Consider the following 72089-nt stretch of genomic DNA (forward strand, 5'->3'; position numbering starts at 1 on the left):
GTTGTATTCTTCAGTTCTGCTTTTTTTTTTTAATATATATTTTCTAGTTCTTTGTTATAGTTCTCACCATGTCCCTCTATTTTTTCCCAACTTCAGTGGATGTTTCTATTATTATTGCCTTGAACATCTTATCAGGCAAACTATTTATTTCTGCTTTCTTATTTTTTCCCCTTGAATTTTATTCTATTCTTTCATTTGGAACTTATTCCTGTCATCTCATTTTGTTTGACTTTCTCTGTTTGTTGCTATAAAATTAGGTGAAACAGTTACCCATCCCAATCTTAAAAGTGTGTCCTTGTGTGGAAGAGTCCTTATGTGGTCTACATTTGCTCATTTGCTTTGGTAGGAGGACTGAATCTGAATTTAGCAGAGCCTACATCTTTTCCTGGGTTATGCTGGCAGCCATCTCCTTGGTGTGAGGTAGACCTGGAGTCAGGTGCTAGCTGTTGCTTCTCCCAGGCTCATCATTCTACTGGGAGATAACACTGTGGGGGTAGCAGTGGAGCCCAAGGTGCTAAAGCAGAAGGCCTAAGGAAGTTGGGCTCTAGCATGATGGCAAGTTTCTGGTTAGCTGGACCAGGACCCAAGTGCTTGGAGCTGTACTTCTGATCTGGCTCTGCTTTTTCCCAGGTACATGTGCACATATGCATAATATCAGTGATGGTCTCTGCCTTAGTGGGAGTGGGGCTAGACCAGGAGGTGCTGAAGCAGGAGCAGAGTTAAGGCTGAGGGGCATGCTGAAGCAGTCCTGGCAGGCTTGTCAGAACAATAAGCAATTTTCAGTCTGCTGCCTTTACACTGGGATTGGGAGCAAGGAAGTCTGTGTGCATGCTGTTCAAGAGCACAGCTCTCTTTCTTACAGCCTCCCATAAGCTCCATTGATTTTCAAACCAGCTAAGGGGGCTTTCTTCCCAGTGTCAGACCCCAGGACTGGTGTGCCTAATATGGGACTTGAATCCTTCACTCCTCAGGGAAGATTCCCTAAGCCTGTGATATCCCCCTCTTCTTCTGGGTTACCCACTAGATGTGTGGGTCCTGACTAGCTCTCTTCTCTTCCCCTTCTACCAAATTCTGTGTCTCTTTTCTTTACAGCCTTGGTTGTACAAGAGCCATTCTGCTAGTTTTCATGTCATTCTCAATGAGAGTTGCTTTATAGTTGTAGTTTTGATGTGTTTGTAGGGAGAGGTGAGTTCAGGGTCTTTTTACACCACCATCTTGATCCCACCACCTCTAAAAGATCCATACTATTTTCTTAATTGTATTTTTTTAATGATCAGTAGAATATACATTTAACTATTTTCTATTTGGTTAGCATATACAGTTACACACTTTTTAAATATTAATTTTTGTTTTTTCTAGTCCATATACCTGATACAATCCATCTTTATGTAAATGTTCTTTAATTTTTCTTGATGTAATTTTCAGCATAGGGGCTTTGCAAAAATTTTATCTGATTTCTAGAGGCCTGTATACCTGTGAATTAAGAGTTATCATGCACACCACACACTATTATTATTATTATTTTAAGAAAGCTGAGACTCTGGGGATTTATTTGATGCAGTCACTATGTGGTGCACTAGAGGTCTATTTCTTTGCTCTCTATGCTTCTTTAGAAGCAGTTAAAAGAGTGTTGGAGTTCTCAGAGTAAAGGTTGTTTTCAATGAATCCATGCAATTTGTATTCTATTCAGTCTCCTCAGAATTTCAAAAAAAGTATTTATGAAAAATTTTATTATTTTTAGAACACTTTCTTAAAAGATCAAATGAGACATAAAGCAATGGAAATATTAAATAAATGTGCTGAGGTTGTTCAATTTTCTAAACTTAATATCTAATTAATAAGAGAGAAATAACAGACTAGAAGCTGAAGAATAATGTCTTTAAATTCAGTCTTAGATAAGGATGCAGAAATAAAATTTAAAAATCGTGCTTTAAAGCACATTTTGTAAGATCTGTTGTGAAGAATTGAGTGTTTGGATGTTAATCCATAATTTAGATTGGCACATTTGAGTACAGATAAAACCTGTAGTTTTATGTAAAACTAACTTATGCCACTAAGGCTTATGATGAGTGTGTTAGAAAGTGAGACAAAAATGTTTTCTGCTATTTCCTCAACATATCTTCACTGCTTTATTGTGGGGAGGTTGGTGCATTGTTCAGTGGACCTGAGTCACACTTCTTAGGTCTGTAGGAAAATGGAACACATTTTGTAAGTCCCTTTTGCATGTCTTCAGAATAAGATATTTATCATCCAGATCTAACAGAAGTGAAGAATAAGAACAATTAATTCAATAAATCTTTAATGAGCACTTACTATGTTCCAGGTACTGTATCTGGTGCTGAATTAGGTTATGTTAATACTGTCCCAAAGACATTAATTAGGAGATGATAAAGATGCATGGTAATTCTTAACAGAACTCTGAAAATAAAACAAAACAAAACCCCATGACTTCTAAGAACAATCATTAAATGTTCATTGGGTTACTAAATTCTCAAAATATACGCTGTCCAAATAAATTATTTTTAATTTGTTTTTCAATCTCTTAGTAATTTAAAATTAAAATTTAAATAATGTCTGCAGTATTGTACTGATGATAAATTTTTTTGGGGGGGGCTTCCCTGGTGGCGCAGTGGTTGAGAATCTGCCTGCTAATGCAGGGGACACAGGTTCGAGCCCTGGTCTGGGAGGATCCCACATGTCGCGGAACAACTAGGCCTGTGAACCACAACTACTGATCCTGCGTGTCTGGAGCCTGTGCTCCACAAAAAGAGAGGCCGCAATAGTGAGAGGCCCGTGTACTGCAATGAAGAGTGGCCCCTGCTTGCCACAACTAGAGAAAGCCCTCACACAGAAATGAAGAGGTAACACAGAAAAATTAAATTAATTAATTAATTAACTCCTAGCCCCAACATCTTCTTTAAAAAACATTATTTTTGGTAGACATATCATTTGCTATGTAAGATGATCACTTTAGAGAAATTGGGGTGAAGGGTACATGAACCTTCTGCACTATCTCCATAATGCATCTACAGTCTAAAATTATTTCAAAATAGAACAAAAAAATATTTAATGAAAGATTTTTTTCAAAGTGGCTTTAATATCAAAGGGGTTTGTTTGTAACAACAAGTCTAGAGCAGATTCACTAAAGACAATATTTTGGTTTTATATTTAACTCTCTTCTTAGCAAACTCACTGTCTTTGTTTTATTGAACATGGCCCAATAATGGCTGCCCCAGTCCCAAATTTATATGACCTTCTAAGTGAACATACATCACTTACTGATAATTGACCTATTAATACAAGCCTTAAACTTCTATATGGAATGATCTTATTGCTTCATTGAGTCTATAGATTGACTTATACTCTGTAGAGTCTTTATGCATATTAAAACTGGATAGTTATTTTTTACCAGAGATAGGTGAAGTCACATGGGACAAACAAGGGTAAAACTTTTACTTCTCTGGGTTCCTGAAGAAGTCTCAGAGGGCTGGATCTTTTACAGAGACATCTCATAATTTGGATAAACTATGTTGTCACTTCTGATGTGACTATACCAAAGGGAGTAAAGTGTACACTGACTTAGAAATCTCTCATATTTAATGAAAGAACTTTGACAATATAGATGTGTAGAGAATAATTATTGTTTGTATTGTATTTATGGTTCCTTGGGGTTGGACTCTACCAGCATCATACAAATCGTCCTTCACTAAGAAAATAGGTTAGGAAAAAAACACTCTGCTGTAGCTATTATAAGATAGCAATGAGGTCTTATATTCATTATTGATTATCTGAAACTGCATTTGTGGTATAGTTAGTTTTCTTTCAGTAGACTGTGACATCAAATAAGGTATACCAGAAGAAGGTAAAACAATTATTAAAATATTTAGCAGGCAACACTACTAATGTTCAAAGTTGTCTTATGTTCTACCATTATCAAAAAAATCACTTTATGGATAGATATTAACATCTGACAAGAATGTCTACCAGTCCTCTCATTATGTGATGCTTATTTAATGCATATACTAATTTACTTGCATGATCTGGGCAAACCAGTAGTTAAGGTAAAACTTTAATGATTTAGTTAGATGTTTTAATAAAATTCTGTATTTCATGATGTTTTGACTAGATAAAATCCACTTGTTACTTCATTTTATGTATGTGGTATTTAATGAATAGGGCACTTTTGGCTGTTGAAAATTGTTCTTTTTCTTTACATTAAAGTCCTAGATTAACTACCTGACCCCCCCAAAAAAAAAAAAAAGATAATTTCCTTTATCAGTTAAAAGAGTTTCAAATAAATTAATTTTCTTAAAAACAAAACAAAGGAAATCTTTCTATTTTTTTCTAGTTTTGGTGGCATTTATTGTTTTTTGCTTTTAATGTCAGGGCAGAATGGAGTAAATTATTCTTTCCAGTTTATGGCACAATCATATTCTGTATTAATGCATGAATTTGTTCATGCTTGATTTTAGATTTTTTTTTTCTTTTCACATCCAATCTCCACACCCATTTTTCATCCTTCATTCAAACAACTTTCTAGTATATTTGGTATATATTCTCAAGGTATTATTGAATACTTGAAAATCTAAACACTGATAATATTTGGCACATATAATTTAAAACTATATAAAATTTATTGATTTTATTTTCCTTTAAATCCTGTTTTAAACATCTAGTCAAGATGTCTTGCACACATGCAGATTACTAGATCTTAGTGCTACATCACAGCCTAATGTGTATAAACACAAGTTATCAATTCTCCTTTATTATCAAAGTTCCTCATTCTCAAAACTCTCCAAGTAAAAAAATAATAATAATAATAACTTATTTGTACCAAAAATTCAAGGTACAATATTTCCATAAAATACAAAATAAAGAAACAAAAGAAAAATAATTAAACATTGTTCAACTGACTATTTGAAGCTAAATTAACCAATTCAACAAACATTTAAAAGTGCATGAAAATAAGATCATAGGCCTAATGCAGTTAGTTATTAAATTTAAATGTGAAAATTCAATATGAAATATTGGCCTACTGATTTCAATGATGTCTCCTCAAAAAAAGCATAATGATCAAATGAATTATCTCAACAATGTTAGAAGGCTCAATATCAAATCTAAAATACACCACAACATTAATAATCTAAAAGAGAGATATTATTTTTTAACTTACTAGATAAAGAAACAAAACATTGTGTAAAGCCGGTGTCCCCAACTCCCGGGCCTCAGACAGATACTGGTCTGTGACCTGTTAGGAACCAGGCTGCACAGCAGGAGATGAGCAGTGGGCAAGATGGTGAATCTTCATCTACCATTCCCCATCGCTTATGTTATTGCCTGAAGCATTGCTCGCATTACTGCCTCAAATCCACCTTGCTCCCGATCCATGGAAAAATTGTTTTCCATGAAACCAGCCCCTGGTGCCAAAAAGGTTGGGGACCTCTGGTTAAAGTTTAATAGTTCATTGTAACTAAAATAAAATTAAAAAAAACAGGAAGTATGAAAAATTGGTTAGGGTTGTCTCCTGAATTACAATTCAACTTTATGAAGAAAATATAGATGTATAGAAGATAAGATCAGATACCTGCTCACTGTGCTTCCTGGCCAATAACAAAAACAAGTGAAAAAAGTGATTTAAGAAGTATAAAAGGGCTTCCCTGGTGGCGCAGTGGTTGAGAGTCCGCCTGCCGATGCAGGGGACACAGGTTCGTGCCCCGGTCCGGGAAGATCCCACATGCCGCGGAGCGGCTGTGCCCGTGAGCCATGGCCACTGAGCCTGCGCGTCCGGAGCCTGTGCTCCACAACGGGAGAGGCCACAACAGTGAGAGGCCCGCGTACCACAAAAAAAAAAAAAAAAACTGAGAAAAAAAAAAAAAAGAAGTATAAAAGACAATATAGTTATATTTGCAAATAAAATAGTGCCATTAATGGAAATCATAACACAATGAACAGGTAGATATTAGAACTGATAATAGACTGCAGAAAATGTGTCAGCTTAAGGTCATTCTAGAGAAATAAGTTGTATTCATTTATTTTGACACTAAACCGTTAAACAAGTGAATTCCTTCTGGGTTGGGGACACACCTGGAGAATCATTACATTGATTAGACCCTTCACAGTTAAAGCAGGAATCATATGTGTCAAAGGAGTGACAGGAAAATAAGTACAAAAAAAATCTATGGAAACATTTTAAATTATTTGAAACATAAATCAATGGATAAACATACCATTATATGAATGTGACAATTTGACATTGTGAAGATGACAGTTTAACTCAAATTATTTAAAAAAATTCTATGTAGTTTTCTATAACATTTCTCAGGAATTTCCAAGAAAACTTTAAGAATTATTTAATTTTTATTATTTTTTATTAATGTTTATGGCCAAGTGATAGACATATAAATCAGTGAAATAAAATAAAGAACCCAGATATAGCTCCACATGTGTGAATAACTGATTGCTGACAAAAGTAATATTTATTAGAATTAAAATGTTATAGCAATTGACATTATTTCTGAAAGAAGGGTACTTTTGAAGTTCTCCCTGGAGAAAAGAAGTCCTTCCAAATTTTGACTTGGATAATGCTCTTTAATGGATTCTCACATAAGATTGAATAGTTGGAACATTTCCAGTTATAATCTCTAATTCATTAAATGGAAAGAGAAGAGCATAAAATGTTTTATCTTTAATTTAGAAATGAGGTATGGACAGTGACTGCTTTCCTTGTAATATATACATGCATCTTGTCCCACCACTTGTATCAATTTAAAAGAAATAGACACCATTATAGCATTAGTCAGTCCAATTGCAGAATATTTTGATTATGTTATTTTACTCCATCAAAAACCTGAGGAGTGAGACCTTCAGGATGACAGAGGAGTAAGACATGGAGATCACCTTCCTCCCCACAAATACATCAGAAATTCATGTACATGTGGAACAACTCCTACAGAACACCTACTGAATGCTGGCAGAAGAACTCAGAGTTTCCAAAAGGCAAGAAACTCCCCACTTATCTGGGCAGGGCAAAAGAAAAAAGAAAAAGCAAAGACAAAAGAAGAGGGACAGGGCCTGCATCTCTGGGAGGGATCTGTAAAGGAGAAAAAGTTTCCACACACTAGGAAGCCCCTTCACTGGTGGAGATGGGGGTTGGCAGGGGGGAATCTTTGGAGCCACAGAGGAGAGTGCAGCAACAGGGGTGCAGAGGGCAAAGCAGAGAGATTCCCGCACAGAGGATCAGTGCCGACCAACACTCACCAGCCTGAGAGGCTGGTCTGCTCACCTGCCGGGTTGGGTGGGGGTTGGGGGCTGAGGCTCGGGCTTCAGAGGTCAGTTCCCAGGGAGAGGACTGGGGTTGGCTGTATGAATACAGCCTGAAGGAGGCTAGTGTGCTACAGCTAGCTGAAAGAGACTCTGGGCAAAGTTCTGGAACTGCCTAAGAGGCAAGAGAGCATTGTTTCGGAGTGAACAAGGAGAGGGCATTCAGAGCACCACCTAAATGAACTCCAGAGATGGGTGTGAGCCACAACTGCCAGAGCGGACTCCAGAGATGGGCATGAAAGGCTAAGGTTGCTGCTGCAGCTACCAAGAAGCCTGTGTGCAAGAACAGGTCACTATCTATACCTCCCCTCCTGGGAGGCTGTGCAGCCCACTACTGCCAGGGTCCTATGATCCAGGGACAACTTCCCCAGAAGAACACACAGCACACTTTAGTCCTTTGCAACGTCACACTGGCCTCTGCCGCCACAGGCTAGCCCCGCATTCTGTACCCCTCCCTCCGTCTTGCCTGAGTGAGCCAGAGCCCCCTAATCAGCTGCTACTTTAACCCTGTCATGTCAGAGCCAAAAACAGATGCCCTCAGGTGGTGTACACACAGAGGTAGGGCCAAATCCAAATCTGAACAACAAGAGCTGTGCGAAGAAAGAAGAGAAAGGGAAATTTCTCTCAGCAGCCTCAGGATCAGCGGATTAAATATCCACAATCAACTTGATGGACCCAGCAGTTCTGGAATACCTGAATAGACAATGAATTATCCCAAAATTGAGGCGGTAGAGTTTGGAAACAACTGTAGACTTGGGGTTTGCTTTCTGCATTTAATTTGTTTCTGGTCTTATGTTTATCTTAGTTTAGTATTTAGAGTTTATTATCACTGGTAGATTTGTTTATTGATTTGGTTGCTCTCTTCCTTTTTTTTTTAATATATATATATATATATTTTTTTTTTCCTTTTTCTCTTTTTGTGAGTGTGTATGCTTCTTTCTGTGATTTTGTCTGTATGGCTTAGCTTTTACCAGTTGTCCTAGGGTTCTGTCTTTTTTTTTGTGTGTGTGTATGTGTATAGTTTTAGCACTTGTTATCGTTGGTGGATCTGATTTTTGCTTTGGTTGCTCTCTTCTTTCTTTTTAATTGTTACTTTATATATATTTTTTATTTTGGATAATATTTTATTTTTTTAAAAAACAGCATTATTTTATTTTCTTCTTTTCTTTCTTTCTTCCTTTTTTTCTCCCTTTTATTCTGAGCCATGTGGCTGACAAGGTCTTGGTGCTCCAGCTGGGTGTCAGGCATGTGACACTGATGTGGGAGAGCCGAGTGACTTCAGGACATTGGTCCACAGAAACCTCCCAGCTCCACGTACTATCAAATGGTGAAAATCTCCCAGAGATCTCCATCTGAAGGCCAAGACCCAGCTCCACTCAATGACCAGCAGCTACAGTGCTGGACACCCCATGACAAACAACTAACAAGACAGGAACACAACTCCATCCACTAGCAGAAAGGCTGCCTAAAATCATAATAAGGTCAAAGACATCCCCAAACACACTCTGAAACATGGTCCTGACAACCAGAAAGAAAAGATACAGGCTCATCCACCAGAAAACAGGCACCAGTCCCCTCCACAAGGAAGCCTACAAAACCCACTGAAGCAACCTCAGCCACTGAGGGCAGACATCAAAAATAACAGGAACTACAAACCTGCAGCCTGAAAAAAGGAGACCCCAAACACAGTAAGTTAAGCAAAATGAGAAGACAGGGAAACCCAGAGCAAAGAAGGAGTAAGGTAAAAACCCAACAGACCAAACAAATGAAGAGGAAATACGCAGTCTACCTGAAAAAGAATTCAGAGTAATGATAGGAAAGATGATCCAAAATCTTGGAAATAGAATGGAGAAAACACAAGAAACATTTAACAAGGACCTAGAAGAACTAAAGAGCAAAGAAGCAATGAAGAACAATACAAAAATGAAATTTAAAATTCTTTATAAGGAATCAATAGCAGAACAACTGAGGCAGAAGAACAGATAAGTGACCTAGAGATAAAAGAGTGGGAATAAGTATCATAAGGCAGAATAAAGAAAAAAGAATGAAAAGAATTGAGAACAGTCTCAGAGACTTCTAGGACAACAATAAATGTACCAACATTCAATTTATAGGTGTCCCAGAAGAAGAAGAGAAAAAGAAAGGGGCTGAGAAAATATTTGAAGAGATTATAGTTGAAAACTTCCTTAATATGGGGAAGGAAATAGTCAATAAAGTCCAGGAAGCACAGAGTCTCATACAAGATAAATCCAAGGAGAAACATGCCAAGACACATATTAATCAAACTATCAAAAATTAAATAAAAGAAAAAATATTAAAAGCAGTAAGGGAAAAACAATAAATTACATACAAGGGAATCCCCATAAGGTTAACAGATGATCTTTCAGCAGAAACTCGGCAAGCCAGAAGGGAGTGGCAGAACATTTTTAAAGTGATGAAAGGGAAAAACCTAAAACCAAGATTACCCTACCCAGTAAGGATCTCATTCAGATTTGATGGAAAAATAGAACTTTTACAGACAAGAAAAAGCTAATAGAATCCAGCAGCAGAAAACCAGCTTTACAACAAAAGTGAAGGAACTTCTCTAGGAAGGAACCGCAAGAGAAAGAAAAGGCCTTCAATAACAAAACCAAAACAATTAAGAAAATTGTAATAGGAACATATATATCAATTACTACCCTAAATATAAATGGATTAAATGCTCCAACCAAAAGACATAGACTGGCTGAATGGATACAAAAACAAGACCATATATATGCTGTCTACAAGACACCCCCTTCAGACCTAGGGACACATACAGACTGAAAGTGAGAGGATAGAAAAAGATATTCCATGCAAATGGAAATCAAAAGAAAGCTGGAGTAGCAATTCTCATATCAGACAATATAGACTTTAAAATAGAGATTATTACAAGAGACAAAGAAGGACACTACATAATGATAAGGGATGATTCCAAGAAGAAAATATAACAATTGTAAATATTTATGCACCCAATATAGGAGCACATCAATATATAAGGCAAATGCTAACAGTCATAAAAGGGGAAATCGACAGTAACACAATTATAGTAGGGGATTTTAACACCTCACTCTCACCAATGGAGAGATCATCCAAAAGTAAAAAAAATAAGAAAACACAAGCTTTAAGTTATACATTAAACAAGATGGACTTAAATGATATTTTTAGGGCATTCAATCCAAAAACAGCAGAATACCCTTCTCAAGTGCTCATGGAACCTTATCTAGGATAGATCATATCTTGGTTCACAAATCAAGCCGTGTTAAATTTAAGAAAATTGAAATCATATCAAGTATCTTTTCCACCCACAATGCTAGGAGACAAGATATCAATTACAGGGAAAAAAAAACCTGTAAAAAATACAAAAAAATGGAGGCTAAAAAATACATTACTTAATAACCAAGAGATCACTGAAGAAATCAAAGAAGAAATGAAAATATACCTAGAAAAAAATGACAGTGAAAACATGATGACCCCAAACCTATCAGATGTTCCAAAAGCAGTTCTAAGAGGGAAGTTTATAACAGTATACTCCTACCTCAAGAAACAGGAAACATCTCAAATAAACAGCATAACTTTACACTTAAAGCACTTAGAGAAAGGACAAGAAACCCCCAAAGTTAGCAGAAGGAAAGAAATCATAAAGATCAGATAAGAAATAAATGAAAAAGAAATGAAGGAAACAATAGCAAAGATCAAGAAAACTAAAATCTAGTTAATTAAGAAGATAAACAAAATTGATAAATTATTAGCCAGACTCATCAAGAAAAAAAGCAGAAGATTCAAATCAATAGAATTAGAAATAAAAATGGAGAAGTAACAACTGACACTGCAGAGATACAAAGGACCATGAGAAATTACTACAAGCAACTATATGCCAAGAAGATGGACAGCCTCAAAAAAATGGACAAATTCTTAGAAAAGCACACCCTTCAGAGACAGAACCAGGAAGAAATAAAAAATATAAACAGATCAATCACAAGCACTGAAGTTGAGACTGATTAAAAGTCTTCCAACAAACAAAAGCCCAGGAGCAGATGGCTACACAGGTGAATTCTATCAAACATTTAGAGAAGAGCTAAAACCTATCCTTCTCAAAATCTTCCAAAATAGAGCGGAAGGAGGAACACTCCCAAACTCACTCTACAAGGCCACCATCACCCTGATAACAACACCAGAGAAAGATGTCACAGAAAAAGAAAACTACAGGCCACTATCACTCATGAACATAGATGCAAAAATCCTCAACAAAATACTAGCAAACAGAATACAACAACACATTAAATGGATCATACACCATGAACAATGGGTTTATCCTAGGAATGCAAGGGTTCTCCAATATATGCAAATCAATCAATGTGATAAAACATATTAACAAATTGAAGAAGAAAAACATATAATCAACTGAATAGATGTAGAAAATGCTTTCGACAAAATTCAACACCCATTTATGATAAAAATCCTCCAGAAGGTAGGCATAGAGGGAACTTACCTCAACATAGTAAAGGCCATATATAACAAACCCAAGCCAACTTCATTCTCAATGGCGAAATATTGAAAGCATTTCATCTAAGACAAAGAACAAGACAAGGTTGTCCACTCTCACCACTATTATTCAACATAATTTTGGAAGTTTTAGACACAGCAATAGGAGAAGAAAGAGAAAAGGAATCAAAATCAGAAAAGAAGAACGAAGCTGTCACTGTTTGCGAATGACATGATGCTATCCATACAGAATCTTAAAGATGCTACCAGCAAACTACTAGAGCTAATCAATGAATTTGGTAAAGTAGCAGGATACAAAATTAATGCACAGAAGTCTCTTGCACTCCTATGAACTAATGATGAAAAATCTGCAAGAGAAATTAAGGAAAAACTCACATTTACCATTGCAACAAAAAGAATAAAATATCTGGGAATAAACATACCTAAGGAGACAAAATACCTGTATGCAGAAAACTATAAGAAAGAAATTAAAGATGATACAAACAGATGGAGAGACGTACCATGTTCTTGGATTGGAAGAACCAACATTGTGAAAATGACTCTACTACCCAATGCAATCTACATATTCAATGCTATCCCTATCAAATTACCAATGGCATTTTTCACAGGACTAGAAAAGAAAATTCACAATTTGTATGAAAACACAAAAGACCCCAAATAGCCAAAGCAATCTTGAGAAAGAAAAACGGTGCTGGAGGAATCAGGCTCCCAGACTTTGACTATACTACAAAGCTACAGTAATCAAGACTGTATGATACTGGCACAAAAACAGAAATATAGATCAATGGAGCAGGTTAATAAGTCCAGAGATAAACCCATGCACATAGGGTCACTTTATCACTTTATGATAAAGGAGGCAAGAATTTACAATGGAGAAAAGACAACCACTTCAATAAGTGGTGCTGGGAAAACTGGACAGTTACAAGTAAAAGAATGAAATTAGAACACTCCCTAACACCATACATAAAAATAAACTCAAAATGGATTAAAGACCTAAATGTAAGGCCAGACACTATCAAACTCTTAGTGGAAAACATAGGCAGACCACTTTATGACATAAATCACAGCAAGGTCCTTTTTGACTTACATCCTAGAGAAATTGAAGTAAAAACAAAAATAAACAAATGGGACCTAAGGAAGCTTAAAAGCTTTTGCACAGCCAAGGAAACCATAAAGAAGATGAAAAGACAACCCTCAGAATGGGAAAAAAAAATATTTGCAAATGTAGCAACTAACAGAGGTTTAATCTCCAAAATTTACAAGCAGCTCCATATCAAATATTCAACAACCCAATCCAAAAATGGGCAGAAGACCTAAAAAGACATTTATCCAAAGAAGATAAACAGATTGCCACCAAAACATGAAAGGATGCTTGACATCACTAATCATTAGAGAAATGCAAATCAAAACTACAATGAGGTATCACTTCATACCAGTCAGAATGGCCGTCATTAAAAAATCTACAAACAATAAATCCTGGAGAGGGTGTTGAGAAAAAGGAACCCTCTTGCACTGTTGGTGGGAATGTATATTGATACAACCACTGTGGAGAACAGTACTGAACTTCATTAAAATCTAAAAATAGAACTACCTTACGACCCATCAATCCCAGTACTGGGAATATACCCTGAGAAAATCATAATTCAAAAAGACTCATGTCCCACAATGTTCATTGCAGCTCTATTTACAATACTCAGGACAGGGAAGCAACCTAAGTGTACATTGACAGATCAATGGGTAAAGAAGATGTGGCACATATATACAATGGAATATTATTCTACCATAAAAAGAAACCAAATTGTGTTATTTGTAGTGAGGTGGATTGACTTAGAGACTGTCATACAGAGTGCAGTAAGTCAGAAAGAGAAAAACAAATACTGTATTCTAACACATATATATGGAATCTAAAAAAAAAAAAAAAAAAGAAATGGTTCTGAAGAACCTAGGGGTAGAACAGGTATAAAGACAAAGACGTAGAGAATGGACTTTTGGACATGGAGAGCGGGAAGGATAAGCTGAGACGAAGTGAGAGAGTGACAGGGACACATATACACTACCAAGTATAAAATAGATACCTAGTGCCAAGCAGGTTCATAGCACAGGGAGATCATCTTGGTGCTTTGTGACCACCTAGAGGGGTGAAATAGGGAGGATTGGAGGAAGATGCAAGAGGGAGGATATATGGGGACATATTTATACGGATAGCTGATTCACTCTGTTATAAAGCAGAAAGTAACCCAGCATTGTAAAGCAATTATACTCCAATAAAATTGTTAAAAAAATAAAAACTATTGGGAATGTAAAGACATAAAGTATTATCACACAAACACACACACACACACACAATAAACCTCAGGAGTAATGCACACAACAATCTTGTTATATGTATCATATCTATATTCATCTAAAATACATGTTTTTGGAATACTACTGTTGCAATATACAAACAATAATAATACATTTGAATAATTAATTTTTATGACTGTCAACTCCCCATCCAATATTTATTTTTGTCTCTGAAATACTTATTTACTAGGAGCTTTACCCTGTTTTCTTCACTTACTATATATGAATGTAATATGTGTGAAATTTCATTTAGAATGTTATATGACTCTTTCATGACACCAGGTTTGTCCTTGAACACTCCTAAGAGGGTACTAAATTTATTCTTTAAAGAGTATTATATAATCATCTATTACCATTAATGTCACTAATGACAAAACAAAGATAAAATCTACTTCAAAACCAAAATCTGATCATTGTACTTTCTACTTATAACATCGTATTATATTTATCTTTCTATTGTATTAATGTACTTTTCTAAATTCCAGGCTTTCCATGTTCTAAGTTCTACCCATCCTTGGACTGATTGGACTATAGAAATGAAAAAATAGAAACCTTTAATTCATCAATTATTATGGAATCGTAATGGGAGTAAGAGTTGAAGAGAATTAGAAAGCAAGATTTTCTTTGTCTGATAAAGTGTATCAGACAAGCGATTAAAAAATACTTGTAGGGCTTCCCTGGTGGCGCAGTGGTTGAGAGTCCACCTGCCGATGCAGGGGATACAGGTTCGTGCCCCGGTCCAGGAAGATCCCACATACCACAGAGCGGCTGGGTCCGTGAGCCATGGCTGCTGTGCCTGCGTGTCCGGAGCCTGTGCTCTACAATGGGAGAGGCCACAGCAGTGAGACGCCCGCGTAACGCAACAAAAAAAAAAAAAAAAAAAAAAAAAAAAACTTGTAAAAGTTTCTCTCTCTGAGTTTAACTCAAAACAAGATATACCTTAGTTTTCCAAGGTATCACTAATGATAAAAATATCCTCTTTTCAACCAACATATTTTCCTTAACCTTGGACCCAAAAAGCCTTACTTAAGTAAAGCTATGGCTGCCATTGTTTAACTATGGACTGAATATTGTTTGAAATATTTACTTATTTTATTTTATTATTTTATTATTGGAGACAAATTGTTTCACAATGTTGTGTTAGTTTCTGCTGTACAATGAAGTGAATCAGCTGTATGTATACCTATATCTCCTCCCTCTTGGACCTCCCTCCCACCACCCACATCCCACCCATCTAGGTGGTCACAGAGAACCATGCTAAGCTCCCTGTGCTATACAGCAAGTTCCCACTAGCTATCTATTTTACACATGGTAATGTATTTATGGCAAACCGAATCTCCCAATTTGTCCTACCCTCCCCCTCCCCCACCATGTCCATATGTCCGTTCTCTATGTCTACATCCCTATTCCTGCCCTACAAATAGGTTCATTTGTACCATTTTTCTAGATTCCACATATATGTACTAATACATGATACTTGTTTTTCTCTTCCTGGCTTACTTCACTCTGTGTGACAGACTCTAGGCCCATCTACATCTCTACAACTGACCCAATTTGGTTCCTTTTATGGATGAGCAATATTCCATTGTATATATGTACAACATCTTTATCCTTTCATCTATCTTTGGACATTTAGGTTGTTTCCATGTCCTGGCTATTTTAAACAGTGCTGCAATGAACATTGGGGTACATGTTTCCTTTTGAATAACGTTTTTCTCAGGGTATATACCCAGTAGTGGGATTGCTAGGTTGTATGGTAGTTCTATATTTAGTTTTTTAAGGAACTTCCATACTGTTCTCCATAGTGGCTGTACCAGTTTACATTCCCACCAACAGTGCAAGAAGGTTCCCTTTTCTCCACACCCTCTCCAGCATTTATTGTTTGTAGTATTTTTGATGATGGCCATTATGACCAGTGTCAGGTGATACCTCATTGTGGTTTTGATTTGCATTGCTCTAATGATTAGTGATGTTGAGTATCTTTTCACGTGCCTCTTGGCCATCTGTATGTCTTCTTTGGTGAAATGTCTATTTAGGTTTTCAGCCCATTTTTAAATTGGGTTGTTTGTTTATTGATATTGAGCTCCATGAGCTGTTTGTATATTTTGGAGTTCAATCCTCTGTCCATTCCTTCATTTGCAAATATTTTCTCCCATTCTGAAAGTTATCTTTTCATCTTGTTTATGGTTTTCTTTGCTGTGCAAAAGCTTTTAAGTTTAATTAGGTCCCATTTGTTTATTTTTATTAAATAGACACATTTTCTTAAACAATATGTCTATTTAATAATTGACCCAGACACTAACAAGAGCAAGCCCCTTGAAATCATATTTTGTACATTAAAATAGCAGTAGTAAAAACTCTTTTATATGTGCTTATTAGGGAATGTTTCATAAAACAAGATACACATAACCCATGTTTTACTTCTGTTAAAATATTCCAGAGTCTAAAGAATATTTAAAACAATGTCAGGTTGCCAGTGTAAGATGGTTAAATCGGGCTGAAAGACAGCTGACACTGACAAAAATGGAGAGATGAGTGAAGAAAGCAAAAGGATGAGGAGAAAGACAGAGTTAAAGGTACACTGAGCTGCATGTAGCTGCAGTTTATGCAGGTGCTATTTTAGGTCCTAGTAAAGTTTTGTTCTAAAGTGTATTCCGGAGCTCCCTGTGTCTCTCTAATACAATCCATTTTTCTCATGTTATTTTGAAGTAAAATGTGGTCACTTGTAACCAAAATTATTTTCACCTAGCAAACTGGTAAAACCAAAGGGGAACTTTGATGGAATAATTTAAAATAATCTGATTTTAGGGCTTCCCTGGTGGCGCAGTTGTTGAGGGTCTGACTGCCGATGCAGGGGACATGGGTTCCTTCCCCAGTCCAGGAAGATCCCACATGCCGCGGAGCAGCTAGGCCCGTGAGCCATGACCGCTAAACCTGTGCTCTGCAACGGAAAAGACCACAACAGTGAGAGGCCTGCGTACCACAAAAAAATAAAAAATAATCTGATTTTAAAAATCAACCAAGGATCTGATTTTTTTCTTCCACTCCCATAAAGTAATACTCGCTTAAATCATTTCACTAACATGCTAAGTGTTATCATACTATTTGAACAAAACTCTGGAGACAGGAGAAGGAAAGAACTAACTACATAATAATGTGGATAACTTGACTATGTCACCCATAGATTCAAATTTATTACCTTACAGTCACACCTGCATATATATGCAATGTGTTATCAACAAATAAAGCAGATACTAATTTTGAATCATAACTAGTGATAAATGCAATTGCTGTTATATTGCTTGGCAATTAGTCCTCAATATGTAAGCAGCTCATAAAATTACAGCAATAATTATTACTGTTGTACAGTTAAACATGATCTTAATTTCTCTGGCTTTAACTTGTTAGCTCCCTGTATCTTTAATCAGCCCAAATGCTCAGTTCTCCTTAGAGAAGTATTTTGTGGAAAACTTCAAAAGGTAAATTTAGATTTCTAACGGCTATGTTTACCTAGTCAGGTTCTTCTTGCCTTATAACTTAAGGATTCCTGGACATTATGTAATAGTTAATGGTCTGTGTAATCCTCTTTTAAACCTACTCTTTCTGATACTCCCTCACTCCCTATGGCTACTTATATGGGGAGGTGCAGATATAAATTATTTTGAGAGTTACTGTTTGCTCTTCATTTTCCTAGGTTACCAAAGTGTCCTATGAGGCAATTGAAATATGTTGGGCATAGAATTATGTATAATTTCCCTGTGTATTTTGGCAATACTGAGGTCTGGAGGTGGGATGGAGACCTGGTCACTGTAAGGATGAAACATTTCTGCATAGAAAGAATGAATGGGAGTGAGAAGATCCAGATAAATAATAGCTGATCAAATGAGAGAAAAGCAGGTGAAAATGATTCTGAATATCAGGCATCTGGATTTTGGTGACAAAAGCAGGAGAGTATTACATTCAGAAATACAGAGAGGGACAGAGTTTGGGCTTACCAAGACAAAAACAGTTTTTGTTTTGTTTGTTTTATTTCCCCTGAATTTCAACCATTCTGAAGCAAGATATGCTACAACAGAAGCAGTGGCTTTAAAAGAATCAGAATCTATCTGCCATAACCAGAATTCACTCAAATATCAGTTAGATTTTACAGTATAAGTTATCATCCAAACCATGGATTTAGTAGATGAGCCACTTAGGGTCACATGCATGTCTCTAATCTGGGCCAGTTGGCTCATGAATCTGCAATCAGCTGGTTCTGGTTTATGAAGGATTTGGCTTGGGTGGCTGTAGATCAGGGCTTCTCACCATGTTGTCTCTCATCCTCCAGAAAGGTAACCCAGGCTTGTTTATACAGTGGCAACATGTCAAAAGCAGCAAGAGAAGACAAGCCCTGGTGTGCAATCAGTTTCCAAGATTATGCTTTTGTCATGTTTGTTACTATACCTTTCATCAAAGCAAGATGTGAAGTCAGCCTGAATTCAAAGGATGAAAAAAGATTCCACCTTTTAATGAGAGGAAAGTAATTGCTAGTGTGGATATATAGAGGAGAATGTCTTGTGCTAATTTTGCAATCTACCACAATAGAGTAATAGAGAGAATAATAGATATGGTTAAATTTGGGTGAGGAATCAAATTTGACCTGCTCTCTTCCTCTAAATACTATGTATAAAACCCAAACGTTCTTTTCATAAAGGTCAACCTTATATGAATATTAATTACTTTAAGTGTGCTAGGTCAGAAAAGCCCTAGAAAATTTCCTCCACTTGCTTACTCCTTTATCAAAAATTAAATTATTTCTATCCTTAATTAGATAAAATGATGACCATAAAATAAAATCAGAGTAAATGGAAGAGATAGAGAGAGAATATCTTTAATATATCATTCAAAATTAATTAACATTTTTAGCACAGTTACAAGCAAAACTGTAATAGCTTGGCAAACTCCTTAGTATCATTAGGAAAATTACATTATATGTGAAAGAACATTATAGAAGAAATTTTGAAAAAAGAAAATATAAGTTGGTTCCCAGACAGATTTCCCATTCAATGGAAGGAGATAAAAAGAGGGGAAAAAAGACACTGCTCACACAAGACAGGAAAAAATTGCCTTGAACTGCATACTTGTTTAATTAGAAACGTTAAGCTAACTGCATCTAAGCAAATAAATTTCCTGCTTTTCCTGTTTTACTCATGGTACCAGGACACTGAGGCAAAGAGTTCTTTTTTTTTTTTTTTTGTAACCAAGTTCAAAATAATGCCTGTGTTCTAGTACAATTGTGTAAATCAGAAGTCCTATATACAAGGCAGAAATAGGAGGTGTTTCCAAAGCTGGAATATCACTAACGCATTAGACATATGTTGTGTCTTTTTAACTCCAAAATAATCTTCAAACTAGTGAGATTAAAAGGAAGTGAAAATTTGTAATTTGATTTTTGCAATAGATTTAAGCACTTTTGTTGATTGACCAAAGTGAATTACTCATTACAAAAAATGTTTGCTTATGTTTAATTCTGCTAACTGCAGTTGACCTGTATGAATTAAACTTTGAAAACATCACCTGAGACAGTGACTCACAAATATTCACACCCAGGACTTTGTTTTCTCAATATTATTGAGAAATAATAATTATTTTCTCAATAATATTGTTTTGACATGATAAGGCAATTTTCCCTTAGACAGACTTTTGGGAGAAAGATATGACAGAATTGCTACTAGAGGGGAAACTGTTTTTTTCCCCTTGGAGAAACTATTACTCTGGAAGAATAAATAAAAGATCCTGGAACTCATAATACGTTGATGTTATTGGATGTTAAATAAGCTTACTGTTGTGGTATATTTGTGAATCACTTTTTACTGCAAAATTTCTTAGTAAAAATGATTCATTGGATGACATATTTTTGACATGAGAAAATTGCAGTCAAAAGTCCTAAAACCTTCGTGTTTTGCTCCTCTCTCCCACCTATGTAGCTAGTGTCTACTTGGTCAAAATATTTAATTTGAAAAGAACTTTTATTTTTTTGAAAATACTGTCTATAATTATGAAGGAAAACTGAAAATTATAATGACATTAATTGAATCCATGGACTTCACTGACTTCAGGCTTCAATAAGAAACCATATTTCTTTCTTACTCAGACTCTATTAAAATTTCGTTATATAGTTTTGCAGAAAAAATAAATAAAACATAGTCTTTGCATCTGACTTGAAGTTCCCAGTCATTACTAGAAAAATCTCAGTGATCACCAATTCCCAATATTTGTCTAGCACATAGTAGGTGCTCAATCAAAATATATTGAATGAGTGTATTAACTACTGATTACTCATCTTTGGTATCTATACACTTGAAATAATTAATGGAAATTGCTGCAAGAAAACTATTTATAAAGTTGTATATCCATGTGAATTGAGAGGAATCGACATATAAATTAATACATCGTAGAGGTTGTATTTATTTTGACTCCATAGAAACTAAAATTTGACTTGCCTAAATTCATATATTTGATTATCCATACTACAATTTGGTATTTAATTAGGTATTGACTTTTAGTTTTTCTAAATTAGTGATTTCATAAAATTATTGATTACACATGAAATAAATATATAATTATTTAAATAATCATGTGTATATCCATTTTGAGCCAACTTCATTTTTTTTTTTTTTTAGGAAATCGATATTTTCTGAACTTATTTTTGTTCCTGCACACTAGCATAGAGCTTTGCATTTATTGATTGCTCTATTAGGATTTTTCTCTTAATTTGATGACCACCAGGACACAGTTTTTCAGAATATCTATGTTGGCATTTTGACAGTGACTTCTGCATGAATTAGAAATGAGAGGGAAATCATTAATAATACTGGAAAAACAACAGCTGTTACTGTTCACATATACATCCAACAGAAAGATTAGGAGTCTTCACAGTTGTTGGTTAAACACAGTTTCAGCCCTTTAAATATTCACTAATATTGCAAGATTTTCTATTAATAACCAAAGAAAAAGTTGAAATGATTATTTTCCTGCTAAAATATTTTATATGTATATATGAAATCTACACATAGCACACTATTTTATGTAAAAATATATTACTAAGCAACTGTATTGTCCATAATAATCTTCATGACTTGGTGAAGAGCTGTTTATAATTCTTTTTCTTTTATGCCATTAAAAGTTAAAATGTCAATCTTGAGATTAATATAGCCTAATTTGAGGCAGTAGCGTTTGTGGGGTGCTGGAGTTTTGCTTCATCAGCAGCCAAGCTGAGACACATAAGACCTACAGAAACTTGATTGTATGTTTACAACCTCAAAGTGACTGTTAAGGATCAACTGGGTTTTTCATTCACTCTTCTTTTCAATCTCCTCTTAAAATATAGGACCCTCTACCTAGCTAAACATATACCAAACCATTGCCTCCACAATAGCCAATGACTTCTAGTTTTTGACTGAGAAATATACCCTTTCTTTTCAAAGCTTTACAAAGTACCTTCTAAAATTGTAGTTCCATGGTTAGCTACTTTCTTACATTTAAAAAAAAAATTATTTTATATTGGAGTATAGTTGATTAATAATGCTGTGTTAGTTTCAGGTGAACAGCAAAGTGATTCAATTACACATATGCATGTGCTTATTCTTTTTAAATTATTTTCCCATTTAGGTTATCACAGAATATTGAGCAGAATTTCCTGTCAGTAGGTCCTTATTGGTTATCTACTTTAAATGTAGCAGTGTGCACATGTCAGTCCCAAACTCCCAATCTTCTCTCACTTCCTTTCTCTCAATTGTTTATTTTTCCTTTACACACAATGAATTTCAGGATCAAAAATTGGAATTTTTCTCATGTATCCTCATTTCTTTCAACTAATGAGTCTAATCTCTTTTCCTTATGTTATAGAAAAAAAAAAAAAAAGAAATAGATTGCAGAGCCTTTTTTGAGAACTTTTTTTGTTTCTTTGTTTTTTGGTCCCAGCCTTCATGTCAAGCCCTGCGTTCATTCAGGAAGACACTGAAATTAAGGATTATGTTCCCTGTTTTCTCATTCCGATGATCTCTTCCTTTCACAATCACTTTCTCAAAGTCCCTTGGTGTTCTGTTACAATGTTGACCTTGTTACCACCCAGAACTTCCTCCTACAGTGTGAATTCTAGCACCCCACAGTGTTTTCTCTTTTCAGTTAGTTTGTGCAACTACCTCTATGATAATTGCTCTTTGATCTCATAGGATTTGTATACTGACCTTTCTATAATTCTTCCAGTTCATCAGGATTCTCTTTCATTTACCTCATTATAAGATTACAAGTACCATTATTTTAATAACACTCTTGCCATTACCTAAAATCCCTTATTCCTCTGCCATTTGATCCTACCATTTAAGCAGAGTATAAACCTAGGAAAACTTTCTATTTTCTTTCTACATGCCTATACTTAAGTACCTTAGCACACTCCACAGCAGGATAGAAGGGATCCACTACTGATTCAAGATTGCGAACCTCAAATCACATCATAAGTACTGATAAATATTCTTACAATTTTTTTCTAGCAATCTCAATCCAATCCTGAGTTATATTGACTTCCCACTTGATAAATTGATTCTTTTTCAACTTACTGCAGCAAATACACAAACTTAACTATATCTGCACACAGCCTACTTATATCCAGCTTAAAATGATGTAATTTAAAGGCTGGATTTCATCTCCTCCAGTCTTTAAAGCAACCTAAAGGATCTATTTTTCTTTATCTCTCCTATTGTCCCATACATTTTCTCCTTCAGCTGCTTCCAAATCTATTAGATACTATGTCAAGTAAACCATATCAAAACCAATAGCTTCATTTCAAAATAGACAGCCTTCATGTCCTCATCTCCCACTTGGTCTTCAAGCCATTCTAAATACACTTCCACTTCCATTTCTCTATCTAGACAATCACGGCTAACAACAAAAAGTCTTCCATCAAAGTTAATTTGACATTGTTTTAATTCTCTAATGTACTTAGCCTCTGAAAATGATTCCACATTGTTGTTTGCTTTCTGTTTTTTACATTCCTTTACCTTCGTGTCCATGACATAGCCCCTCGGTTTTCAGCCTAAAACTTTATTCCTCTCAATCTCCTTTAAGCAACATTTTCCTCTAATTTTTGTGTAACCTGTCATGTAACAGTCTTGTGGCCTTTTATCTTCTCAGTTCTCCATCTGTATTTTCTCCATAATGTCTTTCACCCATGTAAATTACGTCACATATTGCCATATGAGGATGACTTTCATGTTTACATTTTTAGCCTAAAATTTTTTCTGAGGTATACACCTTTACAATTAGCTTCTCAAGTAACATTTTTGAAACAGGTGACTGAACAACACCCTGTTATCTATCAGCCTCAGAAAAATTAACATTTCTTCTCAAACATAATTTTTGCTTGTGTTTTCCAGTCTTATGAGTGTCTGTACCATCCATCTAATCACACAAGCCAAAGAGTAAGAAGTCACTGTTGATACCCCCATCCTCACTACCCTCCATTTTCAATCTCTGACAGTTTTACCTCTGATTTTTCTTTGTATTTTCTCTGACATGACCTTTTTTGGAAATGACATTACTATTTTTTCCATGTAGATTCAATAGCGTCTTATCTATCTTCCTATGTTAAGGTATGTTTCCTTCAATCTTCTTGTCAAGAAGCATTCAGACTAACTCTGATATTGCAAATCTGATTACATTACCTGATTTTAGCATTCAGTGGTTTCAAGTGGCCATAAGTGACCCAAATATTTTAAATCACCTACAAGTTGCAGAATTTGGCTGTTAGTTACCTAGCTAGGGTTACTTTATACTGTCAAGCTTTTAAACAAAGTATATAACCCATTTTAAATCTTGTTCTAGAGGAACTGTTAACATTGTATTAGTCCTAACTGATATGTTTCCTAAACAAAAAACACTTGTATTCTGAGACTATTGACCACTACTGAGCCCAAGAGTGGGGTTGTGAAATGGAGAGATAAATAATTGGAGTCACTTCCTTTTTTCTTAATAAAAATCAGTTAATTGTCCTCTGTCTATTTTAGAGAGCTTAGGAGCTAGATGGGGTTTGGGGTTAGGTAGACAATATCCAAAAATAACACCAGGGAAATGTGATTTTATATATACATATATATTATAACATACATGTATAATATGAATATCATATTATACAGGTGTATCATATCATATAGAGAATATCAATTTTTTTTTTCTGGATGTTAACATCACTATCCTAAATGATTTTTTTAGCAATGAAATCATGAAACATGGAAAGTTTTAAATTTATAACAATATTTCTTACTGGTAGAGAATAAAATAAAATCATCAACTTTAGGCAGTAAAATACTAAGTAGACTAGCAGGATGTTCTAATTATAACTTTAAAAAAATTGCTGCTTTACTACAGTAATCAAGACAGTATGGTTCTGGCACAAAAACAGAAATATAGATGAGTGGAACAGGATAGAAAGCCCTGAGATAAACCCATGCACATATGGTCACCTTATGTTTGATAAAGGAGGCAAGAATATACAATGGAGAAAAGAAAGCCTCTTCAATAAGTGGTGCTCGGAAAACTTGACAGCTACATATAGAAGAATGAAATTAGAACACTCTCTAACACCATACACAAAAATAAACTCAAAATGGATTAAAGACCTAAATATAAGGCCAGACACTATAAAACTCTTAGAGGAAAACTTAGGCAGAACACTCTATGACATAGATCACAGCAAGATCCTTTTGGACCCACCTCTTAGAGAAATGGTAATAAAACCAAAAATAAAAAAAATGGGACTTAAGGAAACTTAAAAGCTTTTGCACAGCCAAGGAAACCATAAACAAGATGAAAAGACGACCCTCAGAATGGGAGAAAATGTTTGCAAATGAAGGAATTGACAAAGGATTAATCTCCAAAACATACAAGCAACTCATGCAGCTCAATATCAAAAAAACCCCAAACAACCCATTCCCAGAATGGGCAGAAGACCTAAACAGACATTTCTCCAAAGAAGATATACAGATTGCCAATCCCACTACTGGACATATACCCTGAGAAACCATAATTCAAAGAGAGTCATGTACCACAATGTTCATTGTAGCACTATTTACAATAGCCAGGACATGGAAACAGCCTAGGTGTCCATCGACAGAAGAATGAGTAAGGAAGATGTGATAAATATTTGCAATGGAATATTACTCAGCCATAAAAAGAAACAAAACTGAGATATTTGTAGTGAGGTGGATGAACCTAGAGTCTGTCATACAGAGTGAAGTAAGTCAGAAAGAGAAAGACAAATACCGTATGCTAACACATATATATGGAATCTAAAAAAAAAAAAATGTTTTTGAAAAACGTAGGGGCAGGATAGGAATAAAGATGCAAATGTAGAAAATGGACTTGAGGACATGTTGGGGGGAAGGGTAAGCTGAGATGAAGTGAGAGAGTGGCATGGACATATATACACTACCAAATGTAAAAGAGATAACTAGTGGGAAGCAACTGCATGGCACAGGGAGATCAGCTCAGTGCTTTGTGACCACCTAGAGGGGTGGGATAAGGAGGCTGGGAGGGAGACATAAGAGGGAGGAGATATGGGGATGTATGTATAAGTATAGTTGATTCACTTTGTTATACAGCAGCAACTAACACAACAATGTAAAGCAATTATACTACAATATAGATGTTAAAAAAAAATTTAAAAAAAAAGAAAATTGGGGCTTCCCTGGTGGTGCAGTGGTTGAGAGTCTGCCTGCCAATGCAGGGGACATGGGTTCTTGCCCTAGTCCGGGAAGATCCCACATGCTGTGGAGCAGCTGGGCCCATGAGCCATGGCTGCTGGGTCTGCACATCCGGAGCCTGTGCTCCACAATGGGAGAGGTCACAGCAGTGAGGGCCCTGCGTACCACAAAAAAAAAAAAAAAAAAAAAAAAAAGGAAAAGAAAATTGATGCTTTAAATATTGTATTTAAAATCACTAAGTGATAATATTATTGTGCTGAAATGAAATAATAAACTGTATATTTACAATGTAACATTAATTACATACTGAAAGTGACATAATAAATAAACTCTTCTTTAAAAAGTTCTAAATTTATGTCTTGAGCCTTAATCAAACTATGCTAAAATCTGAAAAATGAATGGAAAATGTAGTCTTGATAGAAGACAGTTTTCCATTTCCAAGAGGTGTTGGAAGCTACACCAAGCAAGGTGAGCCCATTAGATCTAGATCTGATCCTTAGGCTTGTGAGCTCTGGCACTAATTTTTTGACTAATACACAACCCAGTTTAAATGCAGCTATAAACCTATTTCATGCCACAGGTGCACAGCTAAATGTGGCTGGAAAAGAATGTGTTAACTAGATAATTTTTAAACTCATGCCCACTAATCTTAAATAAGAGTGAGCTCCTAAATATGCCCAGAAACCATTTAGTCAGTCATATCTGTTTATTTTCTTTCTCTGGGCAAAATAGAAGCAATAGAAAAAGTTACTCCATGAGCATCATTTGTGACATATACTCTCCCTTTCACTCACTGCTACATAAATGTCCTTGGCTCCTATCCAAGGCCAACCTTTTGTGTGTTAGAGTTTGTCTACTCTCATCTACTCACAAATGCTACTCCAACAATCCTTCTCTATCTCCTCTGCATCCTTCTTGAATCATTTCTTTTTCTCATTAGCACATTTACTTGCAAATTCTATGCAAATATACATTCAGCTTACATCCAAAATTCAGCCTTTGCTAACTAATACCATGACCTCCACCCTGGTGAAGGTTACCATCATCTCTTATCTGACTGATCAAAACACACCCTTTACTTGTACCCCTCCTGTTGTCCTCATCAGTTTAATCTCATAACAGCAGCCAGAATGATTCTTTTAAAATGTAAGTAAGATCATGTTTAAACTTTTGGCCAAATCCTTTAATGCTTTTCTAACCCATTCAAAGTCAGAATCATCACAGTGGCTGATAATGTCCCATATTATTTGTTTCCTTGTTAACGCTCAAAACTCAAATCCTATTATTCATATTCTCCTCATATATTTTTCCAGAATCATTAACCTCTCTGGTGTTCCTGAAACATACCAAGAATGTTTTCACCTCATGTTCTTTCCTCTTTCTATAAATCCCTTAGTTCACTTTCTTACATCCTTCAGGTCTTTACATATATGTTACTTACAAGGAGGCCTTGCTTGCGTTCTTCCTTAAAACTGCAACCTCTACTCTCTAATATTTAATATCCTTTTTCTTCTTATTTTTTCCCCATAGCAGTCAATGCCACCTACTATAGTCTATATTTTATTTGTTTTTATACTGTCCATCTTCATTAACTGCAGTGCAAACTCTAGGAAAGCAGAGATTTGTTTTTACTTTTGTTTACCACCGAGTTCTTAGTACTTAATATGATGCTTGGCATATAGGAGGTTTTCAATAAAAATATGTTAAATTAATAGGTAAATCTATTAATTTGTATATTTAAAATATCTATAGTCAATATACAAAAATCAGTCAAAATTCACTTAATCTTTAGAAAACCTCACCTTTTAGATTCTCCTGAAATAGGATAGAAAACTTTAATATCTACATTCTAATTCTAATATAGCCTAAAATAAGAGCTACCCTGAGATCTATAATTCTTGGTCATGGACATGACATTTGCAACTCAATCCTCCCCTACAAACTAACCAGGAATAAACTCCTTTTATCCTTCCTACAATAAACTTTCTTATTTGCAGTCTCAGATGACAAACTAGATGTGGAAATATTATACTTTTTTGTCTCTAGGTATACTCCTTCAGGCCAGACTAAGACATACTGGTTGTGAAGGCAGTACTATTTTAGCTACAGCTGTGTTTGTTTTGGAGATAATTAGTTTTCCACCTGGCATTTAAGGTAGTGTATTACATTTGCTTGAGGGAGAAAACAGAGAAACTATAACAATTGTCTAACCAAGCACCTTCTTCCAATGTGCACAGTGTAGAAATGACATATAGCACTTGCAGTATAGTGCCTTAGCAGTTAAAGTGATAAGTGGGTAAACTAACTGCTTATATGTGCTAAGATCTGTGCAGAAAAATCTCAGTAAACAACTCCTACTGTAGTTGGCAACCTGCTTTATTGTGCAGTAATTTACTATGCTCATCAATTGGGTGATTCCTGAATTCAGTTTGAAAGCTAATTTAACATACATGAATTTATAATGAATGACTTAAAGTGATACGATGTTTACTTATTTCGGTGGAAGTAAGAGCTCTAGGACATTAGAGCATAAATTCTAATCACATTTTTCAAGAATTATGTTCAGTATGGCTTGCAATGTCATTAAGCCACACATACATAAATGCACCAGCAAATGTGTGCAAAAAGACTGTGATACTCATGGTACTCTTGTTAAAAACAAAGTTGTTAATAATTGCTTATGAAAAATGTATCTAGGATAGAATAATAATAATGTTATCAAAGTTATTGAGAGACCCTTGTGTGAGGAAAAGACCAGATAGCAAAGATTCTCAGTGTTGGCAGATGGGACATTATTATATGCTGCAATAGGTTTATCATTCCTGCCTGTTCCATCATGTGGTGTTTCAATAACTCACTACAAAGTGGAAGCTTTACCATGTATATCTACAGTTAGACATTCTCATAATAACTAGAGCATTAAGTATGCAGTCAGTATGCAGTCTAATGTTGAATCTAGCTAATATTTCAAAACAAGGTTCTTAGACATACCCAATGGAGGCAAACAAGAAAAGGTAATACATTCATAACCGTCACTTCTGTTTGAATGATCATAGTACAGTTCAGAACAATTAGTTAGAAATATAAACAAGAAAATTTCAACCTAGGAGCTTTGTTTTTGATGTTGCTCAAACTTCAGGTTTCAGTTCTGAATTGCATATCTAATAATGCTTGAAAGATTGTTGCAAAAAATACTAAAGTTGTGAAGCAAAGAGTAGGTAAACATGAGTTGAAGATAGTGGTAAACTAACATAAGAAAAAAGATCATTGTGTTCATTCATTTAGAGATAATAGCTCTAGTATTTTCTATTAGGATAAATCTGAGCCCTCCACCAGAAGTAGAATTTCATGACCCTTCTTCACTAAGTTATTTCTCAATACATGAGGAGTAATCTAAAGAGAAGAGATTTGAAAATGTCTACTAATAAAATAAAGGCCTATGTAAAAATATTATAATGGAAATAATGTAAGATTTGGTACTGTCATATAAATATATTAGTGCAGTATTACCAGAACTATACTTTGGATGCCATGCATTTCAAACAATAAATAACCACATGATTCAGAATTTAATAAATATACTCAAAACTTTGAGAGGTCAGTGAGGGAACACTGTGGCTGCTTGGGCAAAATTTTCACTTATTTCCCAAGTACTATTAAAAAAATAATATTCACTCCACTATGTGGTTGGCATTTTTGATATTTTCTAAAACTTCTGACTTGGAAATATTGCCGTGTGAAAGTGAAAAAGCAAATAGAGAATTAATAGCATGCATTTCTATGTGGTTCAATTATTAAGTGCAAAACAGGACAACATCGGGATCCTTGCATAATGTTGTACTATGAGAGAGTTAGTAAGTAGAAAATTAGACTTTAAAATTTCAATAAAACTTATCACACTGATTTTAATGAGGAAAGCATTTCATAATCTTAAGAAATTTTCTTAAATTCTTTGAATTTAATTAGAAAGTATCCTGACACATTCAATTGTTTAAAGATGATTTATCTTTATATTTAGTGAAATGAAACTACTGAAGTCTGGTTTCTCAAAACTTTGTCTAATTACTTTACACTTTCCTGAAGTTGACAGACTGTGTGTTATACTTGATAAGAGCAAACTGAGAAAAGATGTAAAGTCTTAGTAGTGATTTCAAAAGTCTCATATAAGTTATTGTAGGTTTCAAAAAGAGTAAGGAATGTGATTGCACCATGATGCTGTTTCACAGGAGGAAGGAAGCTCAGCATAGCCAGGAAGTTGTCAGATTTTCCACAATTTTCATTTCCTCTTAAAGTCAACACATCAAAAATACAGAATACACCATTACCCTTCTCCTGTTGCAATTAAACATTTCTACATTGTCTGCCTTCCTTCTGTCTCAGAAATCATCATTCACTTGCCCAAGTGAGAAAAGCCTACTACTTCAGCTTACCATACATGATCCTCCCATTCAAATCATCTCATTGTTCCTTTAACTTGTCCATTGCCCACTTCTCTTCATAGATACTATATCCACTTTAGTTCAGGTCATTGGCTCATCATTTCTCCCATAGGTGGGTGTAGTGGCCCACTAAATAGTTTGTCTGCTTTTAATATCTAGCCAAAGTCATCTTTATAAAGCACAAACATGAGAATATTCCTATACTAAATAAAAATCTTTAGACTCCACATTCAACATCAGGATAAAATCAGAAGTCCCTAGGGAAGCACATAAGCAAACATTCACCTGCTCCCTCCTAGATGTCTAGACTCATCTCTTATCAATCCCTCCTTACACTCCATCTTCCAGTCATGATGAATTTTTTGCAGTTGTCCAAATAACTAGACTCTTGACTTTGGACCTTTGTACCTGTTGTTCTGTCTCCATGAAAGATTCATATTTTCATCGTATTAATACTTAGTTTTTGTATATCAATAGCTTTTCTAGGTAACAGTTTTGTTGTATCTCCAAAAAATGAGTCAGATTCCCTTGGAAAGTTTAAATATAGTATTTCATATATGATATATGTCTTATATTATAGTTATATTTTCATCTCTCAGGTTTTTTTTCATTTTTCTTAAGATGTTAACTCTTTCAATGACTGAATTCTATGTTGTTCCTTTCCCTAGAATATTAAAAATTCTTAATACCTGTTAGCAAACAATATGGTGTAGTTTCATCCACTAATACTGGCTACCATTATGTACATTGCATCCAGTATTTTAAATCATAAGACCTTACATGAAAGTTTACATATAATTTGACATCATGTATATTCTATCTATTAAAACTCATTGACATTAAATTCTTTATTTTGTTATTTTTATAGATAAATAAGAGTTTAGAGGGTTTGCATAATACACAGAAATTAGAGAGCTGGTAAGTGACAAAATCAGAAGATCTTTCAGGTTATTTTATATTAAATACTAAGGAAATTTATCTTATTCTATCTCCAGGCTTCCTTATAGTCCCCCACTAAGTTTTCAGTGTAGAACAGTTTAGATATTTAAGCAACTGAGTATTTTGAATATGGTAAAATACACAGCTAGGTGAATGAATGAGAAAATTCAAGACCTCTAAATTATACTGTGCTCATATATCCTATCACTATATCATCTTTAAAAGAGATCATTCTAAAAGGCATTTCAGAATTGCATCTTCTTACAATCTCAAATAGTAGCTACTGTTAGAATAAACATTATTTCCAATGTGAGACAATGATTTTCATGTCAACATTTCACAATTTACAAATTTATTTTCATGGGGGAGCCAATTGTTTAAATTTTGTTATAATTACCTGTGAATTATATACAGTAGTTGTTAAAAATTGCAATTCATTTTGTCAAAACAGTTTGGGAACAAGATTTTATATCTATGTATCTATATACACAAAAATGTGTATGTTTACTATATTTCCATTTTGATATAAAATATGCATTTACATTTTATATGATCACATCTGCTTAAATACAGTGTCTGTTTCACTTTTAATTTTTTCTATATAAATATTAATTTTACAATGTTTTAGGTCTGCATTTGCATACTGTAACTAAACCTATGATAGGTAGAAAAGAAAAATAAAACAGGTAAAATGCACAGAACAGGAAATCTCTGTGAAAAGGAAACACTACCTGACATTCAAGAAGCTAATTAAAAACTACATTACCTGGTTAAGGCATCTGGGTGATATACTTCCTCCCAATATTTCTATCTATGCTTATAAAATTTAAGCATGATGTGTAGTTGACAAAAATCACACAGCTTGACATTTAATTTACTAAAGTAAATTGTCAGTGATAAAATATGATACAGAGATAGCATACTAAGCAGAAAGAAACTAAACACAAATAGAAAATAAAAAACTATATCAAAGTTATGCATTTGCTCTGTTGACCCCTAGGAAATCATATCCCTCAGTGTATTGCTCCCAGAAAACATAGTCACGTAATAAAACATTCTAATATTTGAGTAAACGCCACAAACGTAAGAGATGCTGTAGCATGTGAATAGTTTACTATAGATGTGCCAATTTGCAATGCAATTTTTTCAATTAGATTTTCAAAGATTGAGTGAGAATTCAAAATGTCTAGGACTGAGATAATCTCCACTGAAGAACTCATGTTAAGTCTTCTTACTACCGACAAAACAAAACAAAACCACAACAAGAACCTCACCACAACCACAAAGGGACAAAAGGAAACTTTGGAAGATGTTGGATATGTCTATTACCTTGATTGTGGTGAGGTTTTCATAGGTGTTTGCATATTGTGGTTCTTTGTACGTTAATTATATCTCAATAAAATTTTTTGAATGTAGCAGATAAACGAGGTCCTTTGAAGATGCAGATTTTCATGTTTGGTCAATAAACTTTAAATGAGTCTCTATTTTGGGAAAGACACTGTGCTGATTTCTACAGGTCTGTGCTGGGACTCAAGAATCTGCTTTATAATTAACATTAATTATTATAATTAAAATTATAAAATAATACATATTTTAAAGATACATTTGAATATGCACCTAACTTTCTTTGAATTTTAGTCCTTGAAAGGATCACATTTATGTATTACATCAAATGTAGCTAACAAGGCCAGAGCCTACATGAAATTTAGGGCAAAATGGCCTGATGTGAATTTAAAAGGAAATGCAGACACCATAAATTGAAACGTCCACAAAGTCAAAGAAAGGGAGTGCCTGAGGCTGGTTGATAGTTTCAATTACATGGAGGTAAAGCAAAAGGAGAAAAGAAATTCCTTGGATTACATAATTATATGGCCCCACATAATTTTGGAGTTTATGTTTTAGCAAATAATTTGAAGGACAGAGACAGTTGTTTGTTGTAAGGAAGTGGAGTTAGCAGGAAAATAATTACTTTCAGTTTCTTGTTAGGAGAACCAATGCAGACAATAAAATGTCAGGATGTTCTTGTTTTTCTATGCCTTGATTCTTTCTTCACATAAATGGTTTCGTATCACCATCATGGCAGTAGGATTTACATCACACAAACGGTCAAATGCTATGAAAGCTTTTTGTGCTTTCCGAGGAGGAGTCTATTATTAAATTTTGCCAGCATACCACGGATCATCCCCTTAATGACTTCTGACTGTTACATAATGCATATATATATGTGTGTGTGTGTGTGTGTGTGTGTGTGTGTGTGTGTACAGTTATTTCTGTCTATTTTTGACCTGTATAAAAATGATCATATTCTTCTGAGAATTGCTTAAATCACTAGAAGCTTGTCATTTAAAATTCACCTATGTCATTTTATATAACTATATTTAGTCTTCACTATTCTCTAATGTTCTATTGTATGTATATATCACAATTAATTTCTCAGTGATATTTGGGTTGTTTCCCATTTTTCACTACTAGTAAAAATGCTGTGCTATTTTTTTGTACCTATTTCTTGTTTTGAATGCACAGCATTTTCTCTTGCTTGTATAGCTAGAAGTAGAATGACTCCTAATAGAGTCATTATAAATTCAATAAATTTTTGAATTTTTAAAATAATGCCAATATTTGTCCAACATGGGTCTAGCAATTTACATGGCCACTAGAAAAAAAACTCGATTCATATTCTTCAAATTCTTTCTGTCATTTGCTTATTATCATAGGTTTTAATTCTATATAGGTATAGGGATAAAAATTCTCATTTTGATCTAAATTTGTATTTTTCTTGTTAATGGTTTGTTTGGGTTTCTGTTCCTGTGTGTGTGTGTGTGTGTGTGTGTGTGCGTGTGTGTTCAAAGACATATGTACATTATTTTCTATGAATTGTCGGATCCTGTCATTTGTAATTTTTCTATACATGGTTCATTCTTACTTATTAATTGGTAGAAGTTATTTATATATTCTTGATACTACTTCTTTGTTGACTAATTGCAGTTGATGTGAACAAGTATGTATATATTATTTACAACTGATTTCCATTCTTATAGATCCATATCCAGGCTGTATTGATTACAAAAAATTTTTAATTTTCATCTTAGTATATTCGATTATCCTCTTCTAGTTTATAGATTTTCTTTCACTTAAGATGTCTTTTGATAAAAATAATTTCCCAATTTTAGCGTATTTGAATTCATATACATATTACATATATAAATATACTGATTATATTATATTGATACCGGTGGGGGGAGAGGAGCTAAGAATTTCTTCCCTACATTAGGATTGTAAAATGTTTACCTGAATTTTTTCTAACTTTATTGGTTACTAAAATTTTTGAATATTAATCTTAGAATATACTATAATCCTCTTCCAGTTTATAGCTCTTCTTTCACTTAAGATATCTTTTGATAAACAGTTTCTCAACTTTAATGTATATGAATTCTTATACATGTATACATATTATATATTGATTATATTATATTGAGAAAAGAAATTCTTCCCTACATCAGGTTTGTAAAATTCAGGTTTATCTGAATTTCTTTTCTAAGAGGTTTGGAGAACCACTTTTCTTTCTTCCTCCCTACCTTCCTTTCTTCTTTCCCTCCCTCCATCCCATTCTTATTTCCTCTTTTCTATTTTATAAAGATAAACATGTTTTTTCTATCTGTCTAATTGTTCAGTCTATTTTATTCTTGACTATATGCTCTGCTATCTTTGTAGGATATCAAAATTTCCTCTCTATGAATGTTTGTTTCAAAAATTTTATTTTATTGCCTTCAGCCAATTTGTCTTTCCTACTCCTGAGCAAAACTGCTGTGTTTATTATAGATTTATAATAAATCTTCATGTATTTTAGACTAATGTCCTCCCTCTTTTCTTCAGACAGTCTTGGATATTCTTTGATCTTTGCTCTCCTATGTTCAAGTTAAAATTAACTAGGAAAGGCCATAAAAACTCCATTTGGAATTTTATTAGAATGCCATTAAATTTCTAGAACAATTTTGAGAAGACAATATCCTTATGGCAGTAAATCTTTCTATGCACAAAATTTAAATACTAAATTGATTATTTATATCTTCTTTAGTGTCCTACATTGTAGTTTTTTAAGTTTCATGCAAATTTTTGCTGGCTTTTTTCTCCATTAATTTTAATCTTTGTTTAAATTTTTAAGTAATATATTTTATAATTGTGTTTCTAATTGTTTCTTGATTATATGTAGAAATACAGACAACATGTGTATACTGATCTTTTTACAACCACTTTACTAAAGTTTTCAATTAGTTTTATTAATTTGTCAATAAATTCATTTGATGGTCTATGGAAATAATCATATTATCTACTAGTAATTACAGTTTCATTTTTCATTCCTTATGTAACTTGTTATTAATGTTTGTTAACTAATGTCTGTTGAACCACAAAACCTTCCCTGGAGGGAGTCATTTAACAAGTACAGGTTTGATAGTTTGAAACAGTTCTAAAATTTTAGTGTGCATCAGAACTACCTGGAGGGCTTGTTAAAATGCATATTTTTGCACCCTACTCCCAATGTTTCTGATTTTGATATGCTTTTCTGGAGTGATGCTTGAGAATTTGCATTTCCAGGTTCTGCATGTTCCTAATGATTCTGACAAGTTTCCAGATGATAGTGATTCTAGTCTAGGGACCACAATTGGAGAACACTAGTCTTGTATACCCAGACTGGACACTCAAATGTATGTCTTAGAAATTTGGTGACTTTATTAAAATAATTTCACATATCAGATAAACAGTTACTTATACCATTAAATAAGGATAATATTTTCTATTTTATGAATTATATAAATGTTAAATATTTGAGCTTTATAAGATATTTATCTTAGTATTGTCAGTACAATGTGTTGTTGTTTTTATCTACATTGTATCTACAGGAATCAACGAATAGGCTAACTGGATTACCTAGATGTTTCTACAAAGTACTAGGAATTCTAAATTGAGTTAAAGATTATGATCTCTGATATGACAATGCATTCTAAGCTGACCTCAGCTAAAACAAATTTCTTCCATAAAGTTTTGGGTATAGATAAAAGTAAGAATTAACTGAATGTTTCTTTGCCAATATCAATAAGAAAGCAAAAGATGGCATATATTTTTGTGTGTAATTATTTATATTAAAGTTCAGAACAACAATTACTTGGAAAAGGATCAGAAAGCCATTGAGAACTGGAAAATGACCAACTTAAACACATACTTCGCAAAAGGTCTTACAACAGTTTATGTTATTGTTTTTCACCAATGCAAACATCCATTAAAAGCACATTGAATATAGCCTATAGGCTGCACAGAGGCTACTGCAAGCTTTCCAATAGAAATTGCCAGACTTAAAATCACATGAAGCACAAGTTTTGCCTAATTTCCCCCTTGAGATTGTAAAATATAATTGGTCAATCCATCACAAACATCAAGAGAACCGATTGACTAAGACAAATAAATCTGGCTCCATATTTCTTTCTAAAAGAGATGGAAAGGGATTAATTTTTATATGATCAAAGTCTGTGTATGGATAGACAGACTAGAATCACCTTCTTGCTTTATGAAACTGGTCTAATTAATTTTTAAGTCCTCTCACTTGAGGATAGAAGTTAATTTGTTGCTTGCTTATTCTGCCTAAAAATGTAGTAAATCATCAAGCTAGCAGAATACGAAACATTGGAAAATAGCAATTCTACTCTATTTACTGGATTAAAGAGAAAGCAATGCAAACTTAATCAAGCTATATGTTTCAAGAGCTATTAATTATAAAGATAATACAAATAAGACCATCATCATGAAATTTCACGGGTGTATACTGATTTATTTCTTGAGAAAAAAATATACTTTTATTGGACTAGATCAAGCACAATCCTAATATGAGAATGCTATTTGATTCAAGAAGTAAGAGTGGTCATCTATAGTAACCCTAGTATGAACATCTTGCATCTTGGAATAAATGACTTAATTCACTATCTTTCAAACTTCTCCTACTCCTCAAGAAATCTTGCAATAAAAGGATATTAATACACATGTCAATCCTAAGAAACAATAGCATTTAATAAATGGATCAGAATGTCTTAAAGACTTAAGTAGCTCTGTAGCACCAAGTTGAGCAAGTGGAAAAGTGCATTAAATTTTCCAAATACTGGATGTTATAGCATCCTTATTAATAGCAGTAAGAGGGTCTTTAATTCATTGCTTTCACATTCCCCAAATTATATCATAATAAATTAAAATAAAACCATAATATTTTTCAAAATTTTTATTACATCAACACAATAACTGCTTAAAACCCACCATCTAATGAATTAACATATGCATTAGTTTTTAATCAAATATGCATTTAACAATTTGTTAATGAATTAAAATTTTAAAGAGTTGCAAAAATTAAAGACACCTGGAATTGGGACTTAGCACCGATATTGAGCTTCAGTCTGACCTTTGACCTGTTACTTAGCCTTTCTCAAGGTAAATTCCCTCAACTACATGAGAAAAACAATGATACTTGGCAACTTATGTCATTAGAATTTTGTGAGGTCAAATGTTATTTGTTTTATGTAACATGCTATTAAAAAGATCTATAAACATATGTACTGAAGCCTTATAAAGCTAATAAGTATAACAAGACTTATAATACATTAGTTTAGTACCATGAAAAAAATTTCTCCAGTAGGGAGATTTCATAAATAATGCTACATTTTTTTAACAAAGATACAATTAAATGTAAACATTGAAAAAAAACTTTGATACTTCTAAATTTTTAATAGTTAAGTGCATGGCTTGTATTAACATGTATATATTATACATGTTAAACATATATTATATATATATATATATACACACATATATATCTATCTACTTAACCATCTATATACTTTTCTTGTGTTGTGGCAATGTGCAAAATAGGGTACCCGTGAAATTTGCTTGCCTATCTCTTCTAGGTTGAAAAATGACTAGCATTTCAATTCAAACTATTTCTGAAAATTTTGTCCCCCTTGATATTCTTTTGCTAAACATTTTAGTCAAATGATTCACAGGCACTTTCTGTATAGAAATAACAACAAAAACAACAAAAGTCATGCTAAGAAGCCAGTGGAATGTTCCAGGAAATCTTTCTTTCCTCAATTTATGAATAATTATATTTTAAAGAGTAAAAGTTAAAAAACTTGTGTTCCCTTTTATTTCTACCTCATATCTTCCTCTTTTACTTAAGAGATTAAAATATAATCTGTGTATGCTTGAACCTGACCTCACATCTAGATTTTGGAGAAAAATTAAATGCTTGGTCAAAAAAAGAACACTTGCAGGATGTATCTGGCTGTTGAGATAGAAAGAGAGAGAGAAGGACAGAGGGGGAAAACATGGTTTTTATAGTGGGCATCCATATCTGTTTGTTTTGACCCAATCACTACCTTTGTTAGAAACTTCTCTTCCTTAAAAGGACACTAGTTATTCTTGTCTTTCTTCATCTTATACACATCCAGAACTGTGACATAATTATAGAAAAATAATGAATTAGAAAGCCAATGGTAATTGGTTTACAGTCACAGATTTTTCTAAAAGAAAAAAAAAATCCATTTTATCTGGGAGGCTCCAGTTAAGAATAAGAAGGTAGATTTTTCTTTAGTCTATAATTTATTTTTATTTTGAGTCATTGATCCAGCTATCATTTTCTTTTTAACCTTGAGTCTTCAATTTGAATATCATAAAGAAGTTGAGCAAGAAAGTTTTGGATAACATTTCATTTTTAAATAATCAATGAAATTACAAAATGAAATCTGTCTCATTAAGGGATAAAAATCCAAGGTAATGATTTTCTTTTTGCTTACAAAATACACAAAGTATAATTTTAAATTTTATTTATCTCAGATTAGTTTGTTAAGGTCACATTAGAATTAAATATGGCATGCATGTCAATAACAATTATTTAGATAAATCAATAAATGCCTGGTGGCACAGTGGTTAAGAATCCGCCCGTCAATGCAGGGTATACCAGTTCGATCTCTGGTCCAGGAAAATCCCACATGCCACAGAGAAACTAAGCCTGTATGCCACAACTAATTGAGCCTGTGCTCTAGAGTCCATGAGCCACAACTACTGAGCCCATGTGCCACAACTACTGAAGCCTACACACCTACAGCTGGTGCTCTGCAACAAGAGAAGCCACCTCAATGAGAAGCCTATGCAGTGCAACAAAGAGTAGCTCTTGCTCACCACGACTAGAGAAAGCCCACACACAGCAATGAAAACCCATCACAGACAAAAATAAAATAAATAAAAATATTAAAAAAAACCCTAAATACCTGCCTATTTTCATATTATGTTTACATTCAAAATAAAGTTTATCAACTATATTAATAAAGTTTATCAACTATATTAACCTTTTATGCTCTTTAAGGATATAAAGTGACATTTTACAATACTTGTCATAATAGGTAGTTGATATGCAAAATCAATTTTTATAAGCTATATTATATTTAAATACTTTGGAAGACAGATTATTTAAATAAATAATAAAGTTAGTCTGTATTTTTAAAAAGGTATTTATCATACAAATTATTATTTTTCAAATTTAACTACATTTTTTAATACTTTAAAAATTATAGCTATTAAATATTTCACTTTAGAAATATCAACCATGATATACTTATAGTTTCTTATGAGACTAAACCCCCTAAAAGATGATGTGTACAGACATCATCTAACTCCTGTTTCCCTTTAGACATTAGCTCTGTGTCTGTCTTTATGGTAAAAAAGAGGTAATGTTGGTACCTAGAGAAATGGAACGTTAGAAGCATCAGCTTCATCCTTTAAGGGATACATCCTTTTCCTAACCAGCCTATATTAAGTAAAACTTATGGAAGGAAAATATCTTTCTGAGATTCAAAGGAATTCTAAAATAGACATGTCAGCATGATTTTTTTTTGACAGAAGTACAAAGATGAAAGCAGAAGCAACAGCTGCCTGAGCTAATACACAAGTCTAAAGTTGAAAATGTCTACAATTTTGACATCATGGGCTAGAGTCTTTTAGATGAAGGAGTGAGAGAAAAACTTTGATCACTCTTCTCTGGCTTAGAGCCATCCACAGGATGGGTGCTTCATGACTGCAGTCATGATAAGGAAACTGAAGATGCTGATGTAGAGAGAAAACTCTTTTCATCTCTGCTCCTACCTCTTTCCCCAGCTCTCTCCTCTCACCTTTACCTGTTCCTTTCAATCTTCTCTCTTCTCTCATCTTTCTTACTCTTCCCTTTTCTTCTTTTCTTCCATTACTTTCAGCATTCACTAACCTATGCCTTCTTTTGTTTTATTATTTTCTTTCTTTCTTTTTTTAATTTAGGTCTATCAGAGATAAAATAGAAAGCAAGCTCTTACCTTTTGTGAGTTTACCTTATAGTAAAAGTAAACAAAATAAATGAGTGCATTATACATTAAACAAGATAGTGTTTTTTGTTTTTTTTTTAAGAACAGAGGAAGAGGATCAGGCTTGCACATGGAAGTGGTCTGTAGTGTTTAAAAGAGAGAACAAGGTAAGTATATTGTAAAGAAACATTTGAGTAGATGTATGAGGTAGGCAAGTGAATTAGTCATATGCGTATCTGCACAGTGGCCTAAGCAGAAGAAATGGCCAATGAAGAGGCCATAATGAGGAAGTCAGCCTAGAATCCTAAGAGTGGCAAGGATGCAAGAATGGTCAGAGTTGACTAAAAGCTCTAAGGAGAGGAGGAGAGGTAAGAGAGAAATTTAGGGAAATAAAGGATGGGACAGATCACCTAGAACTTTACAGGTCATTGTAAGGAATTTAATCTTTACTCTGAGAGAAATCAGAGAGTGTGTGTGTGTGTGTGTGTGTGTGTGTGTGTGTAAGTTCTCAGGCCTGTTAGATAGAAAACTTGAAAAAATATCTGCCAAAGTACAACTTCCTCACTTACCCCCAAAACTCGGAAGCTAAAATACCTATCTTGCCTCAAGAGTACTACTGAGGGCTTATGACCTGGGGACAGTGAACACGATGGCTGTTTAAAGCTACCTGTAAATTGCAAGAGGGTACGTACATTTTTCCAGAAAACTTACTTCTCTTTTGCTTTCCTGACTCCATTTAAGTCACAAGACTATTGCTAAGGCAATGAGCCTGAAAAAAAGTGGAGGAAACATGGAGGAATACAGTTTTCAGAAAACATTATGTAGATTCATTTAAAATGAGATGAAATGAGAAATCATAGGTTGTCATTCTGTCTGATGTGCTCCTCTCCCATATCCGCACATCTCTTTTCCTCGTAAGTACTCTGACTTAAAGGTAACATAAATAAGTAAATAAATATTTACTAAATAAGTAGTAACATAAACTAATAACAATAATAAACAGATACGTTAATAGAGAATATATAAATAAGATAAATACATAAATATTAACATAAGATAAATAGTAAAATAAGCATTAACATTAAATAAGCGTCTTTCACACAGATTATTGCATACATTAATACCTCACACAATGATGTTTATTACTGTTGAACAAAATACAGCATAAATACTTGAAACATATCTATTTATAGCTAAATTGCTTAAGTATTTGAAATGCTATATTTTATTTAATTTTAGCCCTTAGGCTATATTTTTAGCTATATTGCCAGGGACAACAAATAATCCAGTGATATTCTTACATTTATTATTAGTTTCATTACATTTATTATTAGTTTCATTAAATGTCCAAACACAATGAGCATTTCATGGGATTTGCTGTTTGGAGACTAATTACAAGATTTCCATGGTAAATAATTCTTGTTTTCACTTTAAAACATTTTTAAAAATCTTATTTAGTCATATTTCTCTTGTCTCTATCTCTTCCTAGCTTTGAAAAATGTAAAAAAAAATCTATATAGGCAATCCAAAATATTAAAAATATGTTTTCTCTTAATAGCTATTAATAATTCAATATAATTCAGAGGTGTGCTTATTGAGGACTGGCTATTCTCTGATCCTAGGTAATTTGTAGCCTATTAGAAATTACTTCGATTACTTTCATTAAAATGTTTCCAATTTAACTCCACCTCCCTCATTAAAACAATTGCAATCATCTCTTTCCCTCTCTTTATTTGGAAATTTTAAGTATATTATTTTTTTTTAAATTAACCATTCAGTTCCTTAATCCTCTATGATCTAATTTTCACTCCCATTGCTCCATTTAACTTGCTGTTTCTAACCTCATTGGTGTCTTGTTATTTTCAAAATCCAACTGTAATTATACCAGCTAACATCTGCCCCTTTGACACTATGAATTCTTTTATTGGAAAATCTCTCCTGATTTTGTTTTCCACATAATATTCTTCTCATCTTCTTCTCTTATTACTCTTCCCAGTCTCATTTGCTAGAATGACTCTATCTCTGGCATCTGACTTTATTTATTTGTCTCTTTTTGACTTATATGCTTATCGGCTTCAGGCATTGCTCATATCTTTATGATTATAAATCTCTATTTCTAGCTTTCTCTGCAAGATATGCCATTGGCAGTTCAATCTCAACATTTAAAGATCAAATTCTGTACCACTGAAAATCTCTTTAATTCTATTTTACTATCTATTCTCATCCTATCTTTATTTCTTCATCATCTTGCCCAGACTACTGAATTTAACCTCCACATTGCTGAAAATGTTATATTTTCAAAAGATAGGTCATCTTTGAAAACTTTATTTACTTACATTATTTTGATGGCTTCTTATCACAAAGTCATCAAAATCAAATGTCTTACTGTGGCATTCAAGTTGTGTACAAAGTTATTCCAATCTAACTTTCTTTTCTACTGTTTTCCATTCATACCCCATGTTTTGACTCACTTTTGTGTACCCAAAACTTTTAGTCCTTTGACCGTGATTTTTATTACTCTGGAATGTATTTATAACTTGCTTCCCTTGGGAAAGCATTACTACAATTCGGAATAGGTGAGTTATGTAATGCTATGCATTTAGTTGCTATGCATTTAGAAAAATTCCTGGTGCATAATACATGCTCATTAAATGCCATAGTTGTAGTCATAGTCATAGTGGTAGTAATATTTAGTGTCCACTTTATAAGTAATCACTTTTATTGATGCTTACCAACAGTTTTTCTTTCTTCCTTCCCTCCAATTAGAATCATTTGTTCTTTCCTTATTTTCTCTAGTTAGACAAAGTTGCTTCATTATTACTTTCATTGAGATTTGATCATATTACTATAGCATTTGTAAATTTCATATATGTATAAATATATATGTCTTTTTAAAAATTACTTCTTCTTACATGAAGTCTGGTATGTTCATGACATCTTTAAGAGTCAAGAAGTGAGTTGGAGAGAAAACTCCTGCTTCCTAGATTTGCTGAGGATATTGAGTGAGTTTTAAATAACAATATTCATTATAAAACAGAGAAACATTGGGTTAGGAGTGCTTATAGTCATTTGAATTCGTATGTTTAATAAGATAGTCAGGTTTCTAGTCTCAAAAGCAGAGAAATTCTTTAGGTCATAGCACTTTAAGCACACCCACTTTATGAAAGTCTTTCCCCTGACCTGACTTATAAGAAAGGTCTTTTAATATTCAAATAAAACCTAGATATAAAGACTTCTGAGTTTCAGATTTCAAGTTAAATGGAAGGTGGAAAACAATATTTCCACATGTGTTTATTCTACTTTTACAGTTGGAACAGAGAGCCATTTCAGTTAGAATGAGGGAATGAAGGAAACAAATTATCCTTTGCTCAGCACTGAATAAGACCTGCTTAGTCAGAATATTCAGACTCCAATTATTCAAGAACTAAGAGGCAAGACTCATGAGAGCCTGCTAACCTCTTCTAAAGGGATGAAGGTTAAATTCCAGAAGTAGGTTCAATTCCCGGCCGATCTTAATGTCTTCCAAAAAGAAAGAAAAATTTGGCAACAAAATGAAAAGTAAATAGAATTCAATTTTACATAATTATGGATAGATGCTACCACTAGTGAAAAATGTTCAATTTGGGACTAGTGGCAAAAGCAGTGGTGGGACAGACTTGCTAAAACTAAGAAAAAGTTTCTTATGATCAAAGACACAAGAGTTAGAATTTTAATACAAATAAGAGATAAAAGTGCATACAAGTGAGGACATTCCAAGCAAGATTGTGTGTAATGCAGAATAATAATATTAATAATTCTTTATTAATAGCTATTTAATAAACTTCTATAGTATATACTATATGTCAGGCATGATATTAACTCATTTAACTGTCATAATATCTTTTAATTTAGGTACTTTTATGATGGGAGTGATGGTCTCATCTACACAGACGGTTAATTTAGTAGGTTTGAACCCATATTCACATCGGGGATCAAAACCACTTATGAACACCCAGAAGAGTAGAAATAAGTAGAGAGGAAGATGTGTGCAACATTTTTGCAAATAAATTTTCTGAATTACATTGATTTCATTCTCTTGCTCTCTTTAAAAGTTTAAATATCTCTTTAAAATTTTAATGTATTTGTTACACTCATTATCCAAAAAGTATTATTCTTAAAACAAACAAACAATTTAGAAAGAATTGAAATTAGTTGCTGACAAAGGTGTGTCCCTTTATTTCTACTTTCAACCTCAGTGAACTTGTCTGTCACAAATAACCACTAATATGAAGTGACTGTCTATCATTTCAAAATTTCTTATTATACTTCTTATATATATTTATTTGACACCCGTATATATAGGTATTGGAATATATATAGGTAATGTGTATATCCACTGTATTAGTTTTGTAACACTGCCCTAATAAATTACCACAAACTTAATGGCTTCAGACAGCACAATTTTATTATTTTATAGCTTTTTAAGTCAGAACTCTGGCATGGGTCTAACTGGGCTAAAATCAATGTGTCTGCAGGACTGCATTCCTTCATAGAGACTCTAAGGGAGAATCCACGGTCTTGCCTTCTTCAGCTTCTAGAGACTGCCCACATTTCTTGGCTCGGGATCCCCTTCCTGCATCTTAAAAATTAGCAATATCACATCTCTCTGACCATTCTCCAGCAGTCACATCTACCTCTAACCCCAGATGGAAGATTCTCCACTCTTAAGACTCGTGTTAGATTGGGCCCACCTGGATAATCTCTCCTTCTCATATTTCATACCTTAATCTCATCTGCAGAGTTCTTCTTGCCATGTAAGGTAACATATTCACAGCTTATGGGGATAAGAAGGTGGGTGTCTCTTGGATGCCATTTTCCTTTCAACCAAGCAAACACGTGCTATTATTTGTAAATAGATGATGGAAAGTATGGCTTCAAGTGTCATAGGTCTTATTTTTTTCTCTGTGCAACAGAAGTCAATATCATCTCCTCAGTGTGTAAGAGACTACTGAGGGAGCAGTCTTGAGGAGTATAGAGTGTTATCTGTGTGTATAGGTATCCAGGAGATGGGGGTTAATGTGGGGGATACACATGCAGGGCTCAATGAAATGAATTGCGATGGGGAAGACTATGTTTGGAAAGATAGCTTGCCAATTCTTCTGAAGAGTAGTAGTAGGATGAGGGCAAAAAAACTTACATAAGAGTTGAGGGTACAAGAAAACATTCTTTTGGTGACTTAGGGTTATTGTGATTTGAGTAAACACATCTAGGTGTTTTCAAAATATGCCACTTTATTTTTTTTTCCAAAGTCATTTCAGTCCCAGAAATATTTGAGAATCAGATGTCTTATTTGACCCCTGAAGAGTACTGCTGAGGCATTTTGTGGATGGCACTGGAACACAGATTAAGTCTTTCCACTAAAATCATGTACTCTTTATTTTTCTCTCAATAAGATTTTTTATTTTAGTTTTACTTAGAAAAATTAGTAAAACCAGTTTATTAAATATAAAAAGACTTTGAGAACCTACAAAACTATGCTTCCTATTTCATATCACAAGATTGATTTTTAAAGAAATTATTATTATTATTATTACTACTACTACTATTACTATTATTATTTCAAAAACCAAAGACATTTCTAAAATTTCAAACTCACTGATTTGTGCTGGTTTGATAAAGGAAATAATATTAAGACAATTTGAACAGTTCTTGTGACACAAATAAATGTGTCATGTCGTTTGCAACTATGTTGTTTACTGGGATACTGGCTCATTTCCATAAGTTAAGTCATAGAGTACTATTTTGGAGTTAATAGCACTGAAAACATTAGTGGTGAAACAATGTAACTAAATATGTCACTAAGAATAAAGGCACCCTTTCTGATGATAGATAATATTTAATTGCAAGACCGGTTTTCAAAGATTGTGAGTCTCCGCGAAACGACAAAATTTGATGTCATTGAATTTTAACAATGTGCTTAGTGTTTAATTTGAATTTATAGATCAAAAGTGATGGGCTGTGTTAAATATACTACATTTTTCAATGATATACATTCTTTAACCTTTAGAATCATTTACTTATTAGGTTGTACTTCAAGTGCTCTTTTATTATATCACATTTTATTTTCGGTAATCACACTTGTTTGTCTCTAATCTGACAGGGCATCTTAAAACACAACATTTATAACAGAATAAATAGAAGTAATTGAGTTCTAGGTTGAAAGTGAGAGTCAAGTCTAAGCCCACCTTTATTAAGTTACTTCAGAGGAAGCCAATGCTAATGAGGAGAATAACAAGTTACATTCGATCATGTAATATCACACCTATCATTCTTTATGATCTGGGTAATATTTACCTGCACTGAGTTTTTCTCAGTTATATAGTACAGTTAGACTTGAATTCTCTTGCTAGTCTAACTTGGCAATGCATGTTCCAGAAAGATATACGGTGTAATGAAAGAAGAAGATTTAGTAAGACAAGACATTTTCCCTGGCTGGAAATTTTGGTACATAAAAGTCTGGTCTGTTTGACATTTACTTCTTTTGCTTTATGGTTTTGTCCTATTTTCTCTTCTTCACATGCCATCTTTATCAAAGTACTCAAATATATGTTGCTAAATACTCCAGATGGATCAGTGGCATACTTTGATCCTGGATAGAAACTAGGAAAAAAGCCAGGATTCTGTTAATTTTATTAACAGCCACTCATTTTGAATATATTGTATAATTCTACTCTTGCCCATAGCTGTGTTATTATTACTAATTGTCTATGAAATTTTTTTCTGAAATTCCCAATTCCAAAATTATGTCCAATGCATGGTAGAATTGTAGGCACTAAAAAATCTGCTGAATGATGAATATTTGTTCACTCTTTCATTGTTTATGAAGAGGATACTTTTAGAATAGAAAAATATATGCAATATATATAATATGTATGAGATGTAACACAGAGGGAAAATAAACTGTCTTGATTTTAGCATGTTACAAATTAATCATACACTGTAGAATTTCAATAAATGTTTAGCGAATGAAAGAATGTACATATGTTGTTTAATAGGTCTAACTGCTTTACAGATGAAAGGGATGTTGACTGTAGAATAACTGCACCATTTCAATCTTGATTAATTATAAAAAATGTTAAAGACTTGAACTTTGATTAAAGGTGGACAAGATGCTTTGCACAAACTCTCCCACACGGAATATCTAGAACACATGGAAGAAGTACCAGTGTTGTAAAATATCACCTAGCCAACATCCAGATGATGGAAGTATAAAGATGAGCCAAGACAGAATGCTTAACAGACTAGATATTGTTGACAGCTTTGCAGGAATGGGAGTATAAAATTAGAGTTCAGGGCTTGATGGGGTGCAAGAAAGGAAGGGTTGCCTAGTAAAGCATTCACATTTTCGTTTGGGACCATAACATACAGCAACTAGAAATCAAGATAAAGTGGAAGTAAACTGTTGCTTGTCTACTTGGAAGGGAAATAATGAGAAATAGCAACTAATTGCACAATGGTCTCTTGGATTGGATCCTGGAACAGAAAAAAATAAACCATAGTGGAAAAAAATGAAGAAATATAAAGTAAAATTTGTAATTTAGTTTACAGGATTGTACCATTGTTAAATTCTTAATTTGGTAATTGCACCATGGTTATAAAATATGTCATTATTTTTTTAATCTGGTCATATGGAATTCTTTGTATTAACATTGCAATCACTAAACAAAATGTGGTTTGTGCAGCTTTGTTAATGTTAAGAAGAGTAAATCTACAACAAAAAGCAATGTTATAACTAAAGAGGAATATTTCATGATAACAAATGGTTCCATCCTCCAGGATAGTATAATGTGTCTCAATCTGAATGCACATATTTATGTTTTATGACAATATATTATGAACTGAGATCTACAAAGAAATCGTAGATATCTTCAAGGAAAACAAAAACAATAAATTATATGTACCAAGCATATAAAGAAAGGAATAATAACAGGAATATCAGGGAGTAATAAAATAAAAATATAATACAGATAATCAAAAATTTGGTGCTTTAAAAAATACAATACATTTTATAAAATCTCAAGAAAACATAACAGTAAAAGAGTAAGTACAAATAACCAATGCCAAAAATTAAAAAGTGGATATCAATACACAATCTAGAGATATTGAAAAACTAGAAGATATTATTAACATCTTTATACTACTACTCATGAAAATGTAGATAAAATGGAAAAATTCCAAAAAATAAAAATAATTAGCCAGAACTGACACAAGGTGAAAGAGAAAAATTGAAACGTCTTATTGTTATTAAATGAATCGAAATCCATGATAAAACTATCTGCAACTAAATCCATGCTCAAATGACTTTACAACATCTTAATTAGTGAAAATATAATATCATTCTTACAAAAATACTTTATAGAGAATAGAAAAAGAAGGGTTCATGTCCTGACATTTCATAAGACTGTCAAAAACTTGATACTTAGATATAAAAAGGACATCAAAAGAAAGGGAAAGTGTAATCTCCAACACAGATACATAATCAAAGATTATAAATAAAATATAAGTAAAATGAATACAGCACCTTAAAAGGATAAAACCTCCTCCTTTCAATGATAAAAATCTGATGACCAAAAATGTATTAGAAAATTTCTAAATCTGCTTATAATAAATATTCCTAGAGCAAAATATCATATTTAAAATTAAAATATTACAAGCTTTCCTTTTGAAATAAAGAATAAGGAATATATGTCTACCTCTGACAATGCTAAGTCACAGACCTTAGACATTATAATACAACAGGGCAGATTTAATTTTTTGAAGTAATTTGAAATGCATTTTTTAAACAATATCTCCCACTATACATGGTCCTGGAAAACATTACCCATCAATGTATGATATATGTCCCCTCCCCTTCAAACTGATAGAACTTTGAAGTTACCATGACTAATAGAATATGGTGTAAGTGATGCTTTATAAATCCCAAGATGAGGTCATAAAAAGGGCATGTATTTTTTCTTTCTTGCTTTTTTTTTTTTTTTTTCTTTTTTTTTATGCTGTACGCGGGCCTCTCACCGTTGTGGCCTCTCCCGTTGTGGAGCAGAGGCTCCGGACGCGCAGGCTCAGCGGCCATGGCTCACGGGCCCAGCCGCTCCGCGGCATGTGGGATCCTCCCGGACTGGGGCACGAACCCACGTCCCCTGCATCGGCAGGCGGACTCTCAACCACTGCGCCACCAGGGAAGCCCATCTTTCTTGCTTTTTGTGTGCCCAGACTCATAAAATGTTTCCAGAAATTTCCAAGATCTCCAAGCTTCCTGTTTCAAGTCACACAGAAAGGGAAAGCATCTCTAGGAAACAATTCAAGAGTAAGACAGTGTTTTGGTATGCCAAAATATATTTTACGTATCTCACTTGCTTGAATTGGGCTTCTTACATCATCCTAAACTAAGCCAACTAGAGATTAATCTTGAAGTTAGTACTGATGTCTACTTTTATCAAAGTATATGAGCTTTGTAAGAGTGGTAAATACAGAATTCACAGTCAGGGAAAGATGAAAAAAAGGAAGGGTAAATAGATGTGGAAAACAAAAATAGCAAACATTTTCACAAACTAGAAAGATTGTACTCTGATGTAATTAAAACAGTTTAGTCTTTTATTAAAGATTACGCTAATATTTTTACTAAAATTATTATTTATTACAAATCAAAAATGTATTGCTTTATCAAGTTCAATAATTTTGAGATGCATAGAGGTTATTCTTTTGCCCCTCTACCATCTTATGCTCATATCTCTTCTCATATACACATATGTTTCATAATATAAACAGACCTTGTGAGAATAGAGTTTACTAAAACAGAGTGTCATAATTTCACAAAATAAAATATTTATCAATCTGTAGTATTCTTTTGTTCTCATGGAATGATATTTTGTGAACCTTTCTCCATGTCAATGCACAGAGATTTGTCATTAATTTTAAAAGATATATAATTGTATTTTTGCCTCAAGGACTGGAACTACACATTTTAGAGGGAGTATATGATAAAGGAAAATAGATGTTTAAGAAACAGCTGGGGGCTTCCCTGGTGGCGCAATGGTTGAGAGTCCGCCTGCCGATACAGGGGACATGGGTTCATGCCGCGGTCCGGGAGGATCCCACATGCCACGGAGCGGCTGGGCCCATGAGCCACGGCCGCTGAGCCTGCACGTCCGGAGCCTGCGCTCCACAACGGGAGAGGCCACAACAGTGAGAGGCCCGCGTACAGCAAAAAAACAAACAAAAAAAAATCAGTTGGTAGTATTATGGTGGAGGGTGTGCAAGGAAGAATAATCACGCCTTATGACTTCCAAGATATTAGTAAATCCCCAAAACACAAGAATTGCCTATCAGTGAGCTCAGCTGCAGATGCTTAGCAAAAGGTCACATAGAAACTGCTTTGTGTGTCACATCAGCTGAGGTGTCTATCTCTTCCAGGAGAGGATAGTGATTTTCCCTTCTCTCTGCCTTTAAATATTACATGAGTACCTTTCATAAATGTAAGTGAGAATCCTGTCTGTAAGGGTGTATGGGAAATGTAACCCATTCCTGGATATATAATTAAAAGTTGACAAGGTTAGTATGACGATGAATATCCACCCATTCTTCTGCTGATAGACACTAATTATTTGTCTTTTTTAATTAAGAACATACTCAAAATAAACATTAATTTACATGTCATTAATTTAATTGGATAGAACCATACTACTTTTCGGCTGCAATATGTATTTCACACAACGAGATTTAAAATGGGGAACTTATTAAGTAAGCTCTACTATATAATTAGTTACTTATTTTTAACCACCTTCCTCTGTGTACTGAAATGTTAGCACATATTAAAACTATGCACTAGATTGCCATATCATTATAATTTTTCCAAAGGAAATACATTTAACTTTTAAAATATGTATAGAAAAATTCCAAAGGAAATTGTGTATTCTTTTGTTTATTATGTAATACTGGAGTAGTTTACTATCCTGTTATAATAAATTGACTCTGGCTGATCACTTTTTGTAGCCTTCATTTTTTGCAATAAGTTGGGAATCTGTTCATTCCTTTGATCATTGTAAGTTATCACATTTCTTTTTATCATTGGTCCCACCTCTAATAAGCTATCTTCTCTGCGTACTCTCTTCAAATTTCCTCCTTTACATTTTCCAGGAAGCCAAACAATAAAAATTCTATATTCTACAGTGTAAACGGCATTCTGACTGCAAACAAGAAGATAGTTAATGAAAAGACATAAAGACATATTTTTCCCCTGGGGTTCAGAGAACAGATCAGGTAGGCTAGGGAGCATGCAGCTTGCTATTATTTACATAGGTGGTACTAATAATAATGTAATGCTGACCTAGTAAAGATAAACAAAACACACAATCATTTCAATAACTAGATTTTAAACTAATGAGAAGTTCTGCAAGTCAAATCGAAGCTTGGAAGTAATTTTTTTGCCATTCTATTCTTATTTTTAGAGATGAGTGTTTTAACATATCTCTCAAACTTTAAAATAGTACAATCTAGCAAAAATGAAAGTACATCCCCTGGGATATTCAGTTTTATTATGTAAAACAGTGTAAAAATATTCATTCTCTTATTTGAAGCAACAATGACAACTTTGGTAACAGGATGAAATAGTTTTGAAAATTCTACTAATTTTTAATTGACACATTTTTACATTCATAGTTTATTCAACTCACCAGACAATAATATATAAATTGTACTGTTGAATGAGTGTGGGATTCAGACTCAACAGACCTGGCTTTACCTTCTGTTTCTTCCATTCACAAGTTATAAATTTATCATTTAATTTTAATAATCTTTCTTTTGTCATCTCTGAAATGTGAATAATAATTCCTACGCAAGGTGTTGTGAGAGTAAAACGAGATATTGTTAGTGAAAAAATGGGTATAGAGTATAATGGACTAAGTTATTTACTATGCCTTAAACATGTTTCATAAAATTCATACTGTATTTATTGGCAAAATTCTAAACTCAAAAAACAAAACATAAAACATTTTAGAACAAGATGCTGCAACTGATGATATGTTTTTTTTTTGGTTTTTTTTTTTTTTTTTTTTTTTTTTTTTGCAGTACGCAGGCCTCTCACTGCTGTGGCCTCTCCCGTTGTGGAGCACAGGCTCCAGACGTGCAGGCTCAGCTGCCATGTCTCACGGGCCCAGATGCTCCAGGGCACGTGGGATCCTCCCGGACCAGGACACGAACCCACGTCCCTTGCATCGGCAGGCGGACTCCCAACCACCGTGCCACTAAGGAAGCCCCGATGATATGATTTTTAATAGATTAAATGATAGCCTAGGAGTAACATCATGGAAAATGGCAGAGTAGGAAATTCCTGGTGTCACTTACACCATTGTAACAATCACTAAGATGGGAAAAAAATAACTGTAAAAATCAACAGTTTTGAAAATCTGGAACCTGATCACTTACTTATAGCAACCAAGAGAAGTGCTTGATGAAGAGAGAGATTGCTGAACTTTGGTGAGAGAGCAGAGTGCATTTTTTGTTTGTTTTAATTAATTAATTATTTTGGGGGGGCTGCATTTGGTCTTTGTTATTGCGCATGGGCTTTCTCTAGTTGTGGCGAGCAGGGACCACTCTTCTTTTTGGTACACAAGTTCTCACTTGTGAGAACACAAGTTCTCACTGGCTTCTCTTGTTGCAGAGCACAGGCTCTAGGTGTGCGGGCTTCAGTAGTTGAGGCATGCAGGCTCAGTAGTTGTGGCGCATAGGCTTAGTTGCTCCACAGCATGTGGAATATTCCCAGACCAGGGATCAAACCCATGTCCCCTGCATTGGCAGATGGATTCTCAACCACTGTGCCACCAGGGAAGTCCAGAGTGCATGTTTCTTGCCCCCATTTTATACCCTTGTTGTGGCTATGGGGATGAAAACCATCATTCCTAGAGCATGTGGCTGGTGTTAGGGTGGACAGTAAGGATTTTGTCCTCCAATAATTTGTATTTGTGTGTTTTGGTTAGTCTGGTGGGTCCCTGAGGGACTGACACAGATAGTTGCCTTTGAGTAGTTTCTAGGTATGACTTTCCCAGCAACACCTACTGGAAGTACCTTTTTTTGTTTTTTGATCTCGAAATTTAAGGAAATCTGTATCTGGTCACAGGCTGACCACACACAAAAAGGAATACAAATTTGCCCAAAATAGTTTATAAAATCTACTCTAAAAATGGATGAATGCAGGTCTAAATAAGAAACAAATACAATCCCTCCAAAATAAAAGAATCTGATTTCCAGAGTTACATTTTAATACTTAAAATGTTTCATTCTCAACAAAAACAAAACATGACAATGAAACAGAAAAGTATGGCTCATTCACAGGAAAAAAAATAATTTAAACAGGTATCATGAGAAAGCCCAGACATTGGAATTACTAGCTAAAGACATTAAATCAACTGTTTTAACAAATTAAGGGAAACCACAGACAAAGAACTAAAGGACATCAGAAGAACAGTGTATCAAAAAATAAGCAATGTAAAATAAATAGAGACAGACATTTTATAAAGGAGGTATATATATGTGTGTGTGTATGTATATACATATACATATACATTATATATATATATATATATATATATATATATATATATATATATATGGTTCAACAGATTTGAGTAAACATAAGAATCACCAACTTGAAGATAAGGCAATTAAAATTATCCAGTTTGAGAAGCAGAAAGAAAAAAAATGAATAGAAATGGAAAAATCCTGAGGGACCTGCAAGACACCATCAATCACACCAACATAGGTAAACCAAGGAGAAAAGAGAGAAAGGAACAAAAAAAATGAAGAAGTTATGACAAAAAACTTCTGAAATTTGATAAAATATATAAATCTACAAACCTAAGAAGTTCAACAAACTCCAGGAAGATAAATTGCAAGAAGTCCAAATTGAGACACAGTATAATCAAATTTTCAAAAGCCAAAGACAGAAAAAAATAAAATAAAATCTTAAAGCAGTAAGAAAGAAGCCACATGTCATGTGCAAGGATCCTTAAAGAGATTGACAGCTGTTTCTCATCAGAAAACATGGAAGCCATAAAGCAGTAATATGACCTATTTAAAAAGCTGAAAGAAAAAAAAATCTGTCAACTAAGAATTCTATATCTGGCAACACTAGTGTTCAAGAATGAAAGAGTAATTAAGATATTCTCAGATAAACAAAAGCTAACAGAGTTTATTAGTAATAGACCTCCCCTACAAGAAATGCTTAATGGAGTCCTTCAAACTGAAATGAAATGACACTCACTACACAATAACTCAAAGCATATGAAGAAATGAATAATACTGTGAAAATCATAACACAGGCAAATATAAATGCTTTAATTATTGTACTTTTCTTCTGTAACTCCTCATTTTTCTATGATTTAAAAGGCAAATGCATAAAACAGTAATTACAAATCTATGTTAATTGGTGCAATATATAAAGACATATTCTCTGACAAAACCAACATAAAGCATGAGGAAGGGAAAGCTGTAAGAGCAGAGTGTTTATATAGTATTGAAACCAAGTTGGTCTTATTCAATCTAACTTATTATACATTTTAGATAATTAGAATATCCCAGGTAACCACTAAGAAAACAACTAAAAGTATATACAGAAATGAAATAAAAAGGGGAAAAAATGGTATACTACAAAAATAACTGACTAAATACAAAAACTCAGTAATAAAGAATTGAGAAACAAATCATAAGATGCACAGAAAACAAATAACTAAATGGCATAAATAAGCCTTTCATAATCACTAATTACTTTAAATGTAAATGGATTAACTAGCTAATTAAAAGAAAGAGATAGAACAGATTAAAAATATATGTATCTATGCTGTATACAAGAGATTTTTTTTAGGTACAAAGACAAAAAAAGATTGAAAGCAAAGGATGGAAAGAGACATCCCATGCAAATATTAACTAAATGCAGTTTTAGTGGCTTTATTATTATCAGAAAAAAGAAATTTTAAGTAAAAAATATGTACAAAAACAAAGGGCATTATATATTAATAAAATATTTAATCTAGCCAGAAGATCTAATAGTTATGAACATATGCACATCTAACAGGATGGCCCCAAAATATATAAAGCAAAAATTGACATAATTGAAAATGGAAATAGACAGTTTTACAGTAATAGCTGGAGACACCAGTACCTCACTTTCAATAAAATATAAAAAAACCTAACAGAACATCAGCAAGAAAACACAGGAATTGAACAACACTCTAAATCAATTAAATCTAAGAGACATAGAGAAAGAGAGAACAACAGCAAAATGCACATTCTTCTTAAGTGCACATGGAACATTGTCCAAGATAGACCATATGTTAGGCCACACATCAAGTCATAATAAATTTACAAAGATTGAAATCATATAAAGTAGCTTTCTGAACACAATGGAAATACTAAAACTGTAAAACCCCTAGAAAAAAGCATGGGGGAAATTCTTTATTGCCTTGGACTTGACAATGGCTTCTTAAACATGAGTTCAAAAGCACAGGTCAGTGCACTATCAACAGAGTGAAAAGACAACATACATAATTGGAAAAAAAAATACTTTCATATCACATATATGAGATAAGGATTTAATATCCAGGATATTTAAGGACTCCTATGACTCAACAACAAAATAGCACAATTACAAATAGGCAAAGGACCCAAATAGACATATATGTAAAGAAGATATAAAAATTAACAGTGAGCATAGGAAAAGATACTCAACATCATTAATAATTAGAGAAATGTAAGTTCAAAACACAATGTGGAGAAATTGGAACCCTTTTATATTACTGGTAGGAAAATAAAATGGTGTAGCCACTGTGGAAGACAGTTTGACAGTTCCTCAAATAATTAAACCTAGAATGACCACTTGACCCAACAATTTCACTTCTTAGGTATATACCCAAAAGAATTGAAAATAGTGACTCAAACTCATACTTGTACACAAATGATCATAGTAGCATTGCTTAAGAGCCAAAAGGTAGAAACAACCAGGAGTCTATCAACAATGAATGGATAAACAAAATGTGGCATATAATATGTGGATTATTAGTCATAAAAATGAATGAAATTATGATACATGCTACTACATGGATAGACTTTGAAAAATATTATGCTAAGTGAAATAATCCAGGCTATAAGGGCAGATATTACATGATACACTTATTTAAAATATATAGAATAGGCAAATTCATAGAGACAGAAAGTAGATTAGAGGGTATCAGGATCTGGGGTAGAGGGAATTGGAGTTATTGCTTAATGGGTACAGATTTCTGCATGGGGTGATGAAAACATTTTGGAAGTAGAGAGTGGTGATGACTGTACAATTAATGCCACTGTATTTTACATAAAAAATGATTAAAATGTCAAATTTAAATGTTATAGATATTTTATCAGTATATGTAAAATAGTTACTCCCTTTAACTTTTAGTTTTCTCAAGTTATATAAAACTAGATTTTTCCCTTTTCTTTGCATTTCAGTAGTTTCAAAACCATTACTGCTCTTAATAACCTCAAAACCATTACTGTTCTTAATAATCAGGTCATATAACTATTTTAAAGCTACTCTATTTTTTTCCATTATCTTTATTCCTATGATCTAAATTCAGTCTTAATACACCAGTGTGTAGCTGAATATGAAGGCTGTTTTAGAAACACTTTTTAACACAAAACTTTACAGCCCTTGAAATAGGAAATATGTTGCATTGGGCTCTGTAATAAGAAAGATAACTTTTCAATTTCAAGAGTAACACTATCTCAAGGGTCACTTTCTCCATTCCGTTTCATACCCTTATATTGTTGATTTGAACAGGGAGTTTCCTTTGATTTCAAAAAGACTGTGTATAGATATAGACTGTAAAAGGTCCTGGAGCCTTAATGAAAGCAGAATAGAGATTAGAGATGATCTGGAATTTGCTTTGGTGGACTCACTCAATTGGAATATGGTTACAGTAATATGTCAAATAAAGTTTACTTACTCAAATGCAAACTGTACCAAGGATTTCCTGCAAAATAATGAAAGTGGGGTTTTTTTTTGTTTGCTTTTTAAAGATTTTGTTAAGAGAAATGTTAAACCTAGGAGTTATACAGGTGTTCTGCTATCTCCATCTAAGTTTCTTGATTAAAATTAAGTTAGGTGAACATACTTAATTATTACATTATGCCTTTATTTTATTCACTAGACTACTGAATGCAGTAACTGAAACTCAGAAGTAAATAAGCCATATGGACACGCTTGGTTTAGAACTTATGTTGAACTACTATAAATACAATCTATTAATCACATAAATTTACTTTATCTTCATTTAACTTAAATTTTAAAAAGTAGTTACTATGAGTTCCTCAATACAATGTCAAATAGAAGTGATGAGAGTGGTCATCATGCCTGATCATGGAAGGAGAACCTTCAGTCTTCACAATTACATATGACATTAGCTGTAGGTTTTTCATAGATGTCCTTTATCAAGATGAAATACCCTTTCATTCCTAGTTTTCTGAAAGTTCTTATCAGGAATGTATAGTACATTTTGCCAAATGCTTTATTGTGTGTACTCAGATCAGCATTTTGTTTTTCTTATGTATTTGTTACTTTGGTGTATTACACTGGTTGATTTTTTAATGTTAAAACAACCTTATTATTCTGAAATAAACTCTATTTAGTCATGCTGTATTATAATATTATGTACTGTTGAATTTGATTTGCTAAATTTTTATTAAGAAATCTTGCTTCTATTTATGAGAGACGTTATGTTGTTTGTTCTAGTCTTGTAACATCTTTGTCAGGTTTTTTTTGTCAGAGTGATGCTGATTTCATAAAATAATCAGTGAATTTTCCTTCCTCTTAAATTTGTTGAAAAATTTGGGTAAAACTGATATTATTTATTCCTTAAAATTTTGGTAGATTTTACCAGTGAGGCCTGGCCTTTTCTTCCTATGAAGGCTTTTAGCCACAAATTCAATTTCTTTAATAGATATAGAGCTATTTAGATGATCTATTTCTTAGAGATGATCTTTGGTTGTTTCTGTCTCACAAGAAATTTGTCTACATCTTCTAAGTTGTCAAATTTTTTGACTTAAACTTATTGGTAATATGCCCTAATTAGCTAAGTAATATATGAGAATCAGTAGAGATACCATATCTTATTTTAATATTGGTAATTTGTGTAGTCTCATCATTTTTCTCCTTAGTTTGGGAAGAGTTTTATAAAACTCATTGATCTCAAAAATAGCATTTAATTTTATTTATTCTCTTTATTGTTTTGTTTTCTCTTCTCTTGTTTTCCTCTTTGATTTTTATCACTGAATTTAACTATTTTGTGAATCAATATTATTATTTTTCTAATATCTTAAAATGCCAACTGAGGTCACTGATGTGACATCTTTCTTTTCTTCTATTCTATCAATTTTCTTATAAGAACTATTTTTATCTGCATTGCAATACTTTTGATATACTGAATTTACACATTCATTTAATTCAAAGGGCTTTCTAACTTTCATTTCTTTCCTTCTTTCACCTAATTTTTATATTAGAGTGTTTAGTTTTCAACCATTTGGAAATTTCTCAAGCATCTTCCCCATAACTGATTTCTAATTTAATCCCATTTTAGTTAGAAAACACACTTTGTCTCACTTGAACCCTTTCAATCTTATGAAACATGTTTTATGACCCAGAAAATGGTCTATCTTTTTTTTTCCACATTACACTTCAAACTAATATTCATTCTCTTGTTGTTAGGGAGAATGTTCTAGAAAGTAAGTTAGGTCAAGTTGTTTGATAGTGTTGTTTAAATCTAATATAGCTATACAGAATTTCTATCTATTTGTTCAGTCAATTATTGAGAGAGGTATGTTGAAATCCCCGACTATAATTTTAGATTTGTCTGCTTCTTCTTGTAGTCCAACAGATCCTGCTTCATGTATTTTGGTGCTCAGTTGTTATTTTTAAGATGGTGTTTTTCTCTTAATGATGCATTTTGATGTATTTATTCTCTGGTGTATTTTGATAAAATTACCATATTTTTCTATGATAATATTATTTGTTACAAATGCTATTTTTTCTAGCATTCATATAATAACTTCAACATTCTTTTATTTAGTCTTAACATGGAATGCTTTTTTTGTTATACATTAATTTTTATTTTGGTAAAATATATATAAAATAAAATTTACCATTTTAATAATTTTAATTGTGCAATGCAGCAGCACTAAGTACATTCACAATGTCACATAATCATTAGCAAAATCCATCTTCAGAGCTTTTTCATCATCCCATACTGAAATTCTGTACCCATTAAAAAATAGCTCCCCATTTCTTCCTTCACCAGCCTCTGGCAAGCATTATTTCACTTTTTGTCTCTATCCATTAACTTTTGATCTCTTCGTGTCTTTACTTAAAAATGTGAGTTTCATGTAGAAAGTATGGATTTGTTTTAATTTTCTAATGCAGTGTGATAATCTCTGCCTTTCAATTTGAATGTTTATAATTCAAAATTTAATATAATTATTAATATTTTTAGGCTTAAATGTGTTTTTGCTAATTATTGTCTTGTGTTCTTTCTTCCTCATTTCATTTTCTCCGTCTTCTTTTGGATTCACTATTTACATGATTTTATTTTATATCATTTTTTGGATCTTAGGCAGAAAAATGACTTGTGTATTTTATGTTTGAAAGATCTTTGTGTGGAGAGGATAGATTATGGGAGAAGGAGATCAGTTAAGTCTTGTTCTGAAATGGCTTGGGTGGAGTCAGGTGATTTGTTTATCTGCTTCTTTTCTAAGAATAGAAATAAGAATTCTGTTTTGGTCACATGATATTGAGATAATGACCAGGTAGCTAAATTTTACTAAATCAAATTTATATTAAAATAAAATAAATGTTTCTCTATATAAATCTGATGGCAGAGTCAATGATAAAGTCAGTACTAGAAATGAAAAATTGGGAGTCAATACCATATACCGACCAAAGAATTCCTTTTAAATCTATGGGCCCGATTATATAATCTTGGACCAGAATAAAGATAAAAGAGAAGTTATCTGGTCTAATCCGGGCAACTGTAAAATTTATATTTGAAGAGTCATGTACCAAAATATTTATTGCAGCTCTATTTACAATAGCCCAGAGATGGAAACAACCTAAGTGCCCATCATCGGATGAATGGATAAAGAAGATGTGGCACATATATACAATGGAATATTACTCACCCATAAAAAGAAAGGAAATTGAGCTATTTGTAATGAGGTGGATAGACCTAGAGTCTATCATACAGAGTGAAGTAAGTCAGAAAGAAAAAGACAAATACCGTATGCTAACACATATATATGGAATTTAAGAAAAAAAATATCATGAAGAACCTAGGGGTAAGACAGGAATAAAGACACAAACCTACTGGAGAATGGACTTGAGGATATGGGGAGGGGAAAGGGTGAGCTGTGACAGGGCGAGAGAGAGGCATGGACATATATACACTAACAAACGTAAGGTAGATAGCTAGTGGGAAGCAGCCGCATGGCACAGGGATATCGGCTCGGTGCTTTGTGACCGCCTGGAGGGGTGGGACAGGTAGGGTGGGAGGGAGAGAGATGCAAGAGGGAAGAGATATGGGAACATATGTATATGTATGACTGATTCACTTTGTTATAAAGCAGAAACTAGCACACCATTGTAAAGCAATTATACCCCAATAAAGATGTTAAAAAAATTATATTTGAACAAACAAGGATATTAAGGAGGAACAACTGATAAGTAGAAGAAAAAAACAGGTGCATATGGTATCATCAACAACAAACAAAAACAATATTTTTTAAAAGGGAGGGAGTGTATAAATGTGAAAAATTCTGCCTAGACATCAATTAAAATGAAAACAGACAAATGGCCATAGATAACACTGATGAGATTACTATCTGTAGATGCATTCAGACAAAATAAATTTGATTAGGATGAGGAAATTGGAAGTTAAAGAAGTGAATTTAGGGACTATGGAGAATGTATAAATCTAGTAAGAATTTTTCTGTGAAAATTTTAAAAAAAAGTACTGCATAGAGGGGATTTTGGGGTGAATGGAAGTTGTAACCCTGCTTTGTTTTGTTGTATTTATTTGTTTGTAATGGGTAAACAAAAGAGCATAGTTATATTTAGTTGAGAGGAATAAAGTAATAATTTACAAGAAGGGAATGTTACAGCAGCAGATTCTTGAGAAGTGCAAGTGATAGAACTCAGAGCATAGGTAGAGGAGATGGCTTCTAAAGGAAGAGAAGCCACTTTGACTACTGTGACTGGAGGAAATGCAGGGAGTGTGGGTCCAGGTCAGGTAAGCATACAGATTTATTGGTGAGGAAAATGAAGAAGCTCATGCTTGATTGCTTTGATTTTCATGAGGGAATTTGAGGCAATGTCTTCAGCTCTTTCAGGTGAGGAGTCACAAAGAGTAGAACTGGAATTTTGAGGTATGGAAGAAATGTATGAAGTAGTTGCTTTGGAGATGGAGAGAAAGAACATGCTGGCAAATTATGGGAACATTTTCAGGTAGTGTTGAAGGTCTATATAAATTGAGGGACAAACAGGGTGACTGTTTGATTTTTTACAGACAGTATTCAACTCTTCAACCTGGTACAGGCACCAAATAGTTAACATTTGTTTGGTAATGTTTGGAATTTTGCTGCTTTAGATATAGAGGTGGATAAGACGGAACAAGACTTTAAGGGAGCTTGTGGTGGGTTGATTATATTAATGGTGCAGAGTCAATATATTCAAGGTCCCAATAAGGGCCCATAGCCATGACACTGAGAGACAGGTGTCCCTCTCTTTCAGTTATTTGATGATGGATATGTATACAGTGATTCGAGAACTTCTACAGTGATGTCTGAGATTGGCAATCAGGTCTACTGGAAAACGTACTGTAATGGGAGTCATCATAATAATAGAAGCAAATATAATTAAAAAGTAATAGCTAACACTTACACTTCTATGTGAAAAGCATTATATTAAGTCCTTAACCTACTAAGTTCCCAAGCTTGTTTATCTTGTATCATTTTCACAGACTCTCATGATGCATTATCATTGCTTTTGTTCTTCGTTTTAGTTTTTTTTCTTCCTTTTTTGAATAGGAAAACTAAGACTGACAGAGGTTAAATGATTTGCTGAGGGTCAAAAACCTGTAAGATATGGAGTTTAGATTAGAAAAGATTGTCAAGTCTATGGTCCATGAATACTACTCTGTTGCAAGGGAACTGTATGTCATCACTAGTTCTGTGATTGCTTGGTTTCATGACTCAGAGAAAGTCACATTACTTTAAATTTCCACCACCTCATTTGTACTGTAGTAAATGCTGTAATATCCCTTTGTCTCTAATTTTATCTTTAATTTTCTAGAGAGTTATCCTAAAGAATTTGCAATTAGGGACATGAAAAAAAGTGCATCTAATTGCTTTGGAATATACAGATGACACTTTAGTGAATGTATGTAGGTTATGTTTTAAAATTCACGATTAGACTTCATATTTCACTATAATTCTTGATAACACAAAACTGGTACCTGTTTAAAGTCAGGATTTTTACTATCATAAAAGTAATTTTCTCTCAATAGGATACTAAGTGTTCTTACACAAAATTTTTTGTTTAATCCTTACAAATAATGAGAACCTATTTGATCTACAATGGCTAAATTTACATTCAACATATGTAGAGATTTCAACATATTTCTAAATAATACACAACTCATATAGTATTAAATCAACATAATGTTTGCATAATATGGGGAGTGTTTGGTGCTAAAAGACTGTGCATTAAATATACATGTTACATAATTTCTTTCATGACACATCAAAGCACTAGATATGGAGCTCAGAAATTAATCAGAAATGCTGAACAGTTATGGAACCAAGGCAGTAACTATTCTAGAGAAAGCATCATATATAAAACCAATCACATGCATTCCCCAGTCTTCTTACAGAACTCTAGTCTTGATTACAATATAGTAAATAGTATTATATATATTAGTAGAGCAATATTTTATATTACCATAGTAAATATAAATGTATATATATGTGTATTAAGTATATGTATATACATATATTTTCCCTTCTGCTTTGATCCTTGCTAAACATTCCAGGAACACAGTGCAGCTCACATTGCCTTTTAATTCTCCAATGCTGTAATAGAAAGTGCATAAACTTAAGTTATTGCATTTATTCACACTTTGATTTCCCAGAAATTGCCATAATATTATGTGTGAGTGATAAATATCTTTCCTCTCAGTTGCATGAGGTTCATGATTTGGTTATAAATTAGTACCTCAGCATATCTACTAGCTTATAAAACAGAGTCATGAAGACCAGAGTCTCTACAAATTATGCATTACTAATGTCCTTCAAACAAAATGTACTTGGAAGAATAAATTCTGTTTACCTTTGTTGAAAACTTTCAATAAATGTTATTAATAGAATATTAGGGCTATATATTCAGGTAAAATGCTTGTGTCAAGTGAATATATGTGAGTGCAACACACCTTGGGTGTGATTGAGATCCTCCATTTTCTTCTTAGGTCCCTGAATTATGTTTTACCTGAAAATCGTATAGTATGTATAGCTAGCTAGCTGAATAGATAGATACATCAATAGACAGAAAATAGGTACTGATTAGACATAGTTGGAAAGGTATGATTATTTTAAATTGATTTGATTAATTAGTAAAACATTAAACTTGATACCAAATTTTATTGTCCTCAGAATATTCTTAAGAACCATTCTTTCAAAGGCAAAAGTGTTACATTTAATCTGTATGCATACTGGCAGTAAACTGTGCCTAACATGATCTAACATGCACTATTTGACTACAAAAATATAAATTATTAACAAATAGCTTTATTGCTAGGACATATATATATACACACATACATATATGTATACATCTGTGTATATACATACTTGGGTGAGATGTCTCATGTTTGTAAGTATTTATAATATATAGACTATAAATAATGCCAGATAATGTTGGTCTCATTTAATTATGCATACAAGAAAATAAATTTTTAAAAATGGCAGTTTTGGATTATTATCATTTAGTGAAAATTGTTCAAAATGATTTTTCAGTATGCTTAATATTTAAAGACAAGTTCTACATATTTTATATAGGCCTAAATTCCAAAATGTTAACTTGTGTTAAAGAGCAATAGAGCACATGAGAAATTCTACCTGGATAAAAAAGACCAGATGCTAAGTGATGTAATAATTAAATTCACTTAACCCAAATCTAAGTAAAAACAGTATTTGTAATTTGACCATATCTGACATTGGTGGTGACTTCTGCAGTATAGACATTCTAACACTGGGAATTTTGAATGATCGTAGAACTGAAAGAGACCTTGAGAAATTGTTTATTTCCATTTCTTCAGGAAATTATGCATCACTGAAGAAATCTTATTTTTCTTTACCTTTTCATTTAGAATTGTCCCCAAGGTCTCCCAGAATTTATTACAGAATGTAAAAATCTTTATTATCCATGCACGTATACTCCTATTTTGAATCATTTTTAAAAAATCAAGAATTTTGGAAGAATCCAGCTGGAAATATATCTAAAGTATTTCACTAATAAATATGAAAATCATCCTTAGAACTAAATATACTACCTAGATGGGAAAAAGTATTTATTTAGATACTAGCCAAATTTGGGGGTAAATTCTCAGAATAGTCTACCAGGTCCATCCAATAGTCTTTGAATTTTTATTCTGCACTTCATCAAATGTAAAAAAGGAAATAAAATAATATAAAAGCAGCATAAATGTGATAAATTTTCCTAGATAGTGACTGAAAAAGATATGTTTTAATTTCTAGATGACTACATGCTTAACAAATATGGATAAATTAATGTATATTTCAAAAATGTCAATTCCTTATATTCAGTGGAATGAAATCAGTGATTAAAGACATTGATTAAAATTTCATTTACATTTAGGAAAGTACCAGATCTCATACCACAACCTGGCAGATATTGACCAGATATACTACAATCTGCATGGATTCGAGAAAATATGTCATGATGAATACACAAATATCACACTCTTAAACTTGGAGTTAGGGAGACATGTGGCCATGTGATCTCACCTTGGGGGATGTCACTCAGATCTAATCAGCCATTGCAGCCAAGGTAGCTGTGGAAATAATCAGCTGCAGCAAAGAAAGTGGGACCAGAAAAAAAAGAGCCCAACCTTAATGCATACCCATTTTTCTTTGTCTTAATTTCCTCTGTGGGCAAGTTGAGATTTTAATAAACCTACCTGACAGCTACATCTAATTATCCACTAGCCAGTCAAAGTCTGTCTCCATTTGAACAGGACAATCTTCTAATATGGTGAGTTTCAGATTCAGTAGCCTCATTTTAGAGAAAACACTGGAGGTGTAACACTAGATGATATCTTTCTTGCTTTTCATGTTTTTCTAGTTCTCTTTGTATCTCTTGCAGGCAACTGGATGTAAAAATCACTGTCCAGCTCTAAAAATAAATGCAAATTAAGTTCATACAAGGCAAATAGGAAAGGAAGTTAGATTATGAGGCTATATCCACACTCGTTTTGGAAAAAATGACCAGCCCTAGAAAAAGTTTCTCCCTTGGGGCAAAAAGAAAAACAGAAAATATCATTGGATATTTATTTTAAAAATCTATAGCAAAAAGCAAGGCAAGTAATATAGCACACAAGAACCAGAAAAAATATTATGGAATACTTACTATCAGAAAATAAGGGAAAAAATGAAATATCTGTACACATTTTCTAGGAAGTTAAAATATTTGGGGGCTAGTCTATATAAAAAGAAGTAATCAAAATTAATAAATGAACAGAATTAAGAAACTAAATTTAGGGTAAACAATTTACAGCAATAAAAAAGACCAAACTGCTGAAATACACAAGGATGAGCTTCCACTACAGTAAGTTCATCAAAGACAGAAGAGTGTATACTATATGATTCCATATGTTTGCAGTTAACAGAAAGAAAAAAGTAATTTTTGATAATGGAAATTAGATTAGCGTTTTCTTGGGAAAGTGAGGAATGACTGGAAAAGGACAGAAGAGAATTTTGGTGATAACTGTGCTCTATATCTGCTGGAGAGTGCTGGTTACACAGGTGTGTACATGTCAAAACTCATCATATTAAATCTTCAGATTGGACACTTTTCTATATATACTTATATCTTACTGAAAATGATTAAAATGTTTCCTAATTTAGATGTAATATATATTGATACATAAAAAGATACAGCATGAAAACAATTTTTATTGTAACTTCCTTGTGAAACTCCTCTGAAATTATTGACAGAAACAGTTAATAAATTGATACATGGTAGCAGAAAGCAGATATGTAAGTGTACACTTATGAGACAGAATTGAATAATGGGTTGATAAACAACAGGACAACTATCCTTCTCTCTTCTTGGTTCATGGTAGTGCCAGATCAACAATCTCAGATTAATTTAATTTTGCCAACATACATCCAAGTATGTCTTTAGACACTGACATATTTTAGATTGATGGATGGCTAATTGCATGCATTTGATTCTCAGTAGGACAGCTAATGAAAACTTTAAATTAGTACATTCACAATGATTGGAACTGAATATTTATCCTCAATTAACATAGCGTTAATATTTTTCTTTGTATAATTTGAAATTTAAATATGTAACTCACTTCGCTCCTATATTGAACTCTCCACAAAAATTAAATTTCTTTGTAGTTTATAACTGGTCTCATTTTATGCTGATGACAAAAGGAAGAAAGAAAAACAAATTTAACATTGAAAAATAAATGTGGCTGTACTGTTGAGAAAAAGAAAAGAAATTTAGAACAATAAAGACAAAATAGAAATATTTGCTAACAGAATCAATGATGCTAAAACTTAAGCAGCATATTGGAATGAAGAAAAGTTTTAAAAGTTTCGAGAGAGGAGGAAAATCATAAGCCCCTTACAAGAAAATTAGAAACAGAATATTATATCAGAAGTCATATAGTTGTGTTGCCTACTGATTGGTAAAGGACAAGGTCTTCAAATTATGAGGGAAATTATCAGATATTGTTTATTATCACAACATTTTAACCTTCTGTAATATGATAGTTTTGGCAGAGATATAAATGTTTATGGTCAATTTCATTCGTTAATAAACAAACTTATTTTCAGATTCTAAGAAGTCAAATATAACCCGATATCAAAATTTCAATCTCTCATTCAGTTTAAAGTGCTCCCCACCTTCTCAGATTCCTATCTGATCCTCAGTCTCTCCCCAAGCTCAGCTCTGACCCAGGCTCAGATATTTGTAGGAGAAAATGTTAGCATGGATAGTTTTCTCCTCTGTTCTATTCCACATACTCCCTTTCTTGATAGGTACTATTTCAGTTCTCCTGTGGAATCTGGCTCAGAGGGCAAAGGAGGTGAGTAGAAAAGTACACAGTTTTACATGGCTGGTCCTGTTGTACTTGTGCATCCAGTGTTAGAGTTAGGGTTAGCCTTGCCAGCTCTAACATCTTAAATTTCCCCCATGCTTCTCTTGGACACCATAAACAGTCTTTCTGATGGGAGAGGAAATCAGCCTTTCTGACTCTTGTTGGAAGGCATGTCTCTTCTAGATTGTTTCTCAAAATACTTCATGCATGACAGACTTCTGTGGTGCCCATTTTGCCCTTGAGAAAAAAGTTTTCATCTTTGCAAAATCAGAATCTGAAAATGCAAGGTGCATTCACCTCAGCTTTCCTCACTTTTGTATTCTGACATGACAGACAGCCATACCTGGTGTGATAAGTCTTTCAAGCACTGTCCTCAAAGAAATTACCATTCCATTGGTCATTTCTATTTAATCATTTTGCAAACTCTTATATTTAAGATAAAATAGGGTGATGGGCTATAAGGGTTTTCCAAATCTGTTTTGAGCTGCTTTATTTACATGTCTAGCAAAGGTAGTACAGTACTGTTCTTTAGGACTTCTTGTTTTCATGTTTGGACCTCAGCTGAAACATCTGTGTAGCAAAATCAAATTTAGAATTTTATTAATAATCAAGTGTTGGTTAAATTAGAAATGAACACTTCATTTTCATTTGGTTTACTTATAAATTGATTTAACCTTTTTGAAATCCACTTTGGCAATATGTATAAAAACATAAAATAAAAAAAATTTCCAAAATATGTGTATGTATTAGAAGTGCTCATTACAGACGGTTAAAAAGTTCCTTCTGATAGGTGAAGACTAACAACATTATGCCCATGTAAGTCCTTAGTAAAAACGTTATTTATCATGTTTTGTTGATTCTGAAAATGGTATTACTGATGGAGATTTGTGATAATTTTGGCAACTTGGGGATGAGAGGTAAATGAACCACGGTTGACAATTTATTGCCTCTCACCTTCAGTGAAAGAGGGAGGGAAGGAAGAATATTTCTATTCTTATTCCAGACATTTTTCTTTTTTGGGGGGATTGGAGGAGTGTGCAACATTAGAGACAAAAATAGTTGAAAAGAATTAATTGACAAGCCTTCTGAGAAATTCATTAAAATCATACCTGTCAGTGCATTGTTCAAAAGCAGAGCTTGGAGTAATAAGACGATGAAAAGAATAATACTAGAACAAGAACAAAATATTATACATGTCCCTTTAGTTTTTGGCATTATTCTACTATTAGAAGAATATGATTCCACTTTTCATAAAATTAAATCATTGAGGCTTAAGGGAAGGAGGGAGGAGTAAATATATATAGCACAAGAGTTTTTAGGGTAGTAAAACTTTTCCCTATGTTACTGAAATTGTTGAATACATGACATTATGCATTCATCAAAATCCAGAGAACAGAATAACACAAGGAGTGAAGACTGATGTAAACTATGAGCTTTAGTTAATAATCATATACCAATATTAGTTCATGAATTGTAAAAATGTACCACACTAATGTAAGATGTTCAAATTAGGAGAAAATACGTGGGTGGACAGAGAGGAGGTAATGGAAACTCTATTAATTTTTGCTCAGTTTTCCTAGAAACTTAAAACTGCTTTTAAAAATAAAGACTGTTCATTAAAAAATAAGAAATGCTCATTACAACATAATTGATTTAGAAGGAAAAAATGAAACGTTATATTTTCAGTAATAGAGGAGTAGATGACCACAGTATGAAATACTAGAAAATGCAATACTATGCAACAATTCAAAATAATATTTATCAAAATGGATAGGTGTCCATGCATTCAGTATTGTAAAAACTATAGGTTATCCAACAGATGGTATTTATGAATCTACCTATGTACAATTAAATACATATGTATTTATTTGTTTGAATATCTATTTATGTATAAGTATCTGAAAGTATGTTCACCAAAAAATAACAATGATGAAAGGGTATTTTCTGATTATTTATTTCCGTTATATCTTTCTGTGTTGTGTCCTTTTGAGAAATGGAGATAGCAAAGAGATGCTATTTTAAAAAAATAAGTGGCACACTGATATTTTATTGAAAATTAAATTATTGTACCTAAAAATCATTTGATGTGCTTATAAACACCCTTATAATTACTGTTAATAAAGATACTAATATTAATTATATTATTAATAATAACCTATGATACTGGATCATTTTTCATATTATTTTTAAAAGTTAATTAATGTGAGTGCTACAACTAACAGTATCTATTCCTTAACTAATTCATCAGGTGGTTGCATTAGATTGCCCCTGTGTGCTCTGCCCTTTTTTGTCCTTTGAACTAAAATTCATAGCAACCATGATATCCTTGCTGTAAAGGGGCTGCCAAGTAGGGACTCCGCCTATGGCCATGAAGGTTTTCCACTGCACAAATGCAGGTGATTTTATTCACAGAGATTACAACCTGAAGGGGGTTCCCCAGATCTGTGCAACATGGCAGTTCTACTGTCAAGTGATATTTCTGAGATTTGTCTGATTGTAACACATACTAGAAATCTCTTAGGGAATTATTACCAAATATGTAGGAATCTTTGCTGGATTTAAGTTAAACTGGCCTGTGACTCCAAAAGAGAATGTGGCTTAATTCTCATTAAGGAATTCCCAACTTTTGTACTTAAGGTTTCAAGTTCAAGAATTAAGATTGCCTGCCCCTTCAGGAAAACAAAATTGGAATAATTCCTTCATAACTGTTGTCAGGTTACATTAAATGGTTTCTTATTGAGGCAAAAAAAATCCAAAAGGACGGTAACTCTAGCATAATTGCTCCATGGTGGCAAGGATTCTAGCCCTATTTTCCAGGTTATTCTTCCTTTCATTTTTGTGTGATTTTATTTTATTTTAATTAATTTTTTTTTTTTTTTGGCCATGCCACATGGCTTGTGGTATCTTAGTTCCCCAAAGAGGGATTGAACCCATGCCCTCAGCAGTGAAAGTGCTGAGTCCTAACCACTGGCCCTCCAAGAATTCTCTATTCTTCCTTTCTTATTGGAATTTACAGGTGATTTTTATTCTATAAGAATTTCTAAAAATGAGAAAAAAATGATTCAAACTCCTTTACCCTAGAAGTAGATTAAGCCACTAGTTCATAACATATACTTAATATGGTGGTGATCTGTGTAGAGGATTAACCCTGGTATCCTGAGGCTGCTGTTGCTGCTGCTGCTGCTGATTTCCCCTGCAAGACAGTGTGTACTCTGACACTTCTTCAATCAGAGAACCCAGAGGCCATGGGGCTCTGCTCTGTTGTGCTGCCCACCAGATATCACAGTGCTACTTTTCAAGGATGTGGAGAATAAAAGTAAAGGTGATGCTGGGATTTCCTTTTGATTAAGGTATAAACAAGACAAAGTTATTGATCCTATGGTACCAAATAAGCAACATCTAAGTTGAAGTGTTATGCTCAGTTTTTAGTCTGGGATTCAAAAATCCCCATTTTGTGCATGTAAAGAGAATCAGGATAAAGAGCAAGGCAGACTGCCCCTGTACAGATTTTGACTTTGCCATTACTGACACACAAAACAGGTGAATTATCCAAACACTCTAAGCCTCATATTTCTCATCCATCTCATCTAGTAAGAATAAGAATAACAATAACCAACATTTACTGAGAATTTACTCGACACAGCTCCATCCTAAGCACTTTATATTGATCTCATACAATAACTGTATTGAGTAGGTGCTACTACTCTCCCATCTTACAGATGAGTGCACTTGATAATTATTTATTATTCTCTCAAATCCCAAAATAAATAAATATGGAGTCAGAATACATTTTCAACAATGAACAAATAGAGTTACTCTATTTTTTAGTCTGTTGTACATGAACTCACAAAAGGTCCTTGGTTAAAATATGAGTTCCATGAAATTGAATGGAAAAAATTCTCACATTTATTTTCACACAACTTGTCAAGAACAAAGAACACCATGATTTGTTAATTATAG

Source organism: Phocoena phocoena, chromosome 17, assembly GCF_963924675.1.
Source record: "Phocoena phocoena chromosome 17, mPhoPho1.1, whole genome shotgun sequence".
Taxonomy (NCBI): domain Eukaryota; kingdom Metazoa; phylum Chordata; class Mammalia; order Artiodactyla; family Phocoenidae; genus Phocoena; species Phocoena phocoena.